Source organism: Spermophilus citellus, assembly GCF_964194105.1.
Source record: "Spermophilus citellus genome assembly, chromosome: 5".
In the NCBI taxonomy this organism is placed as follows: Eukaryota; Metazoa; Chordata; class Mammalia; order Rodentia; family Sciuridae; genus Spermophilus; species Spermophilus citellus.
In genome coordinates this window covers 133,184,425-133,256,513 of record NC_138186.1, presented here as the reverse complement: position 1 = coordinate 133,256,513, position 72,089 = coordinate 133,184,425, and positions in this window count along the sequence as shown.

The following is a 72,089-nucleotide window of genomic DNA, read 5'->3' as shown; positions in this document are numbered from 1 at the left end:
GCTGTACTTACGAAATGGCATAAATTTCTGATGGACACAAAGAACTGTAACTCACTTCCATCAACACCCTAAGAAATGAAATTTGACCACTATGAGACAAATCTGGGCTCCAGCCAGTCTGATGTATTAAGCTATAATGGGCCTACAAACTTAAGACCTAACAGAAGGGAACACATACAAATAAGTACAGACAAGGTGATTTTATAAGCTTTCAACCTTGTCACTAGCCTCTAATGCAAGGACCAGATCTAAGTAGACTTAAGCATCAGGATAGTGTGTGGCAGTTAGAAAAAATTGAAAGGACACAGTACATAAGTCTTCTCATGTACACAGCATATTCTCTTCCTCCATGGTTCCCAGAGAGAATCATACTCTAAATGAGGAGAATCTGATCCAGACTTTTTTATCAAACTGGCAAGCAATGCAGCTCACAGATGGGGGCTTTGCCACCTCTCTTACACCTACACACAGGAACAGCTGAGGTGACGTATTCTGCACCTGCCATAGCTCCTGGAGAAGTTTCAAAGGAAGAACAGTAAATTATAGCTAACTAGCTGGAAGAAAATAAAGATGTTTATAATATCTATAATGGGAAGAAAACAACATCCCATTGAAACTTTTTCTTAAAAAAAAAATTGCTTCTTCAATGCCTAGAGTTTATAAGTGGAAAACAAAATCCATAATAGGGTTTTCTAGAGAATGGAAAAAAGTTTGGTATGGCTGATTGCTTTTTGCTTGCTTGGTTGGTTGATCTTAATTATTGTTGCTCTACAAACACATAGTAGAAAACCTAGAACATATTGATACCTAAATAATTATCTATTATCCCACTACTTAGTGATAATTACATTGTGTTGGGCAGCTTTGTAAACTTTACCTTTGCATAGATCTTTTAAATTACACTGTACATAGAATATTATAATGTTATTTCAATATTTAATAGAATCTATATACTATGTCATTTTAATGGCTGATTCATGTGCCATCAAGTAGAGTATAATTTATTTAACTAATCACATACAGATGGACATTTAGATCATTTCCAAATTTTACTGCACAAATAATCTTGCAGTGAACATGCTTGTACATATAGCTTGTTACATAACCCTGTGTCCTGGGGTTGCTGAGTTGGCAGAAATACATATTTCAAGGCTTTTGGCGTACACTAGTACAAGTTGCTTTCGAGTAATCTTTACTTATCACAATACAAATTGTGTTTTACTGCCCAAGAAGTGAATTGCACTCAATCTGAGGTGATGAGACAGAGTAGGCTGAAGTAATAAAACAGACTCCTAATACATTTATTGGGGCTGGTCTCAGATGGAAGGGTACACCTTTACTCATATTCCTGTTGACATTTTTCAACCTCTTTTACATTTTTAAAGTGGTTAGAGAAAGTCCAAGTACTCTCACCCACCTTTGAAGATGGTATGAAGGGCAGGTAGGTGAGTCCTATGCAATACCAGATAGGCAGTTTTTAACATCACCCCAAAACAAAAATGTGTAATTGTGCAATCAAAAAGTGAGAATGGCAAAAGAGCAGCAGCAGAGAAAGAACAAAGCACAGGGCCCTTCTGAGATCAGGGCCCTGTGCAGCTACACAGGTGCCCTGCACAGAAGGTAGTGCTGATCTCACGCTCACCCATGAGTTTTTGCCATGATTACATGGTTATACTCGGCCAGCTTTTAGACATACCATTTTTTTCTCACTAATTCGTATGCTTGCTCAAGTACAAGCAACTTATGCAACTGCTGATGGAATCATTTATTAACTTCCCATTAACTGTATCCCAACACACTTTCCTTTCACTTTCATAAAGCGGATGGGGGCGGCGGAGGGTTGGAATGCCCTAATTCTATAAAGGAATAATGTCATCATGTGTCAGTGAACAGTTTAAATTTACAACAAGCACCCTGAACCCAGCAATGATGAAACTTCATAAAAATCACACAAACCTCATTCACTAATGCCATGTTTCCAAATCCTGCAAGTTTGAGTGTTTATAAGGATGTGTTTTGAATCAATGAACACAGCATACTTTATTTTTTAATTTTTTTAACTCAAAAACTCTGTTTTATGTGTTGACATTGAATTAAAGAAATCAACACAAAACGAAAGAAAATCAGGCAATGTGCTGAAATTTGGCAACCAAAATACATTATATATTCAATGTCTCCTTTTTCTACTCCTTTTGGTTTGGTTTCCCTGGAAACATATATTTGCTACAAGCCAAGGCTTTCTGTGGTCTTAGCTACAGGGAAAAGTAGAAATAGATGCAGATAGGTAGTCAGAAGAAATTTTGATTTAAAACATGGATAAGACACATGCAAGCCTTAGAAAGTGAGTAGAATTCTGAATGGCCTGTGGAGTCCTGAATACATTTTGCAAGTGAAACGGTTTATTCCAAAATACGGGTACATTACCCTAAGACAGAAAATATGTTTATGTTGGCAAGAGTGTTTTTTAAAAGGCTTTCAGTAAAACAGTGGTCTTTGATTAATTTATTAATCAGAACTTTATTATTACTAAGCAGATTTACTCTGTTTTAGGTACCAGGGCTACCAAGGAGTTTAGATTAGCTCATTTCTGTATCTGGCAATATTAATTCACCTCGCATTCAACACACACTACAGGGCATTGTCTCTGGGTTAGACTTGGAGATACAAAGACAAATCAGTAAGACTGTTCCTGTAAGTTATAAAATGGAATGGAAGGGTGGACACAGAGAAGCTGTGCTAAGTAATCCAGTAAGACAAGGTTCCACTGAACAGCTATAAGTTTCTACAAGTGTATTCCACACAATTTAATGCAGAATATGAAGTGCCCTGAATTTAATTTTAACTCCAACAGTCAAAAAAAGAAGTAATAAAATCATGTGAGTAAAAAATACAAGAGAAAATGAGAATGAAAGAGTAGACAAGTAGTTTAGGGGAAAATAAAATTAAAGAGAGAGAATATAAGGGAAAATTATAGAGGAAGGGAAAATATATAGAAGGAAAGAAATAAAAAGGAAGGAATCAAGATAAAAACTACTATGAAGATCCAAAGGGATTAATGGGTTCAAGTTCCTGTCTGAAAAAGATAAATGGAGAAAGTAGACACTTCTGTGAAATATCATTTGCACAAAAACAGGACAACAGGCTTATTCTATATTTTCCTGGGTCCATTGTGTCATTGAGAGAATCAAGACCAATCCACAGGGAAGGATATCTGTGGAAAGGTTGTTCAGTTCTTGGAAGGCCCTGGTCCCATATGAGGCATGTAGAATAGAGCAAGCAGGATACAGGATATGCAATCCAAAAGATGATCTTTCTTATTCTTGCCAACGTTCACACCTTTGTTTTATCTAAGGAAGGCAATTTGTCCAAAGAGTAATTTAGAATAAAATCTGTGTCAATTTTTTCCTGTTAGGATGTTTTCATTGACAGGAATGAATTTCAAATATCACCTTCCCATTATTTAAAATTGATGGCCAATATTCAAAACTTTTAGGATGAACAATTGTCAGAGCTGTCCCAGATAGAGAGAAGCACTTGTCCATGGACCAAGTAGTTACCAAGGAGATTGAGTCAATAAACATATCATTTGTTGAAGATGCCAAGACTTCTTATGGAACATGATATTGGCAGGCAGTCCATTCTGGATTATTACTGGGGTTTGCATTTAAAACAATGTTAGCAGACATATCTCCACAGTCTCTAAACACTCACTCCTCTAAATGCTTCAAGAACACGTGTTCATGCCATTATCTATAAACCACTGCCTTGGTAAAGAAAACTACCCCCAGTTAGAAAAATCAGGGTAGGCCAATGATGGGTCTGCTTTTATTTAAAAATGCATAGTAGACTAGAATGGAGATTTAAACACTAAAGAGTAATGTTTTAACACTACAGGTTTTCTACCAGTGAGGTCATAAATAGGTAGGTAGAATCTCGAGAAATTAAAATACAGTGGTGCTTTTTTAAAATTTTGTTTTAACTTCTGACTCTGTGTTTTGAAATAACACTCTTGTTCTTTGGATGAGAAGTAGGTAAATACCAAGACCAAAGAATGGTATGCAAATTACAGCCTAGAACCCAATGGGGTCATCTTTCCTACTCACACCAGCCACACACATACCCCTCTGCCACTGCCACCATCATCATGCTTTGCTGATTCCAGTTTCTCTTCAGCACAGTAGCTCCCCATACTCCATTCACACAGCAGCCACTGTTTTCACTGAAATAAATTTTGTTCCATAGCAAACTAAATTCTGGAATTTAAAACATAAGAACTTGAAAACTAAGTTTAAGAGCCCTGGGTGAGTCTAACAAGTTTAGACCCTGAAAACATCCTCAAGTTATAGTGACTTAGGAGCACAGAGCAAGTGAACATTGGGATGTTCTATTTACTTTGACCAAAGCAAACAAAGTATTTTGGGACATTCAAAACATCATCTGCAGAGCCCGGACCCAAGAATCACAAGGAAAAAAAATCTCCTAGAGTATCTTTTACCTAAATTCATAACTAAAATGGATTGCTTGTCACCCCCATGTACACATGCATGCTGCTGCCACAGTCACTTTCCTATAAAACAGGTGCTCATGATTTCAGGTGATTGTGAGAGCATATTACAAGTGCTCATCCCTCAAGTCTTCTGTTGGCTGAGTGCCCATGGCTGTTATAGGAACTTTCCTCTGCTCAGCTGCTTTATCCCCAGCTGCACGCCAATTATTTATTGGAGGTCCAGTGAAGTGAACATACTATAGAAAACCATCCTTTGTTCCTCCTCCTAGAACTCAAAGTACTTTGGTTATGGTCCTACTAGTACTGTTGTCATTGGATCCAAAAACACAAACCTTCTAAACGTGAGTTGGAGGGTGAAGGTCAGGGAGAGGCTCCTTTTTGAGTAGTTTTAAGTATGCTTATCAAGTTTCTTGGAGGTTGTGCTGCTTAAATTTTGGAAGGAAACACTGTTGTGCTTTTCTCCCTCAGGATGGTAATTTGAAGTATTAACCAGAAATCCTTCACCCTGGAAAACATCCCTAGGGCTGCTCCAAGAGTGAGGCCCTATGAAAGCAAGCAGCTATTTTTTACCCTCTTTACTCATAGTGCAGAAAGTTCTCACGTTTGGTTTGCAAATTGCATTTGCTGAATGTCTGTGGCAGCCTTTCACACAAAGAGAGAAGGGGTTTTGTAAACTGAGATTAACTAAATAATGTGGTCTAATCCCATCCAGTTTGTGTTTATGCATGTTTCACTGTGGGATTTACAGCCTGAGCTCATGGAAAGACAGAATAAATGTAGTGAACGCAAAGAATCCAGGCTTTGTGTCTCTGGAATTAGGATCCGGTTCAGGTGGGAATCAAGTGGAAGACAGCTGAAGACGAGACACAGAGATGGAGAAATGGATAAAATCAACTCTCTTAGCTTTTATGAACATCCATTTAAAAACTATCTCAAAAAAGAAACACCCTTAAATACACTCCCCACAAGAATGAATATACTGAGAAATTTGTTTGATAGAAAGCAGCTCTCAGCCTTGTTCCTTCCTGTAATCATTTTCCACCCTTTCTGACCCTATGTTCTGCCACAAACACAATGCCAGTGTTACAAGTTTGGGGTCTCTCTCTCTCTCTCTCTCTCTCTCTCTCTCTCTCTCTCTCTCTCTCTCTCTCTCTCTCATACATCTGGAAGATTCTTGTATTTCTAACCCATCAGGCTCATCAAGGAAGAGATGGCAGTAATTGACAGAAGGGCAGTGACTATGTCCTAAAAGGTTAAGAGTAGAATGTAAGCTATGTCTACAATGTTCCCACCAAGCCTCTTCTGCCTTATGAAGCTGGTTCAAAGACTACATTCATTCTTTTCCACTCCAGATCAAGTTGACTGATAAGGAGCTTTTATTATTTCTTCTCACCTGGAGACGAAAGGATCTACTTATTATAAGAGGTTCTTTTGTTAGATGTCATAGGTCCTTTGTGCTCATGTTTTCCTTTGGTCCTTCATTACCTCCTTGATTTTACTGGCTTTCACCCTGGGAGAACTGAGGCCAGCCAGAAGCAGGACTGATACTCTAACCTGTTAAAGGAAAGAAGGTAATATAGGAAAGCTTACAGTCTGTGTCCTGATTCCATTCCTATCTCTTACATGACCCTAAAGTGACATAACAAATTTGATTTATGTGGAAGGAGTGCAAGAAAAGCAGGTCTACTTTGTTTAATGTAGTAGAAATACAGGATATTTGAGAATATTTGGATGAAGGCAAAACAACAATCTATGGCCATTATTTTTTCAGTATTTTTTCAGTACTGGGGATTGAATCCATGGACTGATGTGTTCCAAGCAAGTGCTCTACAACTGAGCTACATTCCCAACCCTGATATTTATATTTTTTTAAGGCTCATTTATTTTATTTTCCTTTCACTGTTTTTTAAATGCACTTTATTAAATATTCAACTAAGAAAATTTGGATCATATTAAAATTAAAAAACATAAATTTTTAAGGGAGAAACAATTTTTTCCAGAAATTTGAACTATCTTAATCATGAGTAATTAGCTTTTACTAACAAATAATTTTTTTAAAAAATATCACAGATAAAAAAAGGTAGATTAGAGCCACTCCTCTGTGCCTGTGCTTAAATACATTCTGATAACTAAAGCTCAAGAGATTGAGTTTAAAGTATAATATACATCTCCCTTTCTGAAGGCAAAGAAAAAAAAACTGTTAATGTTGATTTGCAAAGGTGGAAAAGATGGTTAAAAGTCACCTGACCCATTCTCCCATTATATTTGGGACTATACAAGTCCAGAAAGACAAGAAATATCTGAGTTTTTAAAATTGTCAATAGCAGATTCCAAAGTTTGGTAGTCCATGCTAGGTTCTAAATCCATTACAATCAGATTTTGCTAATATATCTGTATATCAGGGAACAGTAGGGCTTGAGATAAATAAGATAAAGTCTCACTGAGCACACTTCATAAATAAATAATTGCCATAAACAATGAGCCATATGCACCATCAGTGAAACCGAGAGAGTGAGTGACCACCCAATATAAAGGACGAGGGAAGGATTGAATCATAATGTTCCCACCACCTGGAAAACAGAGCACCTAGCATCAGGCACCAAAGCCAGCCAATAATCCCTTATCAAGGAAACCAATAGCTATCCCTTACCAAGGGCATACTCTTTGCCAAGTGCTGCTTTACGTGCATCAACCCATTTGATGCCCAGAAAGACAAAGCACAGAAAAGGTTAAGTGACTCACCCAGGTCACATAGCAGTTATATATCAAAAATAGGATCTGAACCCAGGCAATGTTCATGTCTTTTTCATGCTACAATATACTATCTTAGCTATGCTAGGATACAGATATATGGAGTAATTGTAGCACAATGAGGAAAAACTGACTTAATGCCCAGATGGATCGAAGTCTGAGTCCTGGTTGTATCATTTATTATCTTGCACTATTCTCTTAGTCCATCCAATAACCTATTTTTCCTCCTCAATAAAATGGAACAATGAAAACTGAGAAGGAAAAAAAGGTCTTATAAGGTTTAGAAGCTATTTGCATCAACTGCTTAATCCAAGAGTCTAGCCCAGAGAATATTTGAGTGGTTTACTATTCAAGAAGCTTTTGAAACATCATGGTCTTGAGCTGATGAACACTATAAACATAGATGGAACTAAAGAGGATTCTAGTTATCACACAAACTCTTCTAGGTACTGGGGTTTCCTAAGAAAAGTGATTTAAAAGACAGAGTGTTATTCAATCTGTAAAAAAAAAAAAAGACACAATTATCATCATCTCCTTATTGACAATACCAAAGTACAAGAATACAAGACATTAAAAATAATAAGTGGTTGATAGACAAAGCAGATATATGACATTAGTATATGTTAAAGTGCTATATTTGTACTTATCTTGAAAATTTGTCCAACATGCTGCCTTATTACTATGCCAAAAGCATAAAGATGCAGCCCAATAGCAAAATAAAATTCAAGGAATCAGTGACAGAAACTATAGGCAAAGTGAAACCTGTTTTTACATTATTGTCCATACAAAGAATAGAAACCAGGAACCTGATGAAGCTACATGGGCCTCTGTTTACTCTTGTAGCCCTCAGGGAGATAATCAAGTCACAATTTTCCCATTTTCTATAAAATTCTTTTGGAAAACATAAAATAAAATTGGAAGAGATAAAGGCATAGGATGCTTATTAGATTTATTTTTTAAAAATTGCAAGATATTTTTGCCAATCAAATTGGCAAAGATTATAAAGCAGTAGCACTCTAATCTTCTTTAGGATTTTAAACACTCTTAATCATGCAGATAAGAAATAATTAAAGAAAATACAAATATGTCTTTATGAGGATTTATGGACATGTAGTTAAATACAATGAGAAAGCCATATAATAAATATTTTAATTATACCAACTTTCTACTTTAGCTTCAATCAAGCTTCTAAAATGTCAAGAACAGTGATTTTTTTATTCCTTTTTTCCTGGCAAATCTCACTGTAGTGAACACTGACATTTTTCATTGTTCCAATGACTCCCAAATTATATTCAAAATTAGGGACATTTTTTCTTAAAAAACAAAACAAAAAAGCTTCATTGCGTGTTTGAAATGGAGGCACATTTCCCATGGTTATTTCTTCAGTTTTTGCTTGCTATAAAATTATATGTACACACACACACACAACACAGAGTCATGGCTCCACCACCACTTGGATCATCACCAGGTGACTGTTTTTGCCACTCCACAAGCAAGCATGCTACTTACATATTTATTTCTTTGACATACTGTTTCCTCTCCCTTTTCTGTTCCAAGAACTCCCACTTTCTTGCCAGGATTCATGAACCTATCTTTACCTAAGTTTAATGAAGAATACTTCCTACCCTAATGTGTCCATTGCTCTTACTACACTGTATTGCAAGGATACCGATCTGTCTCCCCAATATATTATAAGCTCCTTAAAAAAGAAAAAAGACCAAGACTTATTTACTCTCGTAGGTTTGGTATCTAGCAGTATGTCTTGTCTGTGGTGAAACCTATACTTTTTTTTCCCAATAAGTGAGTGAACAAATATCAGGAATTACACATGTGAGAACACGCAGTACTATTCCTGCTTCCTAGCATCATTTCCCAGATGGCTCCCAGCTTTCCTCTTCACTCTCTTTCTTCATACCACACAGTAAAATCCAGGTAGGCCTCTTTCATATCAAGAAAGTAATTTACATCTTAGGAGAAACTCCAATCTCTATGTTCCCCTCCACAGCCCTGAGGGAAATGGAGACACACACACACACACACACACACACACACACACACACACACAGTCATATACTGCATAGGATTTTGGTTAATGAGGAACCATACATAGGACAGTAATCCCATAGTATTATATCACCTAGTCATAGCCATCTTAGTCTGTGTAAGGACACTCAATAGTGTCTGCACAGCAAAACCAGTACTCAGAATATCTTTATTGTTAATAGACACATGAGTGCATATTACTGCAAGATGAAGAAACACAGAAAAATCAAGCCATTTGTTCACATGAGCAAAGAGCCATGATAGAGCCAGAATAGAGTAAGTAAATAAAGCCAGAACTGTTTTGCATGCAAATCCAAAGCCACTCACATTACTTGGCCAGTATAGCTTGTTTCCAGGTGCACATTTAGTGTTTTCTTCAGTAAACACTCAAATGTACTTATGTGACATTGCAGAATAAAAAATACTTGAATGAAAGAGACTAAATTGGCAAATCTGTGTGGCTCTCTCTTTGGTGTTAAAAATGCCAAAACAGGACATTGTTTAATGGATACTTATGCAAAATAAAATTAATGTTTCATGAAAAAAAATCCTTTAGTTTTATATATATACAAGCTTAATATCCCAAGAGGCTTTATCCATCTTAAACTATTGACCAACTCTATGAGATACGCATGAAGTTTAAGAGCCAGGTTTAGCTGAAAACTTGCAAACTTCTCAATCATCTATTATTATTTTTAAAATCACTTTTGAAAATTGCTAACCCGATTCAACTATAAACCATTAAATAGCATTCTTTTAAAAGCAAATTAGTAAAGCAAGTTTGGCATCCTGGTAAAATGTGCATTTTCTAGTTCTTAGTTCTTAACTAAACAGCATTGAATCTTAATTGAGTGGAAAAGCTTTTTCTCAGAATTCATTTTCCCTGTTTCAGTAGCTGAGGTGTCTCTGACAAGCTTCTTATCTCTAAGTAGTCAATGAACTATTTCAACCTTAGTGTCCTGTGTTCAGTTCACCATGGCTAAGACTCTGATGCTAATCAGAAGAGAAACTTTAGTTGACAATAAAAGTTGCAATTTAAAGAAGCACTGTTCTGAACACCTTCTAAATGAAACCTCATAAACCTCACCAATGCCCATTGAGTTAGCATCATTATTTAGAAGGAAACTGAGGCTCACAGAAGCAAAGCAATTAGCCTGCATTCAACCAACTGGTAAATAAAGAATCTATACTGAGGTCTGATCCCACAGTCCATCTCCACGGTACCTTTTCAACCTTATGGTACTCAAAGGCTCTGCTTTCAGTCACTGTATAAAAGAAACCAAAGGAACCAACTCCCCAAAGTACATACATAAATAAATAAAATTTAAGGATTTCAATCATCTATGATTTCCCCCCTTAATTGGAAGGAGATAATTGTTGCCTGTACCCTTTCTTTCCTTCCTTTCTCTCCTCTCTCCTCCACATTTCAAACTAACTTCTTCCAGACAGAACAGCTGGCTTAATTGACTATAATAACTACTTTATTTAGTGCATTTCCTCAATAGTAAAATGTACTATTCGTTGATTTAATAAAAACTGTATTGTGAGAAAATCAATCCTCTGTTCGATTATTTTGAAATTGGTTGTAAATTAATATGTGAGCGTGGGAATAAAGGAAACATGGTGACATTAGCTATGAGGTGGCTGATTCAGCAAGTCTTCAGTTTGCACACTTGTGCACGTGGTCCTTAGAGGCATGAACTTTGTTTCACACATCAAGAACTCTAAAGACATAATTGTTGGATAAATGCATGAATAAACATTTTCTAGGAGCAATTTTATCACGTAAATTATTTTGAGTAGAATTTCACACGAACTTAAATTTAAACTAATTTCACAATAGTGCCAAACTGATTCCATTAACTCCACATCTTTACTAGCTTTGGGAACTGTCAGACTTGTTTATTTTAGCCATTCTAGTGGATATAAAATGGTATCCTGTAATTTTAAATTAAATTTTCATGATTATTAAGAATGTTGAACTCCTTTCTTTTGTCTTCTTTTGTGGTGTTCTTGTTCATGTCTTTTGCTTATTTCTTATTGTTAATTTGTAGGAAATCTTTATATCTTCTGTATTTGAGTCCTTTGTCAGCTATATACATTGTGAACATTTTCTCCCAGCCTATGATTCATTAATCAGTTCCTGTTTGGGTTTATTGAGGTTTCTTTGGATGGTGTCTTTTAATAAGCAGATTGTTAATTTTAGGGTTTTATTTTATGATATTTTCTCTTTATAATTCATGTTTTTCTGTTCTATACAAAAAACTTTGCTTATCTCATAATCAAAAAGATATTTACCTATGTTTACTCCTAGACATTTTATAATTCTAACTTTTGTATGTAAGTTTGTGATCTGTCTCAAATTAATGTGTACTTATAGTGTGAAGTAGGAGACTGAAGTTCACATTTTCCAAATCAATATCCAGTTGTTCCATTACCATTACTTAAAAAGATTCCTTTTCACCAATGAATTCCCCACTGACTGCATGCCTTGATGGAAAAGCAATTGACTGTATATGTGTAAATCTATTTCTGGGATCGATTTTGTTTTATTGATCTGTTTCAGCTACCTTTATACCAAATGCCCCAATGGTTTGATTACTATAGCCTTAAATGAACCCAGAAATCAGGTAATGTAAATCTTCACACTTTATTTTTTCTCAAGACTGTTTTGGCCAAGCTGAATTCTTTGCATTTCAATTTCAATATTAGAATTTTTGTCAGTTTCTTCAAAAATTTCAGAATTTATCATTCCTTTAAAAACTTTCATTGGGGGGGGGGCTGGGATTGTGACTCAGGGGTAGAGCGCTCACCTAGCATGTGCGGAGCCCTGGGTTTGATCCTCACCACCAACTACAACTAAAAAATATATATATTAAAAAAAACTTTCATTGGGACTATAAATGAGAATCAGTTGATCTATAGATTAGTTTGGGGAAAATGAGCATCTTCTGTTTCTTTTGTTTGTTTTGTTTTTCATTGCTAGGGATTAAAGCCCAGGCCTTGCAAAACTAGGCAAATGCTCTACCACTGAGCTATATTCTCAACCCCCAAAATGGACATCTTAACAGTATTGATTCCAATGATCCACAAATGTGGTAGAAATCTATTAATTTAGGTCTTTAATTTTTCTTAGTAATGCTTTGTAATTTTCAATATAGTGTCTTACTCCTTTTTCATTAGACTCATTCTTAAGTATTTGATTCTTTTCACACTACTGCAAATAGTATTAATGTTCAAATCTCAAGAGCCCACAATGTGGATACTAAATATACCTAATGTTTAAATATATGCAAACATAAAACCAGATGTAAGTATTTTATATTTATAATGCTTATGAAACTATAAAGCAAACAATTTTACAACCTAAATTAAGTTAAATGAAGTAAGCAGACAGTGAAAACCAAATTCACAATATCATTTTAAATAGATGGATACTAATTGGCAACCAAAATATTAATATAGTGTAGTTTCCATGACACTGGTTCTTTTGAACTCAGCATACCTAAAAAATAGGACACTGTTATGGTTCAGATATTAGGTGTCCCCCAACAGTTCATGTGTGAGACAATGCAAAAAAGTTTAGAGGTGAAACGATTAAGTTATGATAGCCTTAACCTTACCTGTGCTTTAGTCTGCGGCTACGGATTAATTGGGTGGTCACTGTAGGTCGGTAGGGTGTGGATGGAGGAAGTAGATCACTGTGGGCATGCCTTTGGGTTTATATTGTTTCCTTGTGGAGTAGAGTAGTCTCTCTCTGCTTCCTGGTGCCATGTTCCCAACTGCTTTCCTCCACCAAACACGTCTACCATGATGTTCTGCTTTAGCTCAGGCCCCAAGGAATGGAGTCAGCTGTCTGTCTACTGAGTCCTTTGAAATTGTGAGACTCAAATAAACCTATTCTCCTTAAAATTGTTTTTATCAGGTCTTTTGGTCACAGTAGCAAAAAAGCTGACTAAAATAGGCTCTCTATGGTGGCTCAGTTTCCCTAATGCTTCTTTCTACTTAAGTGCTATGAAATCTTCTATAGAAAATATGTATCTCAGGTTATAATTTCAGATAAGCCAGAAATTAAAACTTCAAGTTTTTTCATTTCAAATTATTTCTGACTCTGGGCCCCCATTCCACCAAGCAGGCAGCACATATCAAACCTCAGAGCTCCAGGAGGTTGCCCGGCTGGAGTAGTACCCCAAGGTGTTTCCTCCTGCAGATGCATCAGGGAGGCAGGGAGAAGAACCCAGATCTCCAACACCAGTCCTCAGAGGTTGTCACTCCTTTTTGCTTGATTGCAATAGGCTGCTGTCCCTGTGTCATGTTTTGAGGACAGAGGAATATAGTCCTACTTCTGCCTAATGACTTGGCAGCCTCTCTTCTTAAGGAAATGCTTCTCCACAGCAACACTGCCAATGAGCCAGCCGCAGCTTTCCTGCTATGGGAGCCCCCAGAATCCTCTTCTGATGCTCACAGTCTTTCTCAGCTGCTTTCCTGTGGTTTGAGGGTCAGAAATGGTCTCAATTCTGACCCAGAGCAAACAACAAGAGAAAGATAGAGGGAAAGAGAAAAGTCAGAGCCACAAGTGTCAGCCGTCCTGAAAAACAGGCAGCCTCAGTCCATACATCATCTCCACTGTACTGGCTGTGTGCTTTGCCATTCTGAGCTTCTAGGTCCTCATCTTTAAAATGAATAAAATTGGGCTGGGGATGTGGCTCAAGCGGTAGCGCGCTCGCCTGGCATGCGTGCGGCCCGGGTTCGATCCTCAGCACCACATACAAACAAAGATGTTGTGTCCGCCGAGAACTAAAAAATAAATATTAAAAAAAAAATTCTCTCTCTCTCTCTCTCTCTCTCTCTCTCTCTCTCTCTCCCCCCTCTCACTCTCTCTTTAAAAAAAATAAAAATAAATAAAATGAATAAAATTATCTAAAATGAATAATTGAGGTAAAATATGTAACTATCCTGGCACACTATAGAAATTCATTATTACACTTGGGACTTGAAGCTAAAAGCATTGTCACCAAACATCCTAAATTTTTCTAGTTAGCTAGTTAATAAGCAAGATTTAGTAAACAGCAGATATTCTACTTAGAAAAGAGATGTGGTATTCCCTCCTTGCCTTCAAGTACTTAGTTCAAAGAAGTCCAGACTATTTAAACTACAATTTTTGAGAGATAAAGAGAGAACTAGGAATGAATAGGTCTGAATTCTTACCCAAGTTTGCATCATGTATCAGTTGTCACTTATGAGCTAATCGATGAACTCATCTGAATCTCATATTACTCCTTTTTAAAGTAGAGATCATGTTTTCTGTTATGACCATGTCTAAAATTACTATCAAATCTAATAATATGTGTTAGGATACTAATAAGTGTAAGATTTTATTATTACTGATTTTCAAGATTAAAACGACATCTCATCCAATTCCCTCATTTACAGACAACAAAACAGAATCCCAGAGACAGAAGAGGTTTCATGTGTCTAACAACATACAGTTATAGCTGGGACTTGCACTGAGGCCTAAGGTAACCCTCTCTCAGGTTTTTGGCATCAGATTCCCCCCTTATTTTCCTCCCTTCTTTCCCCCATGCATTAAAGACAAAGCATCCTTTAAGTCCTACCATTAATTTAGAATTCTTGTTTCAAATGCAGAGGTGATGGAGTAGGAAAGCAATCAGAGTTTAGAGTCAAGGTGGTCTAATGAAGATGAGTTCCCAGGGCAGTTGTTCTGCAGATCACAGGATCTCCTTTCAATACTCTGTCTAGTCATGTTGTTTATGAGAGCAGCAGTAAACTCTCCCAAGCACTTAGCATTTCCTGGGACCTCTTTAAAGGACTCTCCAAAGCTGCCCAGAAGGCTAATTAGTGAACCTATCTTAGATCCTAGCCATTCACTTGGTAGATGTATCAATCATTTCCTCCTTTTTATGAGGTGGCTTATTTTGGTCAACATAACACTCCAACACCTCTACCCACTCCTGAAAATTCTCACCCCAATTCATCTAGCCTGTTTATAGGAGAAAGTTCTTCTCTGCATCCTTTTGACTTGGAGCATTATTTGGAAAGATTCAGCACATAAAAAGTCCTATCATTCCTTTGTTGGCCTTATCATGACCTTGAACATTTTGTTAACAAAGCACCCTGTTAATATTTTGACCACAAGAACTAATGTGCTTGGGGCTGACCACTTTGCCAAAGTGGTGCTTGCTCCTAAAAAGGGAAAGTTTTAATTCTATTTTCAAAATAAGTCATCTTATCCCTGCTTTATTAGGAAATGTCATCAATCAGTCCTAGAAGCCTGCAGTGCAGTGTGTGGGTGAGGGTGGTGGTGGAGGGGTGTGTGAATTCACTTGCTATTCCAGATTCCTAGTATCACAAACCTCACATTCCCATAGGGAGCAGGTGAAGTCCCCCTTATATAAAAGTGCAAAAACCCTGTTACAATGGGCCTAAAATTGGCTTTTTAATTACAGAAAATACAATGGCATTTTCAGGGGGTGCAGCCTGGCTGATACCTAATGATTGGGCAGAAATTACCAAATGACAGGTGATCTGAGGGTTAAAAGACAGATAATGATTAAATTCCTGGCTCAGGACATTTTCAGCTCAGGACATCCCCAGAATCCTGAGTCCAAAAGATGTTTTCTTCCTCTAAAGTGACTTTCTAATGTTGTCTCCTACCTTTGCCAGAAGTGAATGTAGTAATCTTACATCAGGAGGAAAGGTATTGTGGTATAGCACAGGTGTTCAAGGGAGAGAAGGGACCCTGCCACTCAAGGGCTCAAGCAGCCAAGCAGCTCTCCCACATACACTCCAGAGGAGAACATAACAGAAACAGTGCTCAAAAAAGAGACCTTCAGCAATCAAACCCATTAACTCAAGTGCCAGGCAAAAGAGTCCTGTGCCAGATCCTCTTGACAGGTAGGGAAAGTCCAAATCCTTGAGGGAAAGACCACCAGGAAGTGGGGTAAAGGAGTAATGCTACCCAAGCCAGCAAAGTTCTGTTCATAGACAAATTCACTCCAATGCTTCTGCTCTGAGAGGGATCTTGTGCCATCTGAGTTCACCTCTACCTACACCTCCAGAGAAAACGTCCTCTTTCCCCCAAAGCTCTTACCCAACCCTGAAAAAGCTATATTCTTACTCTCAGTTTTGTAGAAGCTTTCTCAACTCTAATCTGCTTTGATTGAAACTGTGCATTCTGAAGTTAATGTCAATATGTTCTACTTAGATTCTACATTACAAGAGGTTTTGTGTTTTATAATATTTATTATGAATCAGTTGTCTCCTTCCTTATATATATATATACAATGAGTTTGTAAATTCATAGATAGTAGAAACTGCCTGAAATTTCTTTTAAACTTCTCCCCTTACCCCAAGGGACTCTCTCTCTCTCTAAATATCTGCTGACATGGCGACTTGCTGTATTTGTTATATTTGGGGCAGATTGTATTCCTTACCAACTTGACAAAAAGTCATCAAAATAAAGGAATCCACGAAGGCTATATAATAAGGGTAATGAGAACTTTAGCTAAGTAAACTATCTCAGTTGGCTCTGTCCACCTGAAAGGAGACGAGATCTGAAAATACTTTAACCTCACAGGATTCTGATATCAGACCCAGTCCTGGGAAACGCCCCTTCCCACCCCCAGAGCCAACAAGGCTGGCAATCTTCTGTTAACTACCCTAGTCACAATCCCATGGAAACAATGGTGCCCTTCTCTTTTAGGTCAGAGTTCACCTTAAGCAATTTACATTCTTGACCTTTTAAGGTAAAACCTTCTTGTTCCTTGGTCCAATCCACAAAACCCCTCAATAGGCAGGAATCTGTATTAAGATAAAAACAACTGGTAACAAGACCCGAGATACCTAAATTGGACAGAAATGTCTCTATTATTGGAAGTAACCAAAAAGAAGTTGGGTGACAACACTTAGTAAGGGGAATTAAAAAATGGGCACATAAGCAGAACTAAGTCATCACATGCAATTCTAGTTATTTGGGTTTGAGATTATGTAAAAAGAAGATAGAGGATAAAAGTGAGACATTTTTACCAGCTCAGTCATTAAGCCAGAGGGAACTTCACCCAGAAACAAAACCATAATTCAAAGCAGAAATTAAAGGTGAAAACATTTCTATTATTAACCATCATGAAAAGATTCAGAAAATAATCTAGGACAAGATTCCGGTAACATCAAGCACTAAGGGAGTTTTATGTTTTGAGCCAGAGGTAATCACTAAATTATTCCTTTAAAAAATCATATTCTTTCTAAATGTGTGTCCTATTTATGGAACAATGAGCAGTTTAAATCTTGAGAAAATTGTGTTCTTGTAAATACTTATTACGTAAATAATAAAGCATAAAGTAAAATATAATTTGTTTTAAAATTTCCAAACAAAAGATTTTACTGCTTAGGGAATGTTTTTTTGCGCTTTAAACTATTAAATTAAGTTTGTAATTAGCTGGGCTTTGTCATCTGAGCCATGGTCCTATTACATGAAAAGACAATGGGACAAATCCTTAGCCACCAGATTAAGATGAGCAATTCCCAGGACCTGTGAACCACAGAACTGTACGGACAATGACTGAAGCATTAGCACCTGTTTCAGGCTCATCTCCCTGCACAGGAATGCAACAGTGAGTAGATATGGACAGTAAAGTGTTAGTTTTGCAATTGTGTCAAAAGTATTTGTATCACTTTTGCTTCTGTATAACTGTGACAAAGATCTATTTGATTTTTTGCATTAACCAATAAGAGCCAACATCTTGAGAAATTCCTGGTTTATGACTCTAACACTAAACTTGCCTTTCCAAATACATCCCTGCTGTCAATGCAATAAGCACTCCAATATTATTTAAGGTTTACCTGGCTAATTACAATGCTTCTGTGGTTTAGATTTTAAGGAAAAATTATTAACTATTGTACATAATATCTAGTTCTCAAGGGTAAATTCTGACTTGAATGACATAAAATATACTTGTGTACAAGTATATATTTTAAAAGTTTTATATATTTTAAAATTTAAAAAATATGTCCACAATAGATCATTTTTGCAGATAATCTTTGCAGATTATTTAATAAAATCAAAGAAAATATTTTGAAAAATATAACTCCATGGGTCAATTATCAAGAAAACAGTCATTAAAATTTTCTCTAGGGGCTGGGGATGTGGCTCAAGTGGTAGCGCGCTCGCCTAGCATGCGTGCGGCCCAGGTTCGATCCTCAGCACCACATACAAACAAAGATGTTGTGCCCGCCGAAAACTAAAAAAAAAAATAAAGATTAAAAAATTCTCTCTCAAAAAAAAAAAAATTTCTCTAAAAAGAATATTTATTCCTAATTTCTTTCATCAATCTTTCTTTTAATCCTTTTTCACATACTATATTCTATTTGAACAAAAGTAGGTTTGAGTTTTCATTACTGATTCAAGCATATTGATTCGAATTCATTACCAAGTTTACAAAAATGCTGTTGCCATTACTGGTCAAGAACCTGGTTTGACAAAGTTCTATAGATAGATTAAAAACTGAAGAGAAATTCAATAAAAGGATTTTAACTTATATGCTTTTTAAGTTTTCTTACTTAACTATTAGGGTTCAGTAAAGTAAAGTGCATTCATATTTTTACAGTGTTTGAATTGTATAACAATATTTCAGAAAAGAGAAAGATGTAATATCATTTTCATTTGCTTAAATGCTGAACTAATATCTGAAAAGCATGTGCTTCCATTTTATTTGTGAGTTGTCTTATAGGAACTGTCATATAAATAATTAAATATATATATATATATATATATATATATATATATATATATATATATATATTTGAATTGCTTGTTTTAGAAGATATGAAAGACTAAAAGGATACTTTGAAAATGGGCAGCCAGTGAAGTAAGAAGAAACCAGGCAAATGTGATATCCTGGAAATGAAAAGAAGAATGTTTCTAAAAAGATCAGCATTGTGACATGCTGCTAACTTGGTACTCTGCTGCTTCAAATGTATAAATAAAGCATGTGTGTGTGTGTTCATTTTCTTTCAAACTCTGTTTAAGTGACAATAAGAAATACATAAACCCTCATAAGCAAAGGAAATGGAAGTAAAGAACACAGCAGCTAAGCAATAAACAAAATTTTGGAAGATGAAAAGTGGTGCATGCCTGTGATCAAGAGGCTGAGGCAAGAGGATCGCAAGTTCAAGGTCAGCCTCAGCATCTCAGCAAGACCTTGCCTAAAATTAAAAATTAAAAAGGGATAGGCATATAGACAGTGGCAGAGAGTTCATAAAATTTAAAAATGTGATAAAGGAACATTTTTTATTTCCACAGATGAAATAGAAGATAAAGTTGAGACTTTTTTCTAGAAAGTAAAATAAAAGGAGATTTGGGGAAAGCTTGAATAAGTGAAATTTTTAATAGAGAGAGAGAGAAATTCAAAAGTCTCATATATGTAAGTAGTGGGAACTTCTGGAAAGAAAACGGAGACAGTAAAGGAAAGAAATGATCAAATAACTATTACAAAAGGAAAACATACACAATAATCACAAAGGACATTGCGTTCTGGACTGAAAAGTCCCACTAAATTTCCAATACAATAAATAAGAGGTGGAGAAGAACACATTATTGGAGAAATCTCAAAACTCCAGAAATAAAGAGAAGATCCTAAAAGCTTCCAAAGTGGGAATGGGGCGGGGGAGAAACCCCAAAACCGGATTAGAACTTGAAGTAACGCTGGACTTCATAACAAGACAGAAAATAATGGGGTATCTTAAAATTCTGATTTCCATCCAAAATACCATATACTTAGCCAAGCTTTAATATAAGTGGGAGGGTAGAAAAAGTCATTTTTCTCCCATTATATTTTTTTCTTAGTGAGCAACTGGAGAATGAGTTCCATAAACAGGATAAAACCATGTGAGTCAGGAAACAAGAACAAAGACAGAAATGGACAAAGACAACTCCCTGTTTGATGGTGAAGGGAAGACCCAGGTCAAAAGCTCAGCTGTAGGTACCCAGAACAAACTATGAGAGGAGGCAGCCCAGGACCTGGGGGAGAAAACCATGGATGCTTCCAAAAATGAGACTGTTAGATTAATCCCTACATTTGTATTGAGAAGGACTGCATATTGTCTCTGAATTTGGAGGGTCAATCAGTACTAAGTTACCAAAATTAATAAAAATAATGCAAATTTCATTTTGGAAAACAAAATAGTTGGAAAAGGGTCAGAGCACCTGTAACTCAGCTGAGTACGGTATTTACACAGCCCTGATAAAGGTAATACTGAACACAAGTTAAACTGGAACTGAAAATCTAACTACATTGAGCAGATTAGGAAATAGGAGATACATGTTGAGTGGTGTGGGAAGTGTTGACAGGGCTGGATGCCCTTCTCCATATGAGGAAGCAATGCAATATACCTAAAGCTTACTCAGATATATGAATCATATATATAAAGAGCTGTATTGAATGCTTTTTATGTATTTGGATTTATATGCCAGAAGAAATAGCTAAACAAATTGAAAGTGGTATCATCTGCATATCAACAGTTGCATCCACAAGTGGTAGAGTAGCATTTCCATTTTTCATTATCTTGTTTTTTGTTACTCAAGTTCTCTTGCTTCTCCTTGGGTCAGTATTTGGTTTTAAAAGTCTATTATCCCAAAAGAAATTTTCAGAATGAAAATGTACTACTAGCAACACCATCCCAATATAGGATAGTTTAATTTGGGTTCTTCAAATTATCACATTTTCTTTAAGAATTATATGCATGTATTTCATTGTACTCCTTTCTTAGAGCTGAATTCAAGGAATGTGAATTCTGGGGAACTAGAATAGAACATAATTGACTTTCTTGTAAAGATCATGCTAAATATAATCATTATTGCTAAACTGGAAATTTCAAGTCGTTACAATATCCCAGGTCCCTTGACAAAATATTAGGTTGAGAGTTATCATTACCTTAAAGCTATTTAATGAGTTTATAGCATAATTGCCAAGGTAATCAAACTAATAAATTTTGTGTATTTTCCTGCATCTTGCTTGTCGCTGTGTACCATGCAGAGTGTTTATAAAACTCTAAACTGATCAGTCACTTGCTCAGCTTTTGAAAATGTTAAGGTGTGTTTTGAGTGGAGAAGGCTGCATGTCTTTTGTTTTTACCTTTTCACAAAGCTAAATAAAGTTGTCAAATATGAAAAAAAAGTATTATAATACTCTTATTTCCCATATGTTATACTTGTGCCTTAAAATGATAAAAATAAAATATCAATTTTTCATAATCATTTTCCATCTAATTCTTTTGAAAACTTTGATTTACAGTGCTTCAACTTAGTCCAATAAGAAAGAACCCAAGTTCATGTGAAAAAAAAAAATATCAGTGAACCAGTGGTGCTTATACTAGGGTTGACATTAATGACTCAATTTCTCATTTCATTAATTATTTTCTTGGCTCTGATGAAGTACCATAACTTTGTTCTCATTTGACCCATTTTATCCTTCATCTCTATTCACATTTATTCTTCAAACTTCATTAAACAAGAAGAAACAGCTGTTGGCATCTAGGTAGAAGTAACTTTAATTTTGATTTCTCTCCAAATTCAAAATTTAACCTGGATGAGAGAATGAAGGGTTGAAGGGTCATCACATGCTCGTGTTATAATTGAGGCTTACATCAGCAAGAGAGGACTGTTCATCTCTCAAGCTGTCCAGGGTTGTCACCTTAACAGAGTAAACAATTAAAAAGAAGAATTGTAAGAATCATTTTAATGGGCTTCTTGTTCATTTATTTCATAAAAAGAAACTAAAACTGATTTGTGAAAATAAACTATCCCTACTTTGCCTCTTTCTCTCTTTTCAAAGTGATCCATCAAGGAGACCATTCACAAGTGTTTTATAAATTGCGTTTATTCCCTATATTTATAAATAGGAAACTGAGAGTGAGGCTCCAAGTAGGGGAAAAGCTGTTGTCTGGGTCCTGTGATCACATTTTACCCATAGGTCATGGAAGATTTTCAAAGTTGTTAAAATTGCACATTATTTTTTAATACATTTATTTTGTTTATTTATTTTTGTGTGGTGCTGAGGATCGAACCCCGTGCCTCATACATGCAAGATAAACGCTCTGCCACTGAGCCAAAACCCCAGACCCAAAAATTGCACATTATTACGGAAGAAAAAAAAAAGTGTTCCCTTTTTTAGACAAGATAACCCATCACCTCCATCAAGCGGTCAATTGGATCAGTTTCTGTTTCCAGAGCTGACTCATGGTTCATTTCTAAGAACTGTAAAGTCAAGCATAATGGTTGGTGGAATGGATTCTTTCCCCTGATTTTTTTCTTTAGTAAATTAATTGGACTAGGATGAAGGGATCTGATTACAATGAGCTGTGTTGATATTTTAACTCCTCCAGGTCACAAAGAAAAAGATACTTATCGAGGGGCTAGCTGCTTAACCCAGGGCTTGCCAACTCAGGGTTGCTTTCACTCTAGCCCTCTCCCTCCCACACCCCCATTGTTAACAGCTTAATACAAATTCCATCATATCTACTTACTTAAGATCTCGTGCTAATTTCTTCTCCCACTAGAGCAGAGTTGTTAATTCCTGCTTCCCAAACAAATTGACCTTTCAGTGATTACCCACCAAAGAAATGTGCTCAGTAATGTTATTTCCTAACCAAAACTGAATACTTTTTCAAATGTTTCCTTACTTCATCACTGAGTGAGGTGGGGGAAAAGAGGAGGAGACAGACTGGTTTTCTAAAGAACAGCAAAAAATGTAAATATTCTCTATGTTATCTATAGTTAAATTATCTTTAGGGCATTTAGTCCCAAAACTTTATTTCAGGAAGAACTTAAAATCACTGCTCAAACTCATTAAGGTTAACTTCAGCTTTAATAATACCCCAGAATAAAATACATTGGCAAGGATGACTGCAGGGAATAATTTGAATAAAATTATATAAGTTGGTGATGTCCATGTTTTTTTTTTATGTAACTAAATGAAATTCCTCTTCTGTCATGTACTTGCCTTAGGTTTCTGGAGGATTAAAGGACTAGTAAGAGCAGTCACCTGGAACCAGGTATAAAAGCAAACACAACTGAATGGAGTTTTGTTGTCTTTTGTGTCTAAGTGATGCTTACCCAAAGTTTTCAAGTTAATTTATATAACCTAGTAATCAGCTAAATCAGATATTTGGGGTCATTTTTTTTAACACCAATCACAAGATAAACTAACTTTTATGGGCTCCACAATCGACTTCTTTTTTTTTAAATGTAAAGATTGTGTAGTTCTTTTATTTTTAAAATTCTTTTATTTGTTTTAATTAGTTATACATGACAGTAGAATGCATTTATGTACTTTGATATATCATTCATAGATGGGATATAATTTCTCATTTTTCTGAGTGTACATATTGCAGAATCATATTGGTCATGAAGACACATATATACATACAGTAATAATGTCTGCTTCATTCTACTATCTTTCCCATCCCCACATGGATCCCCTCTCTCCCCTGGTATCACTTGCCTCTACTTAATCTAAGGTAACACTATTCTTCCTTAGTGTCTCCCCCTCCCCCGCCTTATTGTGAATTAGCATCTGCAAATTAGGGAAAACATTCAGCCTTTGGTTTTGTGGATTGGCTTATTTCATTTAGCATGATATTCTCTAACTCCAACCATTTACTGAATAATGCCATAATTTTATTCTTTAAAGCTGAGTAATATTCCACTGAGTATACATATCACATTTTCTTTATCCATTCATCTATTGAGGGACACCTAGGTTGGTTCCGTAGTCTAGCTATTGTGAATTGAGCTGCTGTAAACATTGATGTGGCTGTGTTACTGTAGTATGCTGATTTTTAAGTCCTTTGGGTATAAACCAAGGAGTGGATAGCTGGGTCAAATGGTGATTCCATTCCCAGTTTTCTGAGGAATCTCCATACTACTTTCCATAGTGGTTACACCAATTTGCAGTGCCACCAGCAACGCACAGCATACCTTTTTCACCACATTGTCACCAACATTTATTCACTTCTTTTTAAAAATATTTTTATTTTTTAGCTTTTTAGGTGGACACAATATCTTTATTTTATTTTTATGTGGGTCTAAGGAATGAACCCAGTGCCTCACACATGCTAGTCAAGCACGCTATTACTTGAGCCACATCCCTGGCCCCTATTGACTTTTTAATGAAACCAAAATCCTAGGAATGAAAAAGTATCCACATGTATACAATAAAACTTATTAAACCTATGTCCCAAAAAAGGCAAGTATGTAAGTAAGATTGGAGAGGATCCTGAATACTCTAATCTCAAAACAGACCAACCTCTAACAAGGTCTCATTCTTCTACCCCTTACTCTACTTCTACCACTCCAATTCTCTTGTCAGGAACACCTGGGTACAGCTACTGTCCCAAAGCTAACCTTCAACCAATGAATGGATGTGGTATATATACACAATGGAGTATTATTCGGCCATAAAGAAGAATGAAATTATGGCATTTGCTGGTAAATGGATGGAACTATAGACTATCATGCTAAGTGAAATAAGCCAGACTCAAAAAGTTTTCTCTGATATGTGAAAGCTAGCCAAAAAATAAGGGGAAAAGGAGAGAGCAAGGAAAATAGGAGGGGTATTTCATCAAAACAGAAGGTGAGTAGACTAGATGAAGAGGATTGAGGGGAAGAGAGAAGGAACATAAATAAGGGAAGAACCATGGAATGAGCCTGACCTAACTTTCCTATGTACATATATGAATAGACCACAGTGAATCTCACCTTCATGTATATCCACAACATACTACTAAAAAACTAACAAAAAAAAATAAAAGTGAATATCAGCAATATCAGTAGAGAAGAGGGAAGGAAAAGGAGAAGGGGAGGGAGAAGGAAAGCACTGAAGGCTGAATTAGAGAAAAGTATAATTTCACACTTTAATGATTATGTCAAAATGAATCCTAATGTTATGTATAACTAAAAATAACCAATAAAAAATGTACTTCTGGGGGCTGGGGTTGTGGCTCAGTGGTAGGATACTTGCCTAGCCTGTGTGAGGCACTGGATTCCATCCCTGGCACCACATAAAAATATAAACAAATAAATAAAGGTATTGTGTCCATCTACAATTAAAAAAAATATTTTTTTAAAAAAATGCACTTCCTACCCCTTTCCCCCCAAAAATACCAAAGTTAAGGACTGAAGGCCGTAGGGTCGACAGACACCGGAAACATAGACAATGGCATAAAACCTTTCAGTTATGTGTCCTATTGGCCAGAGGGATTATGTTACTATTATGATTGGGTAGTTTAAATCCAAAAGGAAATGCCGTGTCAACCTTGCACATATCGAAGTCTCCTTTTGATGCAATATTTGGCAAGAAATTGCTTGTCTTTGTTTCATTTGCTACCACCAAGAATGGACGTGGTTGGGACTCACCAGGGGGGGTTGTTGCTGTTGTTTTCAGTCTCTTACTTCCTTGATCCTCAGCTTGCTCTTCCTCTCTGTCTCTTTCTCCTGGATGGCAGGACCATTCAAGGTTGGATGTACACTGAGGAGGAAATCCCTTTAGCTAGATAAAACTTTAATGAAAGAGTTTTGACTTCGACTCAAGACATCTGTGATAATCAAAGGGTCTCAATAATTTTTCTATTTTACAAGAAGGGAAATTTCATTTATATTAACTTGCAGGGAGCCATTATCCTGATTTATTTTTTTGTGTAAATTGCTATATAGGAAAGTGTGGTTAGGGGACAGCATGGCTTTAGGGTGCCTGGGGCTGAGACCCACATCAACGTTTTCCTCATTATATGGGTAGAAGGGCATAATGAAGTTTCCATATTTTGGTAAATTGAAGGCCACGGCCGCCAAACATATGTCACACAGAACAGATTCAACATTCACACGCTAAAACATCGGGGGCTTTTGGTGGGGTTCCTGACGTTTAACCAGCAAAGAAAGAAATGTGTATAGAATGAGTCTTTCCCTTTGTTTTCCATGTCTTTGACCCCTCTGGGGTTTGAAGTCCTAATTTAAACAGAAGAACTGAACCCATGTGGCTATGGCCTCAACCTAAACTGTTCCTTAGGGTAGAAGACAAGGAAAGGGTGACACTGGGAAGTGAGAGGAAGCAGAAGGGTGAGGAAGGAAGCCAGTTGCCTAGGCAGCGCTGCAAATTGGAACTCTGGAGTCTGAGACCTGAGATTCTGCATATATGGCGAACCCCCAGGAACACACTTTGAATGGCATCAGGGCTACTTGCTCTCACCTGTCTCCCCAATCCCAAGCAGAGCTCTGCTCTTTCTTTCTCCAGATATTATTCTGCAGCAGAGGAAAAGTTCACGGTGACACACTTATCACTTCTTCAATATCCTAGGGACTAGATGTGCCCCTGGAAATGTTGCTGGGTTCTAAGATGGACATTAGAGGAACAGAATTGCTCACCTGGCTGTATGAGGCCATACTGTTTCCCTAACACAGAGGGATGCTTATTCTTTTGGTTTCCCTAAAAATAGCTGCTGACACTAGCCATGTATTCACAGTAGGATTTAATATCCGCTCACAGCCTATTCTTTTTTAAAGCAACAATCATAAAGTTGACTTTCCGTACACTTCTCGGCTCTGGGTCTACTCGCCAATTGACTCCTTATAGTGCAGTGTGTTTGCCCTGCTGCTTTGCAACACAGATGAAATTCAAGATTTCCTGGTTACCATGGCAGGACAACTCCTCAGACCAATGACCTTACAAATAACCTTCTCATTCCTTTCATGTTCAGAGAATGGGAAAGGAGGCCAGAAATCTATCTGAGAGTGAATGAAGGCCAGAACTGTAATTTATATCTATGACCTGACAGAAAGGTGGAAACAGAGAGAATGTTACTTGATATTTTTTTTTCACTGTACTAATCTCTCCTCAAGGATGTTTTGCCAAGACAAATCATATATTTGCACAAGAAGCATCTCTCATTTGTACTTTTTTTTGCCATAATCAGGCACTTCAAACTTAACAGGGGAAGAAGAATTCTTTTACTAAAATAGAGTATTAGCTTCTTGAAGACAGAAATTCTGTTACACTCATTTATGTCCATACCACCAGAACAATGCCTTGCACATAGTAGGTGCTCAGTAAATACCTATTATTAGCTATAATTATAATAATAGTAAGGGCATAGAGACCTCCTGGCATACCTTCTGTATCTACAAACTCCACATATACTTCTTATACTTAGTTCACATCCTGCCAACCTTCTCTGACTCTTCACAATTCATTAACTCCTTTCTTGTCTGAATGAATTTCTTCTCTTTTGAGTATGTCCAACTCTTCCATATGCCTACCTGACATGTGCATTTTCCCTGAACTTGCATATGTCAAAGACCAATTTTTAGCACAAGTTCAGGAAAAGCACACTTTGTAGCTATTTTTAGCACAAGTTTTAGCACAAGTTCAGTACAATAATAAGTTATTGTACTGTTATCCTTTCTAGTTCTAGTGTATTACTGGTAGTCGTGGAAGGATCCTTTACCTACAGCAGGGCAAACTGGATTTGAGAACTGACTTAAATGAAAAATTCTCTTTCACTCAGCACCTATTCCAATACTGATAAAACCATAAAAAATCAAACTTTAATCATCTTCAAAAATTAACTAATTTATGTGAATGATAGTCACAATTACATGAGCCCTATTTTATTCAAACAGGACCCTAAAGATCTTTCTAAATGACACCCTTCCCCAGCCTCTGACAGAAAATCCACTTTGCCCTAGCTCAGAACTACTGTAAAGAAGTGGGATTAGAAAAATCCCTATTATAGATAAGGGAAAAGGGATTATTCTATGGCATGTTAGAGCACACAGTGATTGAGAATCATCCACCCTAAAAAACCGTCTCCTTAGGGCAAACCTGGGCAGCCCAGTCACCTTCTGTGTACCACCTACCCAGTATGACATCTTTTTATAGTACCCCATATTATAGACCCTCCCGCTTGTACCCCAACCAAAATAGATCTCTCCTGTGTTCCCCGCCTTCAGGGGTTTAAGAGCAAAATAGTCCAAACTATTAATTCACAAGCAACAACAACAACAACAAAAAAAAAACCCTGACCTTTCAGATGCATATTTACACATTACCAATGGCCCTAACTAGAAATAGGGGCTTTAAGGGTAAGACATTTGGGCCCTGAGGAAGGAAAGCAGGGGAGAGCTCTATTGTTGCTGTTGTCACAAGCTTCAGATAGCAGTAGGTAGTGTCAGGAAGGCTGCCTTTCCTACCCCAAAGTGGCAAAGGTTCCTAACACCAGCACGTGGAGTGCCAACAGCTCACTGATTCACTTATGCACCTAGTAGGCCTCTTACTTGAGCCAAGTCTTGGTTTTGAAATGGTGTGAGGCAGAACACTGACCATCACCTCACCCTGTTCTTAGGCTAACAGTTCAACAAACTCAAATATTTGGAAACTAGGCAAAAAAAAAAAAAAAATGCCACCTTTTCTCCAACATTGGGCCCATTTTTTTATACTTCCCTCTAATGTCCAGAAATAGTGAAAAAATCCACCGGCCAGAGACAAAGTGTGTGAACAGCAAGAGTGACTGAAGTTTTCATTAACCCACTGCTAATTGCCAATGCTCTTAGGATAAATCATATTTAAACCAAGGCTATTGTTGTTCTTTAAATTTTCCACAGTATTAATGAGGGTGTGAGAATTTTCATAAAGCTAGAGTATTTTCTAACTGAAGTTGTTATACCATAATTTAGCAGCATTCTTGGGAAAAGGAAGTACTGCAAGTCATGTATACCAAGTGTCATTGGAGTTTGTAGGTCCAACTCACAGGCTTAAATTAATTATGTTTGCTACCTCCCAGAAAACAGATCAATTTAAAAGCCAAAAACGCAGATTTAGAAAGTGCCCAAAATGAAGAACCAAAAAATATTACAGACCCATACAGGTAATATTTGCAAATTCAGTCGTATTGTTAAAAATAGATTGGCTCCAAGCTGGGGCCCTATATGGATCCACTGTAGAGTGTTTGCCTGGCATGTGTGGGGCCCTGGGTTCTATCCCCAGCACTGCAATAAATAAACAAAGAGATTGATTCTAAGGTGAGATGGAGTTACTGCTCTATTTTTAACATCACAGAACATACTTTCATCTGACACCAAGATTTCAAAGACTTAGAAAGATGAAAAATACACTAAAGATCAAAATGAAGAAAAAGATTGAGGGCATTTTCTTGATTCCCAAGTCTGAACCCTATTTCTAGAACACCCATCCCTTGGGCTACCATCATTTTCAGTACTTTTCCCTGAGCCTTTCCACGTGGAACTCCAAGAAACACATTTTTTATATTTAGAAGATTCTGAGAAAATGTGAAAATAGAAACTTGGATTTTTTTTTTTTAAGTAAGAGATAAGACTTGAGAAATATTCTGGACTTCAACAAGAAAGGAAAATACACTTGAAAATTTTCCTACTTGACAATTTTGACATGATTTCAAGCAATCTGTGAGGACAGAATCACGTAACCACCAGAAACTATCTTCAGACCTCATGAAAGGTGGCCCTTGTCCAGCCTTGACCAAAGATTCTACTTGGAGGCTGTGCCATAGAATGGGAAACAGAGATGATTTACAGAATTAGTGTTTCTCTGATCACCTAACTTCCTGGAGTAACATTCAAGAACAGATCAAAATGACATCTTACTCCATATACCTCTCTTAGTCCATGTGCTACCTCAGAAATGCCCCACAATGATAGAATTTAGGCTCCTCGGTTAAATTTGATGATGCAGAAATGATTCAGGACATGTAAACTGAGAAATAAAGGTATTATATATACTAAGCAAAAATCACTTAAGTATACTTTTTTTTAATTTTGAGAAAATAATTAAGTCACTTCAAAAATATCATGTGCTTGGGTTTCCTGCTGAGCACTGGTAAAAAACAACCTTTAAACATAGTAAATGTAATCCTGAATGAACTTGTTTGGTGACCATTCCTTCCTAGTTCTCACACTAAAGACACTCAGGCCAGATTTTTTTTTTCAGTACTGTAATTTAAACCCAGGGGTGCTCTACCACAGTCCTTTTGATTTTTTATTTTGAAACACGGTCTCCCTAAGTTGCCAATGCTAACCTGGAACTTGGTGATCCTTCTGCCTCAGCCTCCCTGATAGCTGGGATTTGAAACCATAACTGGCCTAGTGCCAGATTTAAAAATATATATATATATATATATATATATATTTATTTTTTAGTGTTCGGTGGACACAACATCTTTATTTTATTTTTATGTGGTGCTGAGGATCGAACCCAGTGCCCTGCGCACGCCAGGCGAGCATGCTACCGCTTGAGCCACATCCCCAGCCCCCTAGTGCTAGATTTTTTAAAAAATATCTGTGGCTTCAATTTTTCTTAAACCAGCTACAATTTAACATGAAATCATTAAAAATAAACTGGAACTTCATATGCAGGAACCCAATCATAGCACATGGCTGCTTGTACTCACCCAACCAACATCAGCATCAAGTTGCAATGAAATGAAACTACTCCACTGACATCCACCCAGCACCCAGTTCTGACACAGATGGGGCTATCCTGAGGACCACTCTCTGAGTAGCAAAGAAATTCTCCCCTACATTAACAGATGAAGAGACTGAGACCCAAAGAGATACTGTCACTTAAGGCAATAAATATAGCTAGCAAAGGAATAAAAAATGATGAAAACTCAATGTAAAGACTTCCAGACCAGGGTTATCATGCAGCAGCTGCCACATGAAAGATCATAAGTTTCTTTTAAGAGAGTCTTCTAATTTTCTATAGGAAGTTAGAGAGAGTACCGGGTTTTAATGGGATTCTTTTTCTTTTTCTTTTCTTTAATACTGGGGATTGAGTCCAGGGCTCTCCCACTAAGCTATATCTCCATCTCTTTTTAAATTTTGTTATGAGACAAGTTCTGCCTAAGTTATCCATGCTGGTCAAACTTGCAATCCTCCCGCCTCAGCATCCCAAGTAGCTGGGTTATAGGCATGGGACATTGCATCAGCTGATATGTATTCTTTTGGGAGATGTCTTTTTAGGTCTTGCTCATTTTAATTGGATTATTTATTTATTTTTGCTATTGAGTGTCTGGAGTCTCATGTATTCTGGATGTAAACACTTTGTCAGATATATACGTTGCAAATATTTTTTCCCATTCTGTTAATTGTGTTTTCTCTCAATCGCCATCTTTCCGGAGTGCTAGGAAATGGCGATTATCTGAACAATGGATAGGCTTTTACTGCAGATGTTCTACCTATTGCACATGGTGACTACTTAGATGGGTTTCTACTATCCTTCTCAGCACAAGCTCTTTCCAGGAGGTTCATTTGTCAAATATACTCTTGGCAAGTGTTGCTTCCTTTCCTCCTGACCCTCTGCTACCACCCCCACTGACATGACCAGGCATGTTTAATCTTAAACAGAATAGAACCGACACTCCTGCTCCATAACCTTCTGCTAAGAGCTGAAAGGTGTAAAAGACAAATGATAATCAGAATTTCACCTCCATCTCCAACCAGCAGATTTCCTTTAGGCAAAACTTAAGAGTAGTGACCAGTTGACAGGAGCCTATCAGAAACCTTTGGTTTAGATAAATTCTTTCAAACAAAGTTTCCAAATACAGGTACATACCAAGGTAAGTCATATGGAAAAAAAAAAAAAAAAAAAAAAAAAAAAAAGCCCTCAATCTGTTATATACATTGATGGCCTCTACTTGGTACACCCATTATTTTGTTTCTGAAAGAATTAATTTGCTATTTTATGGTCAGCTTAAATTAAAAAATAAAGAATGGGAATGAATGACTCTTGAGAAGGCAGTGTTCTTGTGGGTATGTGTACATCTGTGTCTGTGGTTAATCATTGATGCTTCTCAAACATATGCAAGTGATACAGCCCTGAGTGGGTTTCCTGGTCTTCATCCACTTCACAGACCAGCCCTTTCTTTTACCTCAGACATGTGTTTCCAGGTAGTTTTGTTGATTTCTAATCAGTCAGCTGATATATTCTCCCTAACTTTGGTTTCCAGGCCTGTCTGGAAGAACTCCAGCCTGAAAGAATCTAAACATATTATTCAGAAATCTATGATGTTGGACAGAAAGGAGGTTTTGAATGATTTTGTTTTTGTTTAGACTTGAGTCAGTGCCTTCCATTTTCAGCAGAATGTGAACTAGATGGTTTCAGGTGTATGTTGCAAGACTAATGTGGGCCTGCTGAAAGCCAGCTCTGGTGAGGCCTCAGGAGAGTCTAGGAGCAGGTTATCATATTAAAAAACACATCTCTCTTTATTGATGAATATAGATGGTGAGTAATGAGGCCACGGAAATTCTTCTTTTACTCTGGTAAACTCAGCCCTCGCAGACAAGCTGCATATACAGAACCATTGCCAGGATGAGTTCTTCTCTGTGGTTTGTCTCTGGCTGTTACTATCGGCCAAAAGGAATTTCAAGTTAAAATTCAGGAACCAAATATTTCTGTGAATAAATTACATATCACTGAATGGAAAGAAAATGTTCCCAATATATAGAGCTACAGAAACAACTGCTAGAAATGAGATTAATTTCTTGCCAGTTGGGTCCTACTGATGATAGAAGGCCATTAAGTAAGATCTGCCATCTTACCAATTTACTAAGATGAAAAAAAATGTCTCACAAACCTATGAAACACTCATGTTATATTTTGAATGGAACTACTCATGATGGATCCACTTGTCTGATGTCATTAGGCTGCTCATTTACCTTTCGATCCTCCAAGAAAACTTTCCATATTTCTTTAAAGAAAATGTAGGATTTTAAAAGAATGGCAAAGTTATTCTAAAACCTCCCCCCAAAAAAAGTCATAAAGAAGAACTAGTTACCAACATTTAAAAATCAGAAGATTACACATAAAAATCTGCATTTCCTTCATCTTTTGTAAAACTGGTGCCTGCAGTTCTGCACTCTGGAACTACATATATGAGGCCTCCTTTCAATGGGACTTGTGCTCACAGTCTTATCACCACAGTCAGCTTTACCTACTTAGAGGACCTACTCTGTCTACATGCTTGATGTCAATCCATAGTAGGAAAAACTTCAACAATCTTTTCTTCTCCCTTGAGAGTCTAAGGGTCCCCCACCTCCCCTGTTGGAAATGAGCCACAGTTTGGGGATGGAAATGGTCAATGAAAATATGTAATTAAATGGACTTTCCTTGAGCCACAACCCAAGTGCATTTGTGTAATGACCATGTCTAGTGTTTACCCATGTCTGAAAGACTGGCCAAATGGCCAGAACCAGGCAGGCAGCATGTGATCAGTTTCCATTTCAAGGGAAGACGGTTCCCCAGGAATGCTGGTCCTTTTGGTATTGAGTGCCTAAAGCAGTTTGTTAGGATGGAACTGTGGCTCCCAAGGAGCCTGTATTCCATGTGTAGTGAAATGTGGTCACCTGGCTAAGGAAGAACATTCGTGAGTCCTGTACAGTTTTACCCAGTAAGAGAATGATGGAATGGTTTTGCACTTAGTTGAACTTTGTTCTCTCTTCAATTACTTCTGCCTCGAGGACACAGTAGGCTCAGAGTTCTTACTTCCTCTCCCAGGACTGTGTCAGTATTTGACATTCTAGTTGGTAGGGGAGAAATAAGACTTTTTATTTTAAAAATATAAACAAAAAAATAAAAACCATGATAAATAAAATGCAACCTCTTTTCTGGTTTATAGTATTAAATAAGACAGATATTTTTCTCTACATGTTCATATGTTGGACCCTAAATCTCCACCTTCCCAGGACTTCTATTCTCTTGCAATCCATTTTATATGATCTTTTTTCCAGGAATCCTTCCATCTCATTAGGTTGTCTTTTCTTTTTCTTCCATGCTGTTTTCCTTTTATTCTAGAATCTGTGTTTAATTTTCCAGCTCTCTACTTTTGTTCTTATGTTCCTTTTGTCAGCCTGAGGTCTTTTATTTTCTGTCTATTGTTATTTCATTTCTCCCTCTTGGTATCCTCCTTCGTGTGCTATTATATGGGGTTTGCTTATTTCTCCCTCCTGTGCTGTTTGTTTTATTCTCTTTCCATACATTTATGCCTCCTGCTTCAAGAAAAACAAACAAAAACTGATTCTTGTTTTCTCCCTAGCTTCTTGACATAACTTCACTTTCTAAGTCAGTTAATACTATACATTACCAAAGTCCTATTAAAAGCATGGCCCTCTCTCCAACTTCCTATAGAAAATTAGAAGATTCTCTTAAAAGAAATGTATGATCTTTCATATGGCAGCTGCTGCATGATAACCCTGGTCTGGAAGTCTTTACATTGAGCTTTCATTATTTTTGTCCCTTTGCTAGCTATATCTATTGCCTTAAGTAAGTGACAGTATCTCTTTGGGTCTCAGTCTCTTCATCTGTTAATGTAGGGGAGAATTTCTTTGCTACTCAGAGAGTGGTCCTCAGGATAGCCCCATCTGTGTCAGAACTGGGTGCTGGGTGGATGTCAGTGGAGTAGTTTCATTTCATTGCAACTTGATGCTGATGTTGGTTGGGTGAGTACAAGCAGCCATGTGCTATGATTGGGTTCCTGCATATGAAGTTCCAGTTTATTTTTAATGATTTCATGTTAAATTGTAGCTGGTTTAAGAAAAATTGAAGCCCACAGTATTTCACAGTACTGAAAAAAAATCTTCCGTGAGTATCTTCAGTGTGAGAAATGGGAAAGATGATAAGTCTTCTTTCAAGTGAATAATTTCTTAAAACAAACACATTCTGAGGCACATTGGCTAAAGTACAAAAGTGTAAAAGATAAAAATTCCCAACATGAAGGGAGCTGTATGCAATGGCACACGATTCCAGTGCCAGTTATCAGGAGATTGAGGCAGGAGGATCATAATTTTGATGCCAGCCTCAGCAGCTTAGGGAGAATTTATCTCAAAAAATGAAAAGGGATGTATGGGGATATAACTCAGTGGTAGGGTATCTCTTGGTTCAATCTCCAGCACAATCAATCAATCTACCAAAATCGATAAAGTATAACTACCACTATAAATTATCATAGTCCTGAGCTTAAGTAATATATAATACAAAATACCTATATAATACATAACCAGAATATATAATAGCTTTTGGTGAAGTAAACTGTATCCCTGCAAAAAGATATATTGGTATCTGTTAGTGTAACTAACAGGGAAATACGGTCTTTGCAGATATAATTAAGATATAAATTAAGATAAAGTCATACTAGAGTAAGGTAGTCCTTTAATCCAATATAAGAGAAAGGAGGCATAGACACAGACACACAAAATGCTCTGTAACATTAGTGGCAGAGATTGGAGTGATAAATACTAACGGGCACTCTCCAAGGCTAAGAAGCAGCAGGAGACTCTCCTGCAGATTTCACAGGGAGCACAACCCTTGATTTTTGTGAAGCTATACAATTTGTAGTACTTTAGATGGCAGCCCTAGGAATCTAATGCATGATTCAAATAAAATAAAATGACTGTTAAAGTTGGTGTTTCTGTTGGCAGGCAGACTTACATACAGCGATCCAGTAGCCAAACTCTTTCCATCTTAAGGCCCTACCATCCTCTAGGGCAGGTGCCAGCAAATAGCAACCCACTATCCTTTAGGTAAATAAAGCTTTATGAAAACATAGCTTTTTTTTTCATTTACAGACTGTCCATGGCTGCTTTTGCACAGTAAAAATTGAATTGAGTAGTTGTAACAGAGAACATATGACCCTAGAAACCTAAAATATTTCTACTCTTGCTCTTTAGAGAAAAATTTAATGGATCTCTGCCCTAGAGCATCATCCATTATATGCTTCTAGCCAGGATGAAGCGGGAAGAGAGTTTGGAGGAAAAACCAGCCTTTACTTCCAAGTATCTGGCATTGCCCAGAAGTTAGTTACATGACCACATCTAATTGTAAGAGAAGCTGAGAAATGCACTGTAGCTGTGTAATAAAAAGAAAGAGAAAACATTACATAGAACAATTAGAAGAAGGTGCCCTTGGGCATCAATGGACCATCATCCACATCATGGTAGTAGCAGCAACTACAGCATCCTGAGGGGCCACCTACATAGGGTTTCAAGGGGTCCAGAAGCTTTAAAGAAGACCTCACTACAAGGGCAACAAGGAAAAGGGAGAAAGATGCCACATCAAAGCTGAGAAACAGAGAAAGATGGCAGAGCATACATGAGACCCCAGTAATAGCAACTGGTGAGAGGCAGAGGAGGAGGAGAAGTTCCATGAAAGTAGATGAAAGGAAGAGCCAGAGACATTTCTTTTTCCTGTAGGTGTGGTTCAACATTTAATCCAAGCTTGATGTGCCTTTGCAACCTCATTTATACCAGAGACAAAAGTAAGTAAAACACATTTAGAAAACTTATAAAAAATGCAGGCACCATTTGAAAAAGATCTCTCCCATTTATCTGACATTTCCTGAAGCTAGCATACATATTAAGGATCCAGAATATGCAGGTAGAACTAAAGAGTTTATTATATACCTAGGCACCAAATATCAATAATTGCTAACATCCTAAAAAGAGAAACAATCAGATATTAGGTGTCTTTTGTGGTATTCCCAAATACTGCCACTAGTTTTAACAAAGACATTGAGCCTGAGTCTGATCCAGCCACTGGATCCAGCTGCCAATTTACCAACAAAACAAAAGAACATACCAAATTGCACCATGAATATACAATCATCAAACTCCAGACTGTGGGAAACTTTTTCAGACCAAAGAGTTTGCATCTACTACAGAAAAACTGTAAGGAAAAGAATGAGGTAGAGATGGGAAACATAGATTATAAGAGTCTTAGAAGACATCAAATTTTAAATAATTGAGTAATATTAAACTTCAATGTCTGGGCATGGATATTTGACTGTTAAACACATACATACAAAGAAATGATTACACAAGTGATATTAATTAACAAGTTTATTACCATTATCTTATACACGAAGATAGTAGTTAAATCTGGCAGAAGGAAGAGATTGATTGGAACAGTACATATAGTGGGCTTCTGGGTGGCTGACAAAGTTCTTTTTTTTCTCTCTTTTTATGTGGGGGATTGAACCCAGGACCTCATGCATTCTAAGAACATGCATCCACAGTTTTTGTTAACCATCACTAGATCAAAATTTCTGATCTAGTTTTGGTTAACAAAAGCTTTCACCTTAGAATTCATTAATCCATTCATTAAGATATGTAAGCATTGATGGGATTGGAGAATTCTGTATTTACATTTTATTTTACAATTTAAAAAGATAAAGACTGAATTATGAAAAAGAAAAATGGCTGAGTAACAGAAAGGTAAAGTAGAGAAAAATGACTCTTCCTTTGAACAAAATATACAGTCATTAATAGATAACCAATTATGAATTCAATTTTGTTTCATCAGACCCATCTAACATCTCCACAATAAATTGGTGAGTTAGCGATGATGTTGATGAAGTGAACATCATATTTTTATGATATTTAACCAACATAGTTTCATCTTTAGTAATTTTTAAATCCTAATCTTCCTGTAGTTCCCTGGTCTTCCCTTAACCATATTTTTTGGACATAATGCATTTATTTTTCTTATTTATTTTTATGTGGTGCTGAGGATGAAACCCAGCAGCTCACATGTGCTAAGCAAGCACTCTACTACTGAGCCACAACCCTCTTGATTCAATGGGGTTCGTTACTTTGGGAAAGGAGCAGCACATAGCCAAGAACAGCAGTCATCAACCGGCTTACATTTTTACAATATTTATATCCATATTAAAACTACTGCCTGAGTGTGAAGACTTTTCATTTAGCAGGATCCAGGCTTTCTTGAGAAGGAAAAGGATTTTATTGAAACTTTCCAAAGCTGAGCATTTTGCATATAAAAGTCAAAAGACTCAAATTGATAATTATATGCTCCAGAGTTGAAAAGAAAGAAGATACAACCTAGAGTCAACTCCTAAAAGACAGGAACAGAAAATCAAAAGCCAATTTCACACTGAAAGAGGAGGAAATAGATAAGGTATCAGACATGATGAGCTGCTTTTCATTCTCCCTACCCAGGGACCAAATCTCAGAGAGAGAGAGAGAGAGAGAGAGAGAGAGAGAGAGAGAGAGTAATTAGTCAACAAAAGCCTTTAGGTTTGGGGACTTCTGAGGAGCTGTTGTTGACCTTGCTTTCCTATGCAGAGACTGGGCTAAAAGAACCATTCTGAGTTCCACAGTTGAAATTGCATTGCATCCAAAATGGCAGCAGTGATGAGTGAAATACAGTCTCCTCACAGAGGAAGGGTCTATGTGTTGGCTTAAAAACCAGCACCACAGGGTCTCACACTCCAGTGAGATGTGGAGTAAAAAAACAGAAGTCCAAATGGAGTCTAGTAGGTGAGGGATGCAGAAGTGCTCAGTGCCTACCTCCAAAAAAGACCTGCAACACTAATCAAGACTCTCAGAATTAAAGATGTGCATACATGAGCTATAGAAATTAGCAGGATTCTCAAAAGACCAGTCACATGCTGGAAGCAGGCAAGCTCAGGCACTGCTTGGTTGAGAACAGAGAACAGGAGGATAGCAGAGACCAGAATCTTGCCCCTTGTCCCTAAACAGCTGCCAAGATTATAGATGACCTCTCCCTTATTGCCAGATGCCACAAAGAAAAATGGAGAAAAAAAATCCTTCCAGAAGCCCTTTACTGAAAAGCAACCAAGCTTTGAAATGAATGTTACAAAGACATTTGATTTTCACTAAAAAAATCAACTGGATCAAGCTGAGGCTTTTGGACAGGAAGACACTCCATAATCTTCTCCAGGCAGAGTGGATCTTGAGAATACCATTGACACTGACTGTAGAAGAGAAGATCACACTTCTGCTTTCCTAAATTCCAATGGATGAATCTCTACCTGCTGCAATAGATAAAACTTTTCTGAACATAGGTAATGGCTATCACCTGTCAAAAAAATCACTTCACATACTCTATATCTTTTGCAATACTGGGAATTAAATCCAGGGATAATTTACCACTAAGCCACATAGCTAACCTTTTGGTTTTTTTTTATTTTGAGGCAGCTAAATTACTGAGGGTCTTGCAAATTGCTGAGATAGGTCTCGAATTTGCAATCCTCCTGTCTCAGCCTCCTGAGTTGTTGGGATTATAGAAGTGTGCCACCATGCCCATCTTCACCAATTCTTTAAACCACACACACTTTGCTACCTTCTATCACTGGTATCTAATACCATCAGGACAACAACAACATCATAAAAATTGCTAAGAAATTTCAATATTACTCTTAAAGAAATTTTTAATCTCACAGTCATATAATTCCATGTGTTAGATGAGAATTGCCTATACAGGATGAAAGCTCTTTGGATAAGTGGTAGTGGAAGGAACTGACTTTTATTTATTCCAAAATTAAATGTCTTTAAAAAGTGGCAGACATCCAGGGAAAGTTCTCAACTGCCAGTAACCCAAGGGTAGCACACATGCCTCCCTGTGCTAGTGGTACCAATGTGCCATAAACATGCTTGGCATCTGGTACATCAGACCACAAGGGGGTCCACTGTCAACACAGCAAGAATGACTCAGACCCAGCATGAAAGAGGAATTCTGGTCTCACATTGGGTCTTTGCAGACACACACACACACACACACACACACACACACACACACACGGCTAACAATCAGCGTCAGCACATCATTTAAAAATATAATACGCAAAACATGCCATGTGGAACACATTGTTTAAAAAGTTAAATTAGACATTAAGAAGACTGAGGTGGTGAGTGGATACAGACTGACAATTTGAGTGGTCTTTTCCCACTTTATTATCTATGATGTGGCTGTGTGCAGATTTGGTTTAACAAGTTTATAAACAAATCAATCTGCCCTTGGCAACTAGGAGATTAACCCAGCTAAATAAGGAAAGCACAACCTCTAAAAAATGTTTTCCAGTATTTCTTAAAGAAAGCTTAAAGTGTCTGTATCTTCTGAGTTATATCTTATTATATATTTTATATGTGCATATTTTAATCTTAATCAAGTTTAAGTACATTAGCAAAACAGGGGTTTACTCTTATAGGAATTTTGGAACTGAACAAAATGCCTCAGACTAACACTAAATCAGAAAATCTCTTTCCAGTTTATTTCAACATCCAGAGTTTTGTCTAGTAATTTTTGGAACAAAACACACTTTATGGAAATGTTTAAATATTTTATGTTTTCTATGTAAATTCATTTTAAATGAAAAGTTATTAGCCCTTTAAAAGTAAAATCTGCTCTCCCCAAAGTGTCTGAATAAATAATGTCATAAATGTTGTAGCCTTTTTAAAGGGAAAACATTCATGAACTTTCATCTGATATCTCCTAGATAAAAATGTCATTGAATAATAGAATAGATTCCCAGTGCTTCCAATTAATATTTTCACAGATCTCTGAGAGGTACCTACATTTTTAGCAACATTGAGTATTGTGAAAATCAGCTAACATCATTCCCTCAGCTTTGCAGATTAAGTGTCTGAGGGTCTGAGAAACTCAGTCACATTCTTTGGGTCAGCATTAAATTTTGATTCCAATTCTCTAAAGACCTTTTAGAGCTTTATACTCTCTCCCAGAACTGCATCAGTTCTCATTTCTATCCTACCTTTAGTATCTGAATTACTACAACAGACTGAGAAAAAAAAAAAGTCATGCATTAAAACAAGACTGATTTTCCAAATCATTCTCTAATGATCCATTACTGATCGATGGATCTCCCTGACTAACTTAAAGAATTGAGGTCCAGATTTGAAAAAATATTAAAAAGTAGCATGCACCCCTGTCATTCCAGAAGCTCTGGAGGCTGAGACAGGAGGATTGCAAGTTCGAGACCAGCCTCAGCATTTAGCAAGCCCTAAGCAACTTAGCAAGACCTTATCTCAAAAAAAAAAAATTTTTTTAAAGTCTGGAAATGTGGCTCAGTGGTTAGGAGCTCCTGGATTCAATATCCAGTAACCCACTCCTCTCAAAAAAGCAGCCCCAGCTGTAGCACTGCTCCCTACTTTGACCTGAAAAAAAATAGTTGTTTCTATTTCCTTTGTAGACTATTCAACCTCAGGAAGATAGTTAATACCACCTTTCAGTTCAGTGCAATCTCTTAATCCCCATTGTCTTCTCAGGACCTGAGAATAACCATAATCTGAGATTTCTTCTTGTATTGCTAATAATCCTTGGATTCCATCCTGGGTGAGGGCGGTAACTTTCCTGTGATTTTGCAAACCATTACCTTGTCCTCTTTTCAAACACATTATCGTGTTAAAGAGAGTTCTCTTTGCCATTTGGAGACGAGTATAGTTGTAGCCACTGTCCTTTCTTCCCACTTCTTTAAAAAGCTTTAAAAAAACATAACTATGCTGTGCTTATTGCTTTGTTGTTGTTGTTAGCCACTTAATGAAACTTCACGAATCCAAGATAAGTCAGCATGTCACAACCTAATTTGCATTGCAGGAAGTCTTATCATTTCATTCAAATAGCAAACAGCTTTAAGCTTTTCTGTATGGGAACAGCTATTCCACTGTCCTACTTATTCCATCTCCCAAAAAAAGAGAACAAACTCAGAGTATTGCTTCCTATCACAGAAGAGAAAAAAAAATGATGGTGGGGGGTAATTCATGAGAAATGGACAGAAGAATGAATAAAAGAGAGGAGAAGGTAGAAGATAGCCTTTTCTTTTCCAATAAATTGATGAGAGGACACTAAGAAAGTGGGATATGTAATGGTGAGGTAAGAGAGAGGGTGGGCAACCTCATAATACTCGTGTCTGATTTAGCAACTTTACTTGAGTCTACATTGAGCTCCCAGCAGTTAATCAACTGGTGTGACACTCATGATTTTGTAGTATTGGATGCAGTGGTTAATATATTATGTTAAGGGTTATAAAATATATATTTGAAAAAACACCTAAAGAGGAACTTGCTGGGGAAGAGAGGATTAGGTTTTCCTGCATCCTAGACGCACCCAAGTGCAAACTAGAATATATAATCACACTTGGGAGACAGAGTCCCCTTTTATAATTTCATAAGAAGGCAGGAAGAGACATTTCTGAATCATAAGTCACATCTCAAATGAGACAATTTTCGATTGTACAGTCCTGCGCACTGTGGAATATTTGACTTCTGTGTCCAGCAGCATCCCTTAACCCAGTCACCATGGTAACTAAAAGTCCCCTCACCTAGTCCAAGCACTGCACTCCTTAGAGGGGCAGCACTGCTCCAAATTGAGAACTCCCCTTGCCTGCACTTTTTCTATACTATTAAAATAATCCAAGAACCAACAAACCAAAAAAGTGGAAAGAGCTCAGCTCTAAATTGAGTTTGACAAGAGTTTCAATTGCAGCTTTCTTAAACAATATTGGAGAAGTTACTGAGCCTCAGTTTCCTTGTCTGTAAATATGGACCCTAATATATAATTCAGAAGAAGATCATAAAAATAGTACTAAATAACAAAGATGAAAATGTCTCACAAAATATCTAACCCAAGGTAGACGCCCAGGGAGTCGATTCCAGTAGTTACAAAAGAAGAATATTCCTTATCAAAGTGATTCTCTTAGAAAAGGGTGATTGATTCTCTACACTAGGATGTCAGCTGTAATTTCATAGTAGCCACAACAACACTAAAGCTACAATGACTTTGCCAGGCATGGAAACAGAACTTGAAATAGCTCAGCCAGCCTTTCTGGACAAAACATTCTACTTCATTACAAACCATTCTCTGGCTCTCCAGAAACACCAGACTCTTATAAGCAGCAATAGCTGGCCAATACACTAAGGTCACATAGCAAATGAATGGCAAACCTAGGACTTAAATATTAGCATTTCTCCAAAATACTGTCCTGCAAATTCTGATCACATAATGGAGGTCAAAGTGCCACCAGATACTATCTATTTGTTTTCAGTTTTACTATAATAATTATTTTATGGTTGATAATGTACAGCCACATCCAGTAGCTTATGGAACACCTGGATGAAGTTCACAGCATCTGCTGAAGGACAATATTATCCTCGTGATACAGACACCAGAACTTATAAGAGTTAACTGAATCAAACAATATGATAATGATTATAGTCATAGCTAACATTAGGTATTTTAATGCTAAGTATATTATTGTTGATAATGCTAACATATTTATAAACATTATTATATGTATCATTAATATTTGCTGTGATATTATCTATTATTAATCTCAGTGATGATTCACTACATATCAATCACTCCACTAAACAATAGATGCACTGTCTTGTTTGATCTTTGGTTTCAAAAAAAATACTCTGCAATAAATACTATTATTATCTTTATTTTACAAGGAAAAAAAGAAAACAAGTTTAGAGGGATTAAATAACTTACCCCAAACTGTACAGCTCATAAGTGGTGGAGACAGAATTTCAGCACACATCTGCTTAGTTTCAAACACACGAAGCTATATTGCTTCCCCTGATGTGCTTCCAAGTGATGCCCAGATGCAGTGACCAGGGCAACCTTTCATTACAGGAGCTTTCATGGAAAATAAATACTTTGGAAAAGAATGTATGTAATTAAATAGGTCACATAAACTTCCCCTACATTTAATTAACCACCAAAAGCTAAAAGTGCACTTGCAATATTGTCTATCATTTCCATACTTGGGCTGACACTTGGGGCATTGAAGGAGGCCGTGTTGCCTTTGCCAGGTGAAGTGGTACTCTGCTCAAGGTCCATGCCCTTATTAGCCAGGCTCAGGCCATCCACCAGACTGGAGGTCATTATCAGAAGTGGCACAGAGTTAAGATTTAGGTGAATAGACATAATTTAATTGCTAGGTGTAATTTAAGGGCTAGATATAATTTAATTGCATTTTTCTAAATTATATAGACCATCAGACAGCCTCAGAATATTTCTTTTTAAATGCATCCCTAATCTTACAGATGCAAAGAGAGCAATTCTAGGTTGTGCTTTTAATCTGTTGCATTTGTAGATTCCTCAGCAGCCCCTTGATTCCCCAAGTGATTCTTCTTTTCTTAAGATCCCTACCTCTGAGGAGAGGAAAGCATGGGAAAACATTGGGGGGAAAAAATCTACCAAATTATGCTATGTCCAAGTACAAATATATCAAAATTAACCCTGTCTTTCATAATTATAATGCACTAATTAAAATAAAATAATAACCATAGAAGGGAGATCAATAGAGTGAAGCAAGCAGATCAGAGGAAGGGAGGAGGGGAAAGGAAGGAAAGGTATTGGGAAATGAGATTGATCAGATATGTGTATATATGAATATGGAATAATGAATCTCACATTATGTATAATTATAATGTACAATAAAAATAAGTAAGTAAAAATTAAAAATAAACTTAAAAAATAACCCCAACTATGCATCTCCCTTCACAATTATAGCTGAGGACAGGTGTGTCTGAGAGCAGGGAGTTTACTGTAGCCAGCCATTTTATATGATAATTTGCCTCTCCAGTGCTAATTCACTATCTTTGTCTATTCAAGGAAAGCAAAAGAATGAATTTTAGGAGCAGAAAGTAAAAGAGAAAATTATCATTATTTGTAAATGGTCTGATCGTTACCCCTAAAGTCTAAGAAAATCTGTTCATAAAGTTTAGCAAGATGACTAAGTAGAAGTTGCTGAGTAACACATACATTAAAATAAAATTACATTTTAAAATATAAACATTAAAAGTAGTTCTACAAACAGTCTGTGGTCATACATATTTAAGATTAAGAGAAATGGTAGCCATGCACAGAGGCATACATCTATAATTCCAATGACTCAGGAGGCTGAGGCAAGAGTAATCACAACTGTGAGACCTGACTCAGCAATTTAGTGATACCCTCAGCAACTTAGAAAGAACTTATCTCAAATTTTTAAAAAATAAAATGGTCTGGAAAGATATATATATATATATAATTAAATGTTGTTGCTACTTCTCAAAAAGAATCAAAATTGATGGTAATAACCATAAGAGATTGTTGCCACATCTGTAATATTATTTTTTTGTAGCCTGGGTATATTTATGAGTTGCATGATTTCTTTAATGAATGAGCAACCATTGAAGACACTAGATTGTGTTTATTGTTCAGTAAAATGCAGCTTTTCCTTAGAAATTTATTGTTGTTCCTAAGAATATAAACTCTTTCAATTCACCTAAAATCTAAGCACTCTCGAAAACAGAGCTTGCCTATAATGAATTCTAGCATGGTATGCTCCTAAAGCAAAAGCTAAATAGCAAGTTAAATTGTAAACCAAGATTTCAAGTGACATAACATTATGAGCCTATTTATCACTTTGGTACAGGTAAAGTTGAAAAATATTAAATAAGATCTAGTAAAAGGGAGAAGGGGAATAAAAAAGAATAAATCCAGGAAAACAGCTCTGAAAATATTCACTTTTTGTTAAATTTACACACACAATTTTTCTCTCCTGATCTCCTTTTATTTGAACCTTAAATTTTCTCTTTTATATTCTAAATTATATCTACTTTTCCAGCACCAGTTCAACCTTTACCTCTCCAGGGTGGTCCTTACTCCTATCTACAGGCCCACATAAATCTTTCCTTAACTCGAGTACCTACAATTAAAAATACGGGTTTTGTTTTGTTTTGGTACCAGGAATTGAACTCAGGGGCAATCAACCACTGAGCCACATCCCCAGCCCTATTTTGTATTTTACTTAGAGACAGGGTCTTACTGAGTTGCTCAGTGCCTCGTCTTTGCTGAGACTGGCTTTGAACTCATGATCCTCCTGTCTCAGCCTCCGGAGTCACTGGGATTACAGGCATGTGGGACCACTCCCAGTTAAATATTTGGTTTTTAACATATAGCTTAGCACATAAATATTCTGTGGAGGATTAATGGTCTCTAAACAGATTATCAGCATCTTGACATCATGTCTAATATTATTATTAATATAAACAATACAATATTATCAGCAGTTAAACACTTACAGAGAATTTATACACATAAAATATCATTTAGTCATCACAGCAATCCTGTGAAATAAAGACTATTATAAGCCCATTAAACACACAAGGAAACCAAATTACAGTTACAAGATCATTTTGTAGAGGAATGTACAGCTGGATGCTTCTCCTCCCTTTGTAGTAAGCAGGCCGATGTGTTACACAAAACATGTCTCAGGATGAGGATGCTCATTGTCTTGCCTAAGGCTGAACAACTTTTGCTGGGAAAAGTGGGACATTTCCAAAATTCTGGATTATAAATGAGATGGAATTCATAGGAACAATAGGCGATTGTCCTGTTCTTTCCTTATTTTGGAAAAATTCCCAAAGTCCAAAATATCCCAAAGGTCACTGGACAGATGCACACTTGCCATCACATCTATGCAAGCTTAGTAGCTGGCTCACAAGAAAGCAACCATTTGTCCTTTTCATGAAGGCTAGCTCTTCCAGGATTTGGTGAATGGATTTTATTTATGTTTTCATGAAATAAAATGTATGGAATAAAATAATCATGTGGGATAGCTGCCAATAAAATACTAAAACCACAAAGATGATAGATGAATATGAACCTTTGGTCACACTGGAGATTCATTATTAAAAGATCAGAAGATGCTGACCTCCAGAAAGTTGAGGGTTGGGGGATGGGGGGCAGGAATGACAATGTCCTACAAAGCAGAGCTAGTGGAACACTTAAATGCCGTTTTAGAAAGGACCATGCTTAGCTGAAAGGAGGCAAGAGAGTGAAGGGGCGGGCGAGCTATACAAAATGTAAAATGGAAACCAAAAGAGTAAAAAATAAACACAGAAGGTAACTGTTGGAACTGAACCCTGAGATGACTCCTGGAATGATGGGGTGCTGACTGTGAGGGCCCCTACCCTGCTTCCCTCCCACTTTGACCTTACATCCCTCTTTGGCCTCTTTTTCTGGGAACCAAGTGCCTGGCAGCAGGAGAAGCAGTGTGGCCAGGTCCATGAGCATAACTCGCCTTTTCTCCATTTGGTGCCTGGTGCTAAATGGAATATTGGCTGTAAATATCCCGAAGCCCCCTTTCCATTTTCTCTCTGAAGGCCTCCTCCTACCTGTTAGTCCAGCAGGCTCTGTCCCTCTTTCACCTTGACTCCTGCATCTCACCTTTTACCATTTTTCTGCACTCCCTGCCTTTTCCCACTCCCCTCCTCTGTTCTGTGAGGCAGGAGGAGTGGTGAGGGACAGGCTGGAGAACCCACATCCAAGCACTCTCTCTCTATTCAAGTTCCAAAATGTTAATTCACACCTACTGTTCTAAAACCTGGGGAAGGAATTTCTCCTGACCTTTTAAAGCTCTTTTCTTTTTATTTCGCTTTAAACATAGTAAGTGGTAATTATTTACTATTTTCAAATCACATCTATTTGCTTTCTATTGCCAATCTAATTGAACCACAGAGATACTAAACTTCCAATGGCAGTCTTTAGAAATCATGATGAAACCCCTTACCTTATCTATTTAGCACAAAAAATACAGTCTACAACAACTTATATTTCAAAATAATTAGAAGAGTCCAAATCCTCCCAACATACAAAAATGATAAATATTTAAAGAATCAGAAATGCTAATTACTCTGACTTAATTATTATACATTGTGTATATGTATCAAATCATCACATTGCTTTGTACTCCGTAAATATGTACACATATTATGCATCAATCAAAAAATAAAATAAAAACTATAAAAAAAATTTAAGGTGGAGATCTTTATTTACTAGCATAAAAAGATGATCACTTTAAAATAATGAAAAATTATTTTAAAGCAAAATTGCATAAAAAAGTCATGTATTGAAGATACTTTTTTATAAGAAAATCTGGAGGCTTATTTTTACATACTAGAAAACTATGGTTTCTGGGAGTGTGGTCAATCTAATTTTTTTATCTTCCTCATCTTCTTAAAAATAATTTTTAAAAAATGCACATTCTAGGCATGGTGGTACATGCCTGTAATCCCATTGACTTGTGAGGCTAAGGAAGGAGGATTATGAGTTTGAGAAAAGTCTCAGCAACTTAGTGAGGCCCTCTCACAAAAATAAAAAAGGGATGTGGATATGGCTCAGTGATTAATTGCCCCTGGGCTTAATCCCCAGTACCAAAAATAAACAAAAAAATTCAAACTACACATGCGTGGTTTGATTGACCAAAAACAATGGAATGAAAAAATATTGACTCTACAATACCTTCCTGACCAAAAACAACAGGTCTAAGAATTGGATAGGCAGGAAGAAAGCAAAGTAGAAAAATGTAGATATCAATGTGACAATAAAACAAGAAATTGTTGATAATGCTTGGGTAAATGGGTTGTCATTGCAAAGCTTTGGAAAGAAGCAAATTACTATTTATTTAGGCAAAAAGCTTTTTAATCCTAACAATAGCTTTAGCCATACAAACTGCTTCTTTGAAGTGTCATTAGTTGGTTCTAAATAACTCGCATATCCCAGAAAAGAGGTAAGGAAAAGTCTGAGCTATAACCAGGACAGGGCTAGAATCACTCCTCACTGAAGCCTGATTTAGTAAGAAATGAATTCACTAAGAACCTCCAATTTGGATATTAGCCCCATGGAAGTGATAATAACCCCATAAAATTCCCAAGAGGAAACAGCTATAGAAATAAAAGGAAAACACCACAACAATGTTTAAAGCTGAAGAACACAAAACCACTGGGCAGAGCCTTGCAAAATGGAACAATGGGCCAAGGAAAGCTTAAACTTTGGGAGCGCCAGACCGTGAAATGGAGAAACAATGCATGCTGAAGTGGGATTGAACACTCAAAAGCAGCTATTAATCCAAGCAAGATCAAAACAGAAATCAGTCTATTCATGTGACTTCCAAAAGATCATTAAAAACTAATTACTTTCTGTCTACCTCAATTGCTCTGTTGCTATAACTGGTAAATTGCTCTTCCTCACTTTCTGTCTAGATGGCTGTGGAATAAAACAGTGTGCTCCACCTCAGATCATGGTGAGCCAAGTGAACCCATCATGGAGCCCAGACACTAACTCCAAGTATTTCTAAGCATTGTAATAGACTCCACTTACCAGCACAAATCTTCTGTATGCGACCAAGGACAGTTAATTGCATAAAGCTATGCCATGAGTTATTCCACTTTCCAAGATGAAAAATAAAGGCTTCGTTATGAGAAACATGCTAAAATTTCTCAAACTTTAGATATAATTGAATTTTGAAAAAAAAAAAAAGGCAAACCCCTCTTTCTAGGGCTATGGTCAATGAGTTGGCAAGCTACTTCTGCATTGGTAAATTAGTTCTATTGTTCAGAAAGAATCTCAGTGACAATAGCCAGAGACAGTTCTTATTCCTTTTCTAAATCTGCTGCAATTATCAAAAAATAGAATGAAGAAAACCTGCCACCCAAGCAAATTTATTCTGTCGAGTCACATTTTTAAGACAAGTATTATCCTTTTTAAAAAATAACTTCTAACAATATTATTTTTTATTTCATTTTGGTGAATAAGCTCATTTTCCTTTCAGTTTAAAATTTTCCATGCATTCCACAGAAAACTGGCAATCTTGATCTTGCCATTGTGTGGATACATTTCCTAGGACAAGATTCAAGCTGGCCTGTCTTGTTTCTTAGGAAGTTAAGGGTCTTTCAGTGATCCACAATTATGTTGGTAGAAGAACAAATGTTAATACTCAAGGGGAAAAAATTCCCTTTTAGAAGCCTATTTGCACATGGACTTAGAAAATGACCAAGGGTAAATGTGGTGACATGTGACAAATAAATATGTCAAAAAATATTAAGAAATCTTCTTTCCTGAAAGCCTATTCATTCTGTTTTTGAGATAAATACCATATATACAATATTAATGCCTAAATTAATGTCTTTTTTAAAAAAGAATTACTTATATTTCTTCTGTGTTCTATAATTTACAAGGTGTATTGCATATTATTTTCTCATTGGATAGCAGATACATCTTCCAATTCTAAGTATACTGAAGCTCAGAACATTTATGGGAACAACATAAGAATTGTAAAAACATGAGAACATTTACCAAGATGAAATAAAAGTAAATAAATATTGTTATAAGTTATTTTTAAAAAGGTGGGGGAAGAGAAGAATAGAGTTACCTTAGATTAGGTAGAGGGACATGAAAGGAGGGGAGAGGAAGGGATGTGGGGATAGAAAAGACAGTAGAACCAAACAGACATTATTACTTTATGTATATATGTGACTGCCTGACCACTGTAATTCTACAACATGTACACTCAGAAAAATGAGAACTTATCCCCATCTATATATGATAATCAAAATGCATAAATATATTCTGCTGTCGTGTATAACTAATTAAAACAAATTTAAAAAATTAAAAAGGCAATATTTATCTTACTTCTCAGTCTCTGAGAACTAGAGCCTGAAGTGTTAACAGGGGTCTCCTTGCTTCTAGGGATGCTAATTTAGCTATTGAGAGAAAAGAGGAATTAGTAGATATGAAAGGTCTTTATGCACCAAACACCTCACTAATGCTTTATAAAACATTTTAGCCCCACTGTATTCTGATAAGACAGATTTTATTACTTGTATTAAAGTGTATACTGAAATCCACAAATTGTGGATGCCTTTATCAATTTTTTCCCAGCTGAAATATGGCAAAGATAGAATTCCAGCCTGGATGTTTTGACTATGTAGACCTTATTCTTTCCATTACTTGTAAATGGGGTTTCTACCTGCAAATTGAATGTTTGTTGCAGAGTATTCTAATTTAGTAACTCAGAAAACTCTACTTACTTATTTAAAAACAAAACAGATGCTACTAATGTTCAAAAATTGTAACAATATAAATACAAAGAAACTCAAACACCATCCAAGCAATCACAATACAGCCAATGTTTATGCTCCCTCTTGTGGGGACATCTCTGGAGGGTGAGGCATAGTTGGGCTAAAAAGTCTGCTCCTTAATCCATAAGGCCATGCAAATATGATTTTCTTAATAATCATCCTGCTTTCCTCTCTTGAATATACTATTTCTTCTTGTAACTTATTACCCTTCTATTTTCCAGGGATGAAGACATGTACAAATCTCATCACAGAAAAGTAAGAACCCAACCAACAAAAAATATACATCTATTCTATGACACACAGTTTGACTTTCTTGAGGAGACTAATGCAAGGAAATACAAAAAGGGCACAAATCTCTCACCATTTAGTCTATGACTTTTAAAATTTTAGGACAGTAAGACAAATGGTCTTGCTAGGAGAAATCAGAAGCACTTTCTCTGGTAGAGAAATAAGTACATATTCAAAATTGACTGGGAAAGGGCTGGGGATGTGGCTCAAGCGGTAGCGCGCTCGCCTGGAATGCGTGCGGCCCGGGTTCGATCCTCAGCACCACATACAAACAAAGATGTTGTGTCCGCCGAGAACTAAAAAATAAATATTAAAAATTCTCTCTCTCTCTCTCTCTCTCTCTCTCTCACTCTCTCCTCTCTCACTCTCTAAAAAAAAAAAATTGACTGGGAAATGTGAAGGACAATTGAGACAGGCTTGGAATAATAAAGTCTTAAATCAACACTATGAGAAAGAAAAAGTTATTTAATCAACTAACATCAATTTGACTTAGGCTAGGTATAAAAGACATTTATCTTGTTAAGAAAGTCAAAAGTCAAAGATAAAGGCTAGAACTGAGCAAGTGTTGCTGAGAAGAGGTCAGAGCAGATGACATACCCAATCTGCTTGTTCAAAATATTGGTTTTAGTTGTTAACTACACATCTTAAACTTAACATAATATTCACTTTAGGTTCTTGATTTCATCTCCTACTCCATTCCTCCTATATCACCATCGCAGTCCTTCTGAGCTTGGCAGATTGGGAGTAGAGAAATTTCTCCTCCTGCCTTGCCAATTTTAACCACTACAACAGCAGAACAATCTACAGGTTTATATCTGAGTAGCAGTTTTAGTCCTGCTACTTTCATATAATCACAGTAAGGCAACAAATGATTCTCATTTGTTTACCATGTCTGCGAAAACACAAATACTTTCGACTATTTAACACACTTGGTTGATCACACTGATTAAAATTATAACCAGCTACAATAACTTTTGTGGGTTGTTTTTTGTTTTGTTTTGTTTTGTTTTGCTTTGCTTTTGGTCAAGCTGAAAGGCCCACTCATTTGATAATTCAAACTAGTCAAAGTAGTCAATTTGTTTTACTCTGCTAATGAATTAATATAATTAGACAAAAGTCCTAAAGCCCCAGATTCTTCAATTACTTAAATGTAAAGGAAAACTCTCTTATGCAAATACACAGCTTCTTCTAAGTATATTTTCTCTAAAGCAAAGAGTACATATTAATAAAAAAAAAAAACTTATCCCCGTAACATAACACACACAAAATTTAGATGTAGGCCAGTGGAACTGCTGCAAGCATTATTAATACAGATAGTCCAAAGAGCTTTAAGGAATTATTTTCTATTTTACTGGCAAGGAAACACGTGCAGCTTAAGAAAATTAAAAGTATTTTATAATTTTTGAGTGGCAGGTAGAATTATTAAAATGCATTGCCACTTGGTTAAAAAAAAAAAATTCTCCCTGTAATCCCTGTGGCTCCGGAGGCTAAAGCAGGAGGATCTTGAGCTCAAAGCCAGCCTCAGCAAGAGCGAGGCACTAAGTAATTCAGTGAGACCTGTCTCTAAATAAAATACAAAAACTAGGGCTGGTGATGTGCCTCAGTGGTTGGTTGCCACCGAGTTCAATCCCCAGTACCAATAAATAAATAAATAAATACATTAATTAATTAATTAATTCTCTATTGCTATTTGATCATAAAATAACTAACTTCATTTAGGACTCAACAATAACGAGAGCAGTATGTGGACAAGAATATGACATGGATTGTTTTGTTCGTACAAAGCTAAAATTAAATTGGCAAAGAAGAGAAATTTCTCTATAACTAGTCTGGGAAATTAAAAAAAGTAATAAATTTTCCATTTTAAGGTGGCAAATTTAGCATAACTAGATGAACAATTAGATAAAATGGTTAATTTCAAAAAATGTAGGTAAGTTACTGAAACTGGCTCAGAGAAGAGTTTAAAAAAAAACTTAACATGCATCAATAACAATTGAAGTAATAAAACTAATAGGACTATATTTCAAATAGCACTAGCTACGATCCAATGTTTATGTTCCCCTTCCTCCAAAAATTATACGTTAAAACTTAATCTCTAGTTTGATAGTATTTATTAGAAGAGGCTTTGGGGGCAGTGATTAAATCATGAGAGAAAAGTCCTCACAAACAGGATTAGTACTCTTAAAAAAGAGGTCTGAGGGTGCTTGTTCATCCCTTCTGCCATGTGAGGACATAGGAAGAAGGCACCATCCATGAAGCAGAGTGTAACCTCACTAGAAACCGAATCCTTTGGCATCTTGATCTTGAACTTCCCACACTTTAGAAGTGTAAGAAATAAGTTGTTTATAAATCACTCAGTCTAATGTTTTACTAAAGCAAGCCAAAAAGACTAAGAAAACATCCAACCCCAGTTTTTGTGAATTTTATCACACCCTTAAGAGACAAATAATTCTCATGTTATGTAAATGTTTAAAAGTAAAGAAAAAGATGAGAAATCATCTACTCCATTTTTCCAAGCAAGTATAGCACTGATACTGTTTTAGTCAGCTTTTAACACTGCTGAGACCAAAAGACCTGACAAGAACAATTTTAGGGAGGAAAAGTGTATTTGGTGCTCACAGTTTCAGAGGCCTCAGTCCACTGACAGCCTACTCCATTGCTCTGGGCCTGAGATGAGGCAGAACATCATGGTAGAAAACTGTGGTAGAAGAAATCAGCTCAGGACATGCTTTCCAAGAAGCAGAGTGAGACTTCCATTCACCAAGAACAAAATATACACCCCAAAGGCATGCCCCAAGGACCCACCTCCTCGAGCCCCACCTTACCTACCTATAATTACCACCCAGCTAATCCTGTCCTGGGAATTAATGCACTGATTAGGTCAAAGCTTTCACAACCCAATCATTTCACCTCTAAACTTTCTGTGTTGTCTCAAACATGAGCTTTAGGGGAATACCTCATATGGAAACCATAAGGATACCAAACAAGATAAGACAAAAGAAAAAAAACCTATGGACTAATATAATTCAAAGTGAAAATATATGCCTCTTAAATTAAATGTTAGTAAATAAGGTATGGAGACATACTTTAAATCATTAAGCATCAACAATAAATTGGCTTGCTCTTTGATAGGCAGAATTAATATTTTCAAAATGACCATACTTCCAAAAGCACTATATAGATTTAATGCAATGCCAATCAAAGTTCCAATGACATTTTTCATAGAAATAGAAAAAGCAATCGTGAAGTTCATCTGGAAAAATAAGAGACCCAGAATAGCTAAAGCAATCCTTAGCAAGAAGAGTGAAGCAGGTGGCATCACTACACCAGACCTTACACTATACAACAGAGCAATAGTAACAAAAACAGCATGGTTTTGGCACCAAAACAGACTGGTAGTCCTATGGTACAGAATAGAGGACACAGAGACTAACCCACAAAACTACAATTATCTTATATTAGACAAAGGTGCCAAGAACATGCATTAGAGAAAAGATCCTTTTCAACAAATGGTGCTGGGAAAACTGGAAATCCATATGAAACAAAATGAAATTAAACCCCTATCTCACAACATGTACAACTCAAAATGGATCAAGGACTTAGGAATAAAACCAGAGACCCTGCATCTAATAGAAGAAAAAGTAGGCCCTAATCTCCATCGTGTGGGATTAGGTTCCAACTTCCTTAATAAGACTCCTGTGGCACAAAAATTAAAATCAACAGTCAATAAATGGGATGGACTCAAACTAAAAAGTTTCTTCTCAGCAAAAGAAATAATCTGTGAGGTGAATAGAGAGTCTATATCTTGGGAGCAATTTTTACCCCTCACACATCAGATAGAGCACTAATCTCTAGGGTATATAAAGAACTCAAAAAGCTAAACACCAAAATAACAAATAATCCAATCAATAAATGGGCCAAGGAACTGAACAGACACTTCCTAGAAGATGATGTACAATCAATCAACAAATACATGAAAAAAAAATGTTCATCATCACTAGCAATTAGAGAAATGCAAATCAAAACTACTCTAAAATTTCATCTCACTCCAGTCAGAATGGCAACTATTATGCATACAAACAACAATAAGTGTTGGAGAGGATGTGGGGAAAAAGGTACACTCATACACTGCTGGTGGGACTGAAAATTGGTGCAGCCAATCTGGAAAGTGGTATGGAAATTTTTTGGAAAATTGGGAATGGAACCACCAATTGACCCAGCAATCCCTCTCCTTGGTCTATACCCAAAGGACTTAAAAACAGATACTACAGGGACACAGCCACATCAATGTTTATAGCAACACAATTCACAATAGCTAAACTGTGGAACCAACCTAGATGCCCTTCAATAGATGAATGGATAAAAAAAAATGTGGTATATATACACAATGGAATATTACTCAGCAATAAAAGAGAATAAAATCATGGCATTTGCAGGTAAATGGATGGAGTAAGAGAAGATAATGCTAAGTGAAGCCAATCCCAAAAAAACAAATTCCAAGTGTTTTCTTTGATATAAGGAGGCTGATTCATAGTGGAGTAGGGAGGGGGAACATGGTAGTAATAAAGGAACTCTAGATAGGGCAGAGGGGTTGGAGGGGAAGGGATGTGGCATGGGGTTATTAATGATGGTAGAATGTGATTGACATTATTATCCAAAATACAGGTACAAACACGAATTGGTGTGAATATACTATGTATACAACCAGAGATATGAAAAACTGTGCTCTATATATGTAATAAGAATTGTAATGCATTCCACTGTCATATATAAATTTAAAAAAAAAACAATAAATTGGGTTAATTCCAAGAATACAAGGATGGCTTAATACCAGAAATTCTGTCAGTTCCCTGAACTAAAAGACAAAAGCTAAATAATTAAAGATATTAGGTTTGTTTAATTTAGTGATTTTTTAAATATTAGGAAATTAGAAATAGAAGGAAAATCTTCTAACTTAATAAAATGAAATTAAGTAAAATATATAAATGCCATACTTAATAGATGAACTAGAAGCAATAGACTCAAGTAAGGAATAATACAAGATACTATCATTTCCTATTCAGTGCTTATTGACCCTTCTGTTCATTCAAGACAAGAAAAAAATGAGGTATAGAGATCAGGAGGGTAGAGATAAAATTATTAATATTTGAAAATTTTATGACCATCTACTGTCCCCATAAGAGAAAATCAAGTAATAAATTGTTAAAGTTCTTTTGAAAGTTACCAAGGTGGAAAAATAGAACTTGAAGAGTAATTCATACATTAGAATAATATTTACTTTTAAAAATACACACATTCTTTAAAAAACAGTGTTATGGATAATTTATGGCCAAAATATATATTAAATAAATAAAAATAAAATGGTCTGGAAAGAAAATTAAATGTTGTTGCTACTTCTCAAAAAGAATAATAATTGATGGTGATAAAAATATAGTATAGTTTTATCATATTTGTTTTTATAGCCTGATTTTGTCTTACCATGGAAGATTGGTAAATAAAACTAAAGAAAAATTCAATAGCTTCCACTAGGTCTACATTTATTTGAAAAACTTCAGTCTTCTTGAAGTCCGAATTATTACTTAACTCGAGGATGGCATCAGGAAAATGAAGGGGCACATTGAATACACATCCATAAAAGTTAGTCTTGCTGTCAAGCATTCTTTATTGTTTTCATGAGTTAATGTTTATGAGAACTGATTTATTAAAGTTTTTAAGTTCTATAAGTGAAATTTAAGAATATTGAGGCGAAAGACTGAGAATATTTACACATATATGCATGTAAGTTTATAACTTTTCCCTCAACTTTATAATATAAAAATAATAAACTGGTCATGAATTCAAGTCAATAAAAGAGTTTCATTGTTAAAAAAAAAAGGAGGAGGAGGAGGAGGAGGAGAAAGAGGAAAAGGAAGAGGAGAAGAAAAAGAAGTTGAAGTTGTTGTTGTTAAAAGTTATTATTAACTAAATTACAACCAAATTTGTTTAATACTATCTTTCAGAAAAGACTCCCATACCATTGGATTTCCTTATCTCTGAAAGATGTTAAACATCTTGGTAACTAGGTTCTTTTGTGTAGTTTTCAGAGCCCTCAAAAAGTTTGGATTGGTGGACATCTGTTCCCAAATCAAATATTTGTCTCAAAAATAATAGTACATTTTTCAAGACATCAATGAAATATCTCATGTTGATTCATTTATAAATAATACAATACCTAATTGTTTGGAATAGCCACAGTAGATGCTTCAAATGATAAATATTCTCCAGATGCAATGTTAAGAGAAAAGAATGCACATTCATCCTAAAAAGAAAGAAATAAAAAGTACACAAAGCTGCCTTATCATTCTCATTGCACCCCATGAATATTACATGACAAATGATATCCTGTAGCAAAACCCAATCTTTTGAGAAATAATTTACTCTGTGTTCAGACTGTTAGGATTTGGGGGGTTTTATTTACATCATCCAACATTCACCAAACCCACAATACACATTTTTAAACTTTAAAATGAATAATAAATATCTTACTAATTTTTACTCTCATCCTTTTCAATTTAAATAGAGTTTTACTCATGTATCTACCCGAACATAATTTAAAAAGGAGAATGTCAACAACTTGACTCACTCCAGAAATCTTGCCCAAGGAATTCTGAGGCATGTGGATGAATTTGAGTTATAGAAAATTCTTGGTTAGGGGCTGGGGATGTGGCTCAAGCGGTAGCACACTCGCCTGGCATGCGTGTGGCCCGGGTTCAATCCTCAGCACCACATACCAACAAAGATGTTGTGTCCGCCGAGAACTAAAAAAAATAAAATAAAATATTAAAAAAAAAAAGAAAGAAAATTCTTGGTTAACAAAGAGCAATTCTTTTTAGTGAATATTAATATTCAGTGGGCAAAACTTGTTTCAGAAATGATCAATTTGTCCTTAAAATGATGATATCATAACTCCAGATCTTTGCTGATCTGAAGGGTTTTTTCACCCTTGCTATTCTTCAGGGACATTGTCAATGAGTGTGTTGTTTCTTTGTGTTCTCTCCAGGAATGTCCTCAGATTCTGAAGTTTCTGAGAAATACTAGACAGGTGGTCCATCCCACAATATATCTAATTAGTGCCCAAGAGCCATCCCTCCACCCAGTAAGAAAAAAAAGGAGGATTATGAAGTCCTGGGGATGAATATACGGTGAGACTCTGTGAATCAATACCTTGCCACCTCTTTGAAACAAAGCAGAGACACCTTCAAGGGCTTAATCAGGCAGAACCACATGCAAAGACTAACAGGGAGAGAAAAGGCACCCTCAAGGTCCAAGTTTATAGCTTTGCATTAACCCCAAAAGGAGTTTAGAGCTCATTCTCTTTTAAAAAAATATTTTTAAAGATAATACAATATTAGTTATAGGTGGACACAATGCTTTTATTTTATTTATTTAATTTTATGTGGTGCTGAGGATCGAACCCAGTGCCTCACATGTGCTAGGCAAGAATTCTACCACTGAGCTACAACCTCAGCCCTGGAGCTCACTCTCTTGAATATGCTAAAGAGGATATTTTGGGAAATAAGCATTCAGACATTGTACTGTGAAATAAAGATTTTAAAGATGATCAAGTTTAGCATCTCAGCCAAAGCATATTGGTATTTAGAAGAAGTAACTGAAAAGCTGCAAAAGAACATGCTTTTCTAAGCTGTTTAGTGGCTCTCAAAAATCATGTACGATCTCAATTTCATCCGAACTTAATTATTTTGTGGGTTCAATTTTTGTTTCCAGCAAAACACAACTTCCTAGTACTGCGGAAGAAAAGACTTATAAAATAGGCTTTGTGGAGCTCAAATAACTCTTAAAAACAATATCTTGATGAGTTAAGTGTAAATGAGCCAAAACATATGGATTAAATGTCCCTTTAAATACACATGGCTTTAAAAATTAAGGGAAAAAAGGTTCTGGCAAAATGTGTTTCAGATTTGGTTGAAAGAAAACATTTGAAAGAAATAGTTTGAGGGACTGGACTAACCCAAAACATACCTGAGTTCTTCCAACCTACTAAAGTACAACCAACTTTAAAACATATGGATTTTATACTATAATTCTTCTACCACACCCACCCGAAGATCTGAGTTCTGAGTTTTTCTTCATATGTTGGTAATCATTAGAAACAGTCATGGTATCATTGCTGTTTTGAAGAGACCATAATCTACTACTGTGATCAGAATCAGTCAAATAGAAAGAATACCATATTGGTTATATGGCTACAGGAATACTAATAGCTTTTGTTTCAAACCTATAATATTCAATTCCAAGTAGCACCCACTGGACAGTTGGACTGCATCATGGATCTTCGAAGATAGATACAGTATAGTGTCTGAATATGAGATGGCAGAATATCCATTTTGTGCTTCTTAACCAAAGTTATCAAGGAATAAACAAAAGGTCAACCAGACAAACACTGAAGCACAGCTTAAATAAAATCAAGGCCTCTTGCCCTACTACTAATGGTTCATATTGCATCTACATGACATGGGGGACTAGGCGTCAATGCAACTGGCCAATTCAAAACTGAGCGCACAGAGTGACAGGTCCTAAAACCTGTGGCACCCAAGCCTTACATTTGTCTTTAAATTGCCACCCACCACACACACTGATGATGATGATATATTTAAACTCCAGAGGCTGTGAAATTTACTTCTAACACTTTTAACATGGGGGCTAAACCAATAAAATATTTGGATATCAATTTAATTGTTAACTTTATAAATTTGGAAAATTATCAGTGTTGCTATTATAGTTTTTCCCATTTATACCCATGGAATCTCACATTCTCTATTGAAACAGGTTGAATGATTATTTATTGGCACTCTCTCCCAAGATTATATCAGATGGAAGAACCAACAACATAAATAAATGACCCTAATTGTAATGCCACTAAGTCACCCTTAGCACACACCCTTATCTAAATGACCTAGCTACTAGGCCACCAAAGTGTCTTGTATTTACTCTGACTGAGGTCTTACCATATACTCACCAAATCAAATCTACCCAAAGACCTTCATGGATGACTTTCTTTAAAAAAAAAGAAAATGATAATAAGTGCTTAATATTTTATCACAAAAAGTGTTGTGCTCTGAATCAACTGATGACATCTAAAGAAATCATCCAAATTGCTATAAGATGTTAGGGCCCTTACAGAAAAAATTAAGAGCATGAAACCAACGTGGTAGTGGAGTAGGTGGAAGGGGAGATGAACGTACACACAATGAAAATAATAACCTCTTAATATGTGCTTAAAACAGACACAAGGCAATGGAGGAGATGAACAGTGGGTCTATCTTCAAGGAGGGGCAGGCTGGCCTGATTCCTACATTCTAATTTCCTTTTAAAGGCGTGGTAGAACTGCAGCTTTATGTGTTGAGTTGAGGATTTACTTGAAATATACTTAGACATACTGCTTCTACACCAGGGAATTGATGCAAGTTCTTAAAATTCCTGCAGTTCTCTCCTTGGGGAGCAAACACTCTATAGCTAAATCCCATAATGCACCACCTTGCCAATACTGCTAAGCCCCAGATCAGTTATCTCCTCTGTGGGCTGAGGTCTGTGGGGGTGGAAGTTTTAAACCTAAGAGTTATCCAAACTCTGACAGGGTCAAAATTTGCTGTTACAGCAATTCTCTTGTCCGTGATAAAGTAATTCCTTTATATTTTATGCCTGTCTGTTGTCTTCAGACATGGAAACTATTATTATACTTTCTGTGGTAGATTTTTTTAAAGCATATTCTGCTTTGTTTTTCCACAGACTGAAAGTATTTTTCAAAAATGTGTGTGTCCACGTTTGCCAAAAGAAATAAATACCTATAAATATGAATGTAAATAACTCAGCTCCAAGAAACAACACTTCCCATTGAATGCTTAGTAATTACAGAAATTCTTCTGACGGCTAATGGGCAATGATGAAAATTGTTCAGCTGATGTACTTCAAGCTTATTCATGGACAATACTGCGATGGTAGCTTCCTTATAGGCAGGAACAAAGGTTCATGTTTACCTCAGATTAAAGCCCTCATTCAGAGTCATTTGTCACAGCTAATGTTTTCCCATGGAACTGGACTGCATGTGGGAGAGAAATCTCTCTACCCTCCTGGCAGAAATCTTGAGAGTTGGCTCTTCAGTTGGGAGGTTGTGGTAAATGTTGAGAACCACCATCTCATAATCATATGCTTGAAACCTTAAATCATGACTGTCAGAAATTCAGCATTGGAAAACTGTGGAACATTTTGTTGAGAATCAAAAATGCACTACAGACTAATGATACAAACAGTGAAATGTACAAGGAATTGCTGCATTTTACCCAAAGTTCCTTTGGCCAAGACACATCATCACATTCTCTCTGAACACATTGGCACACACTCCCTAGGGTCAGAAGGCATTTCTGACTTCATATCCTGGCACAGCGACCTGCCAGCATGATCTTTCTGAAACTCAGTTGATTCTTAGAGTTTAAAAAAATTAAATAATAGTACTAAAGGATTAATGAGTATCATAAAAAAGATTTTGTATGCAATGAATTTCTTTGTGCCAGTAACTATCTGCCAATGTCTTCCTACAGCTCCATTTCATATAAGAGCAAATTCCCTAAGACCAATGACTTGCTGTTGTCTCCTTCACATCATTCTTTCTCCCATCTCTAGTGAGATATTTTCTCACATACACAAAACAAAAATAGAGCTTAACACAGATCAAATCCGCAATAGATCTAATTAAACTATAAATCTAAGTGAATGGATGCACTGTCCAATTATGTCAATGTAATATCCATCATGTCCCAAGTCAAAATGAAAGTTCTAGAAGACAGGGTCTTTTTATGCTGACCCTTCCATTAGACTATAGACTGAGATATCCCAAAGACACCACCTCTGTGTGGCACTTGTCCCTATCCATGCACTGATGTGTTCTATGGCCAAAGTATTGATATAATTCCAGAACACAGGACAATGAGCCAGAAGTCAAAGATTAGTTGTGTGAAACAAACACACTAGGCAACACAAGGTAGGGGTAAAGATAGCAAATTATGGATTAGAGTGAGTAAATGATCAGAGATATCCCAAGAACAGATGGAAATACAACATTATAGAATGCCACTTGAAAGAGGGATGAGGAAAATAGATTTAAAATTCATATCAGGGATAATTCCTGTGCCAGGAACCATGTCAGGAATTGGTCTGTAATTTTAACAACTGGAGATAACTGATGCATTTTTATCAAAGTAGCAAAATAAAAGAGCTGACATTAAGTCAGTGCTTATTCCACACTAGACAATTTGCATCCATTAACACATTTAATGCTGATCACAACTCCGAGAAATAAGTTTTCATGAATTTTGGATTAGGAAGCCAAGTCACACAGTCTGTAACCTGTCTATAGTTGCACAGAATGTGAAGGGTGGAGAGAAAGGGGCCAATGTCAAAGACAGGGAAATCCCTTATCTTACTGTGGAGCAATCTTAGGACTGGTAGTTCCAGAAAGTGCCTTCGGGATGAGGAAGCTGAGAATAGAAGCGATTCAAAGCTTGGACCAACATCACCTTGCTAGTTGGTGGCAGAGCCGGGACTTGATCCAAGTGTCTCATCCTCTTTCAGAACTCCAAGAGAGCCATGGAAATAGTGACTCCAGACCAAAAGGGAAAGGATGCCTGCAACTAAGAGTTGTGCAAAAAATAAATAAATAAAATAAACAAGGTACATTTTCCTTTCTGCCATGCTCCTGTATACATAGAACCATGAGGTTTTTTACCTTCTCACATAATGGTAGTATTCTATACCTCTGAAGCAAATTTGTCATAATCTCATAAGGGGCAGGTAACAAGTGTTATCCTGTTAACTGCTAGACTGAACATGTGGTGAAGAAGCGAATGAGTTTATGACAGAAATTGTTTCAAACCATAAACATCTATTGAGAATCACTCAATTTAGGGAAGGGCAAAAGGTGCTGTGGGGATTGTAAAAATGTGCAAGACAGATTCCTTTTGCTGGGGGAAAAGACATATTTATAAATAACCATGCTCTCATCAAAACATAGTAAGTGGTCTAGGGACATGGGAGAAAATAAAATGATCTCAGATTGAAGAGATTAGGGAAGGCTCTGGGGATAAAAATTAATAAAGCTAGTTTCATCCCTTGTGAAAGAAATGAGACTGAATTATTCAATGATAGGTCCTTTTAACTGAATTTTCCAGATTTATTGGGCATATTTTTAAGTGATTCTATGAAAATCACATTTATATCTTGTCTTTATTAAATTTGAAGGAAGGAAGGAAAGAGAAAATGAATATTATTTCTCATTTAAAAATTGGGACCAAGAATGATAAATTAGCTGATATTTGTTATGCTCTTATCCTGATTGGCTCTTTAATTGACTGACTCAACTCCCTATTTGACTTAGTCCTTAATTGACTCAATAAATTGAGTGATTAATTTTTGGAAAAGGGAAGCAATTTTGTTCTAACAATCTGCGGTGGTATTGTGGAACAATAAAGAGGTTGAAATTACCTACGTGGGGATAATCCATAAACAGAAGATATCACATTTTTATATTTTATTACTATTATAGTAAGTAGAATGAAATCTATTCCTACAGTGTCTAAAAAATATGCATAATTCTGTGGTTGATTTTAATTTTTAAAATGTGCAAGAATCTCCTGTCAGGTCAACTTCAAGCACTCTAGAATCACAGGATAGAGAGAAATCTTAAAGAACATCTGATCCAATCATTCCATCAATGCATCAATCTCTTCTACAACATCCCCACCAAGTGGTCAGCCACTTTATGCTTGATTGCCTAGAGGCTCAGAATATTCTCTGTGGACAGAAAATTTCAGCTTTGACTAGTCCTTAAAGACAAAAGCAGGTAAGGGAACCCACCTCTAACTCCCAACGACTCCTACTAATTAAGTCAACTTCAGTCCTTTAGAATCTTGTGCTCTCTCTCTTTCCCATGAAAATTTGATGGTTCTGATGACAGCTATGTTCAAGACACTCTCGAAGTCTTCTCTTATCCAAGCTTACTTTCCCAGACTTGTTAATCTTTTCTCTCATGGATTCTCTTTGTGTTCTCACAATCCGTCCTAAAGGCTCTCTTCAGGACAGCCTCTAGTTTATCTACATCTCTGACCTTTGTTGGTGTGCACTTCAAAACACAATGCTCAGAAGTACAAAGAACACAGAAAAGGAGAAGGACACCAGTCATAAATCTCCTTCTTCTAATCCTGTCCTTCGTTAATAGCACAGGGTATATTTGCTTTTTATTAACTTCATGTCTCTCAAAGGAATTAGACAAAATAGAAATATACATGTAGTATCTGAGGGAACAAAAATGTATTTATTGTTTCTAAGGAGAATGGGAAAAATCCATGCTATTCGTGGATTTCCATAGCTCATCTGTTCTATCAGTTCTAATTTCTCAAGAATGTTCTGCTCAATCTGATAATTATCACAGGAGGCTGGGATTACAGGATATCTGAATTCCCTTTTTTGATCTTGGGAAAGGTAGGACAGGCAGGAGTAGACCTGCCAAGATCCAGCAGAGGTTCAGGAGCAAGGTACAGTTTTGATGAAACGCCAAAGTTAGTGGGAGGTACTAGGGACTAGAAGAATGAACACGCTGGGATGTTTAAGGGATGCCCAAAGCCCAAATACAGGGAGCAAAAATGAAGACTGTTTCTAAAAGGAAAGCATTAGGTTGGATAAATAGAGCTATGGATTTAGGACTATGTGGAGGCTAAATCAAAATTAAAATGGGGCAGAAACAATATAGAAGAGACCACAGATCAGGCACAAAGAGTCAGAAATCAAAGCTAATTCAGAATCTACAACCCAGTCATTAACAAGCACTGGTGAAGCAATTAGATGTTGAAGTATATTTAAAATATATTACTAACTGTACATATTACTAACTGTATCAGTCAATACATTCATACTTAGGGATATGTGATCAATAATATGTGAAGAAAGTAATAGGATGTTTTATTTCTTTGACAGTTATAGATTAAATATTATTTATAATATATGTTTCAAATAGTACTCCAAATTCTTAATCTCTAGAGCAGGGGGAAAACATGCCGCAAATGTCAGAAAAATAATGCAAATATATAAAAACAGCCAGTTACTACAATGGGAAACAGTAGAACCCTTGGCAAATGATGTGGGTTACATTGATCTGAAGGAGTCAGTGATTATTGAGTTCTATTAAGTGTTGCCATGTAGAAAAGTGGTCAAACGCAGCAGTTCTTTTTGAAATTTTTTTTTTGTACTAGGAATTGAACCCAGGATGCTCTGCCACTGAACAACCTCTCCAGCCCTTTTCACTTTTATTTTGAGACCTGGTCTCACCAAATTGCTGAAGTTGTCCTAGAACTTGTGATCTCTTCCTGCCTCAGCCTCCTGAGTAGCCGGGATTATAGGTATGCACCACCTTGCTCATCATCTTTTGATTTTTTTCCAAAGAATCTGGAAATAAGAAGGTATATGCATATTGTTAGGGTCTGGATCTAAATGTACCCCAAATTCTAATATGTGTAGAGCAGGGTTTGGGGGCTGTGATTGGATCATGAGGGCTCTGGCATAATGAGTGAATTAATTCACTGATTGCTGAATGGACTACTGGGAGGTGGACCTAGTTGGAGAAAGTAGGTTACTGGGGGTATGACTTAGAAGAGCTTCTCTTCTCTCTGACTCTTCCTCACTCTCTCTGCTTCCGGGCTATCATTAGCTAAACAACATTCCTCTGCCATTCCTCATCTTAGGCCCAGAGCAATGGAGCCACCATGGACAGAATTGTTTGGACTCATGAGTCAAAATAAACCTTTCTTCCTCTAAGTTGTTCTTATCAAGTATTTTGGTCACAACAACCAAAAGCTGACTAACACACCAGTGAATATTAGGGAGAAAGAGGAGAGACATCATGATTTTTAAATGAGAAGATACTCTATTTTTTTTTTCTGTGCTGGAAATTGATCCCAGAGCCTCATGCATCTAGCCAAGTAATGAGCCACATCCCTAGACCAAGGTACTCTAATTTGCTTAATGTAATTCATACTCTACTAAAGATCCCAAAGCTTAAAGTGGTTGAGTTACTGTCCAATTTTTAAACTGACAACTGTGTGACTCTACCCCATAATGGCTCACCTTGGCAAACTCCAATGAGCAATGGAGGAAGTAATGGAGATAAAATAACACAGAAAGAAGTGCTCAGAGACAACTGTTAGTAGACTACATTGTATATATTGCTATATTGCATACCTCTGCTATCTTGCAGGTTCTTTGAAAAGGGAAGCTTGTCTATTATGTTCTCTACTATTTCACCAGTGCAAACACAATAGATGGCCCATAGAAGACCCTTGATAAATACCTAATCAATGATTAATAAATGACATTCAATAAAGAAGAGACAAAGCATAGATGGAGAAATCAATTATTATTATATTAAATTATTCAGAGACATGTTTATAACATCATTTAAAGCCATGGATAAATAATAACTACCAGATGAACAATGAAAAGAAAAAAAGAGACTCAGAATTGAGAAGAAAAAAATTAAAATTGGAAATATTTCTGGATAAACTTGGAATACTGAGGCATACATTTATCTCCATTTCCTCCTAAATTTCTCTTGTAGAAAAGAAAAGGATTAAAGCACCCAAACCCTCAAACCTCAGAGACTGGAAAGCAGCTGGGAATATGACTTAGTCAACAGGAAGAGGCCAAAACCTGGTGTCTGTAGAGGGAGACTCAAAAAGAAGCAACCTCATTTGTGCCACAGAGCCCTGGAAGAGCTCAGAACTGTTACATCAGAGATGCCCAAGATGTGCCTCAAAAGAGAACATGCTAAAGATTTTTTTAATTTGTGCTTTTTAGGTATACATGACATATATATTTTGACATACTTATGTGGAACATAACTTATTCTAATTAGAATCCCATTATTGTGGTTGTACATGAGGTAGAATTTCACTGGTCGCTTATTCATATATGACCATAGGAAACTAATGTCTGATTCATTCTATAGTCTTTCCTATTCCCATCCTTCCTCCCTTCTCTTCATACCCCTTTATCTAATCCAAAGTGCTTCTATTCTTTCCTTCCCACCATTATGTGTTAGCATCCACATATTAGACAGAACGTTAGGCATTTAGTTTTTTGGAATTGGCTTCTTTCACTTAGCATGATAGTTTCCAGTTCCATTCATTTACCAGCAAATGCCATAATTTCATTTTTATTTATGGATGAGTTTTTATATATATATATATAACATTTTCTTTATCCATTCATCTGTTGAAGGACACCTAGGTTAGTTCCAAAGTTTAGCTGCCGTGAACTGACCTGCTATAAACATTGATGCAGTTGCATCACTGTAATATGCTGATTTGAAGTCCTTTTGAGTATAAACCAAGGAATGGGATAATTGGTTCAAATGGTGGTTCCATTCCAAGTTTTCTGAGGAATCTCCATACTGTTTTCCAGAGTGGTTGCACCAATTTTCACTCTCACCAGCAACATATGAGTGAGTGTACCTTTTCCCCCCACATCCTTGCCAACATTTATTGTTACTTGTATTTTTTGATAATTGCCATTCTGACTGGAGTGAGATGGACTCTGTGAGTAGTTTTAATTTGCATTTCTTTAATTACTAGAGATGTTGAAAATTTTTTTATACATTTGTTGAACATTCAAATTTCTTCTTCTGTGAAGTGCCTGTTCAGTTCCTTTAACCATTTATTGATTAGGTTATTTATTTTTGTTTTTCTTTTCTTTCTTCTTCTTCTTTTTTTTTGGTGTTAGATTTTTTGAGTTCTTTATATATCCTGGCTATTAATGCTCTGTATGAAGTGCATGTAGTAAAGAATTTCTCCCATTCTATAGGTTCTCTCTTCATGTTCTTGATTGTTTCCTTTGCTGTGAAGAAGCCTTTTAATTTGATACTATCCCATTTATTGATTCTTCATTTTACTTCTTGTGCTTTAGGAGTCTTGCTAAGGAAATCAGTTCCTAAGCCGACATTATGGAGAGTTGAGCTCACATTTTGTTCTATCTATTAGGTGCAGGATCGCTGGTCTAATGCCTAAGACCTTGATCCACTTTGAGTTTTCTGCAGGGTGAGAGGGGTCTAATTTCATTTAGTTACATATGGATTTCCAGTTTTCCCAGCACCATTTGTTGAAGAGGATATTTTTTCTCCAATGTATGTTTATGGCTAGGATGAAGATTTATAAGAGGTACATATAAATCTCATAACTTGGTGACTTCTCCCCAATCTGGGTAGAAGACAAGAGGTTAAATCCTACAGAGGTTTCATATACAATACATTTTTATTATTGAATAGCACTGTGGTTATTTGCTACAAAGTATAATTGCCATGACAGGGAAGTTACACTACTGGGTTTTAACCCATGCTTGTGAATATGGTATAAACTGGAGGTTAGCTAGCAGGGTGATCATTTCTGGACAAGTTCACATACTGGGTGATCTAGTCTGGCTTTGGCTGTGGCAACTGCTGTGGCTCCACTCTTCTCTACAACACTCTTTCAACAGGGAAGTGAGAAATGTTCTCATGCCAATGACAGGCATAAGAACAAGAGAACAGGCAAGATTGCACAGGTCTTTTTTTTTTTTCTTTCTTTTTTAGGCCTCTCCTTGGAAATGAAACACTGCCAATTCTGTCATATTCTATAACCCTTCCTTATTAAGTCACAATTCATGGAGGAAAGAAAGTCTCCATAGGAAAAACAGAGTCCAACTCTTTAGTGAGATGAACTGCAGAGTCACACAGCAAAGATGTGAAAATAAGGATATGTAAAGAATTGGTAATGATCCTGCAATCCATAACACCTGCACTAAAAGAGGGAGCAATTAAGTGAAGCCTGCATCCTGAAGAGGGACATCCCCCCATTCATACTCATCCTCAACTCTGAGAATGTGTATTGGCATCCAACATTATGTCTCCCATGTTTGATCTCCACAGAAATGGATGGACCCAAGAGAAAGCAGTAAGACATTTGGGGGACCCTCCCCATGAAAAATTTGGCTTACTCCCTTGTTAATCTTCTGTGAATCACAATGGCAATATCTTTTTAGTGCATCACTTTAAATTATGAATGTACAGTTTAGGCTCACCAGACATGTGAGTAAATCTAACATAAATATAGAAACCAATGCCAAAAAGTAAAACAGAAGAAGTCTCAGAGAAAGGTACAGAGAGTAGAGAAAAAGTTAAAAACTAAGTAAATCATCTGTTAAATTATAAATCAAAAACTATTACAGAAGAAATAAGTATTCAATCAAAAGATTAAAGGCTTAATTTTTAAAAAACTCAGGGCTGGGGATGTGGCTCAAGCGGTAGCGTGCTGGCCTGGCATGCGTGTGGTCCGGGTTCCATCCTCAGCACCACATACAAACAAAGATGTTGTGCCCGCCGAAAACTAAAAAATAAATATTAAAATTCTCTCTCTCTCTCTCTCTAAAAAAAAATAAAAAAGATAAAAAAAACTCAAAGGTAGACAAAAAATAGAATAAAAAGAATAGCAAGATCAACAACAAAAACTAGTAGTTCAGCAGAAGAGATCCAATATATGAAAACAAAGGGCTAACTATAAGAAGAAAATCTTTGAAATATCAAAATGACTTAGCCATAGAATCTAGACCAGATAAGCAGAGCAAATTATCCATTTTCCATATTTCTTAACAGCAGAAAATCTGGTTCTTTACTTATCTATTAAGCCTGCCACTTCATTTCTATAGTACTAAATACTCATGTTGTAAATAGAGGTAGGAATTACAACACAAAATACTCTTCTATCAGGAAGTTCTTGTGTATTTTTGTATGATCAGCAGCATGTGAAAAAAACCTATCCAGGAATGCCAAGGTTGAAAGACCTTGAAGGACAAGACAAATAAAGCTAATCAGGCTCAGCCATCACTTCCTTTGTCTCTTTCTAAGAGTGTTCAAGTCTGCCTGTGCTCACACAAGGCTCCTTATCTCATGTGGCCTCTGGCAACTTTTTCAGCACCCTGTGTTCCTTAACTAATACTGTTAACAAATACGAATGACTGTGAAGCACAAGCCTCCAATTCATACACTCTCTTCATCCCCCCCAAAAGATGGCGCCGGCTCTAGAAATGGGAGTTTTCATTTGATTATTGAGTATCTTGGCTCAGCATAATTTTTCAAGAACTCCAGCTTTTAAATCAACTTATTTGGAATATTGTTAGCTTTTGTTGACTGCTTACTATATGCCAATCTCAGTTGGTAGGCATTAGCTCATTTTGTCCTCAAAACAATTCTACAAAGCAATCTGTGATTTTTGTAATTCCACATCATATACAAGCAAACTCAAAAAGAGAGAGCTAAGTATGGCACCAGGATCTATAACCCAAGCAGTCAGTTTTAGGAATTCTCTTGCTTAATTAGTAAGTGATACTTTGATTATACATAAGACTGATAGATCAATATTTATAGCCAAAAATAATTTGACTGCAGAAATTTGTTCAATATTTCTGCTCAGTTATTCCCTCAAAATTTTCAAAGGTATCTTGGTAGGGAGCAAATATATTTATAGACATAGATCAGTGATTTCAGAGTGGTAGACCCAGAAATTAACTTGCCTGCAGAGTCTAAAGGAATTAGTCTTGACTTTCCAAAAAATACAGATAGTCCTGGACATGATGGATCCTCTGCCTTCATGAGCATAGAGACTACATCTGTATGCCAGACAATGGGCTGAGGTTCAATCCCAATTCTTTCTAATGCTAAAGCCCAGGTTGTTCTTCTATACTACTGAAATTAAATACACCATAGGAGAGGGCCCTGGTTTTATTAAGTTGGTAGTACTATGCTCCCTGTTTTCTGTCTGTAAATAATTTACTCAAGAAAGATATTTCAGAGAAGTTTTTAAAAATTAATTGTTAAGGTTGGTGACTAATGTAAAGACTGCTAATAAATTACTTAATGCTGCAAAAAAAAAAACACCTCATTTTTACGCTTCCTTGTAATGATTTTTGAAAGCTGATAAACAGGCATCTGATTAAAATTGTATGAAGTGAGGAAGTTAGACTCTGGACCAATCAAACTTGTATCTGATTTATTAAATAAATGAACCCCATTCAGCTAAGATGGAAAATTCATATGATACAAAAGGTAGGAAATACAAAGCACCCCTGTGCATGCAAAATTGACAATATAATACAGAGATAATATAAAAACATCCAAGGTAAGCCAGGAAGTTCAAAGGAGAGGAAATCACTTTTTTGAGGGGTCATCAGTGGAAGCTCCAAAGAAGAGCAGTTACTAAAATGGGTCAAAAGAACCTGGGAGGAGAGGGGTGAGATGCATTTCAGGTGGAGAAAATATCACCAAAATGGCTCCCAGGCAGGGAGGCCATTCTTCACAATGTCAGAAACATCTGAAACACAGGAAGTAAACCAAACACAGGAAAAATTTAATGACTCAGGTTCACATCCAGTGAATGGATAAAACTGTTAAATATACCTTTTCCCTGAGCAAAACTTATTTCACAGATTTCTTTTGCTTCTTGCATGTTCTTCCCCTTGTCCAGTTCCAGGGGGGGAGACTAAGAAATCTCTCTTAATACAAACCTCCATCCAAATTGTTTTTATCTCAAATTTGGCTCCAGCAAGCTATGATACTGTCCAAATCAACCATCAAGTGCCAAATTTCATACTATGTAG